Raw genomic sequence first — 72,089 nt, 5'->3', positions numbered from 1 at the left:
TGGCTCTCCATCCAGAACCTTTAGGCCTTCAAGAGGCCTCCGACAAGGAGATCCGCTTTCCCCCTTCCTCTTTATTCTCATGATGGAAGGATTAGGCAGAGCCATTAAATCCACCAATGTAGAAGGAAGAATCCAGGGTCTCAAACTCACCCCGAATAGGGATGCCTAGACTCATCAACAATTTGTGGATGACACTATGCTGCAAGGTACACCTGCAGTCAAGGAAGCTAGAGCATTCAAACAAATCCTGAAAGACTTTGCTATGGCCGCTGGTACAAAGGTAACCCTCACCAAATCAAAAATTTTTTTTTTTAATACTGACATTGCTATTCAGAGAAACCTCTCCAGAATTCTCGGCTTTCAAAGAGATCAGTTACCATCCAAATATCTGAGAATCCCTCTCACTGATAAACCTATGGGCAAGGAAGTTTGGGAGCCAGTGACTAATAGAATGCACGATAGAATCAGGAAATGGACAAGCAAGTCATTGAATTTAGCTGGACGACTAGTGCTTACAAAGATTGTCCTGCAAACTATTCCCACCTTCATGTTTCATCTCTTCCTGCTCCTAAAGGAGTTTTGCAACTCATCAGAAATATTCAAAGAGATTTTCTTTGGGAAAAAGGGGAAGATAAAAAGAAATGGGCTTTGGTAGCATGGGATAAGCTATGTAAACCTAAGAACCATGGGGGTCTGGGACTTCATGACGCTGAAACCCTTGGCAAAGTCTTAGGGGAAAAACTTTGGTGGAGATGGCTAAAGGAGTTGGCAACCCCATGGGCCAAGCTCTGGAAATAGAAGTATGCAAGCAATTGGCAAGAAAGGGATCATATTCGGATGTCTGGGCACATCAAAGGCTCCCACTTTTGGAACAGTGCTTGGGAGAATATAACCATAGTTCAGAAGCATAGTTTCTGGGAGATCAAAGATGGAAACTGTTTGGTCAATTTAGTGTGATCTAAATTGCTATTTATAATGTCAACCCGGGGTTCGTAAACTGACGAAGTGAAGTGTACTGTATGTACTAGATAACCATTTCCTTAGTCTTTTGTCGCTTTTAGTTTTTTTAAGTTTGTTTTTGATTTTATCTTTCCCTACTGTGAGACGATGAAAAGGTGATAAAGAAAGTGAAATATGGATTATTATGGTGATCTCTAAGTGGTTTTCAAAACTTAAAAGAAAGAAAGTTTTTTTTTTCTAAAATAAATGCAATGAAATCAATTCTTCAAAAGAAATAAAGACATCAAACAATGAACTATGACATCGTCCCAGTATCTTTGTTGCTGAATTGAAAATGAAAGTGAAATCTACACTAAACTCAATTAAAAGTAAGAACAACTAATCCACACTAGTTCAACTCTTCAACTCAATCTTCCTTGTGAGAAGATATCATGAAATGTTAAGCAATGTGAAATCCCAAAGAAGTTAAACTAAACTAATCACGCTACTTTAACTTTCTTGACCTTTTGCCTTTCAGCTTAATTTACCCTGTGAGAAACAGTCATGAACAAGTCAAGCAATGTGAGATCTAAAGCAACCTAAATCAAGCTATAATGAGTGATGTTCTGGTTCCTAATAAAGTTATTTGATTATAGAAAGGAACCGTTAGCAGATGAATAGCATGATATCTAAGAGCAAAAAATAAATGTACAACTTAAGGAAATAACAGTACTGGAAATCAAACTTCAGAAAACAAGAGTCAGCGACAAAGACAAGATGATCTCGTATGCCAATAGTTATGAAAAGAAAAGGTGAAAAATTGCCCCGGGCTGCCTAAGAACACCTGCAAAAACACTGATCAGTTGTAACCATAAAAGAGCAGCAACGAAAATGTAAATCAACAGAAATCAAAAGCTTTGTTATGTACAGCTAATATACATGATGAAATAAAACGCAGCATTAAAATGACAACTGTACAGCTAATATACATGAACATGAAAAAGTAATGCAAGAGTTAAAAGACAACTGTACAAGGCTTCAGTAAGCAGGGGCCCTCTGCCACTTCAACCGATTCAACGAACAACTACAAGCTTAAGTTTAAACCAGTCTTCTCATATATTAAACAGCAGCGTAAAAGTGCAGTGGGGAAATACAACAGTTTCAAATTACATTACCAAAAAGATTAACTTGTACAGCGTTCATGGACGCATTATTTATAAGGAAAGAAAGCTAAAACAGATTAACTAAATCTACGCTATTAACCACGCTGCCAGAGACACGTAAATCCTCTTCAGCCCGGATCTAGGTAACTGTCATCATGTTTTTTAAATCTGGGAGGTATGGCTGTTGGATTCACGCTATTAGGATGTCCTCGTGGCTAAGGATTGTGCCACGTAGCTTCACATGCTCAAAAACAGAGCTACGCAGAGCCGTGCCACCGCTGGACACTTCCGTTGACTATCCTTTGCCCCTTGTTTGACCGCGGGCTTTTATGGCCATGCTGGATGATCTGGAGGGACACGATCCATGTCCTTGACTCCTGTAACTTGCCCATGTGGCTCATTTCTTGAGAGGACACCTGTAGCATGGTGTTTGACAAAACAGCTGCGGAATCCTGTGCTGGCTGCAGAAACCTGGGTCAACTGCGGAAACCTGTATCGGCTGCGGAAACTGAGAAGCTTCCGCAGCTGTCTGAGAAAAATTCTAAACCAAACAACAGTCATCAGCGTAGTTAGAAAACCATTTCAAAAGCTCGTTTTTAAACTAAAATACAATGATTTAATCAACTTGGTGGATAAAATGAGTGGAAAATAAGGCTGAGAGGGTGTATGGGAAAGTGCAGGTTCGAGGCTCAACATACCCCCACTCTGAAGGTGTTGCATGTCCTCATGCAACCAAAACTTAGTTATTTTCCTTCAATCCATATGCTCTGAGGCTTCTGCAAGAACATCTAGCCCTCTTCTCTTTCTCTTTGATGCTAAAATGGTCCTTGGTTTCTTGACTAGACATTTGAACTTAAGATTAATCAATGCCCTGCTCAACTTTTTACACTTCATCTTCAGCTTCCTGTTCTTCTTCTGCCACAGTCCTAAATGGAGCATAGTGTTGTCATGGACAATCTTGTCTACCTTAGTTTGCTCTTTGAGTGCTTCGTTTTCCTGTTTGATGTGCCTATTTAGGACTTCCAGTTCAAATACTTCCTGTTTTAAAGACTGTACTTGTGCATCAAGTGGCAAGGTGGTGCTTGGTCCTGCAGCTGATTGTTCCAAGGACTCTAAGTAGTTATATGCTTCTTGCTGGGTGGAATCTACCTCAGGTGTTTTTCTCGGCCTGAACTCAAATTTGGTGAAGGAGGACTGCTTTCTCTTTCCGGCTGAAAAGGGCTTTCCTCCCGTGGAGGACTTGGCTCAATGCTTGGATGATTTGGGGATTTCTCAAGTGTCTCTTTATCTAAATCAATAAAATGAGACTGTTTTTCTTTGGTTTTATTCCCCTTCCCTTTTAGCCTAGTGCTCCTTCTTAGGTAGGAACTAGTACTTTTCTCTTGTGCAGCCTGTTTTCCTCTTTGCTTTTTCTTGGTTATGGCAGCAGCTTGAAGATCTATTAACCTCTCTGACAGAGGTTGATAACCTTCTTCTAAGGATTGTTCAGGTGATGGATAGGTTTCTTGAATGGTTATCTTGCCTTTGTCCTTCTTCTGTTTCTTGTTTTTAGTTCCCTCCTCTTCTTCTTTCTGAACAGTTTCCTGAATGTCTACTGTAGGAGAGTCTTGGGCTGTAATATTCTTTTCTTTCCTCCTACTTCTCTTTGGAATTTTTGGGGAACTGCTTGCAGAGGCTTCAGTCAGTTCTTGGAAGTGATTTCTTGTCAAAAACTTTTCCCAAGTATCCTTAGTGTTTTTCAACTGATCTTCAATAAGGATTTTTATGAACCCGTGATGGTAAAGATGGGATTCAATACTACCTATGTGTTTTTGAACAGTAGAGCTCATTTTCTTCAAGCTTGATAACAGAAAATAAGGCAAATTAAGGGTAGAACCTTCCATGAAATTCATCATTATCCTGGCATGATACGTATACATGGTACCAAAACGACCCTCGCATGTGATAAATTTCTGGACAAGTAATAACAGAGTGGACCATTCTTCTTTTATTGCATGCACAGGGATTCCTTTGGTAAATATAGAGGTATCCATACCTAGGTTTTTGAGCATGATTTTCCATCCTTGATCATCCACACTTCTGTTTTTGAACCACCTTTTGCCTTCTTGTGGGAGACTTGTTGCAGCTGCTATTGTGGCCTTGGTCACTGTAAATTTTAGGTCTCCAACCTCCACTATTTGTCCATTAAAGGACCTGGCAAAAGCTTTAGTCACTTCTTTATTATAGCCCATGAACTTCTGAATGAATCTCAGCCACCTTGCTTTCTTTAACGACTCCTTCGTTTGAGGATAACCCTCCAGGTACTTTGGTCCCTCCGGTTTAGCTCTCAGTAGCTTTCCCATTCTCGGCTTTAAATTCCGACTGAGAATTCTACTGTGTATGAAGGTTCAGGAAAAAAAATGGGCTGATTACGGGATTCTTAGGATAACTGGAGTAGCCATAATTGGAGTTCGGAATGTATGTGGTGACTGGAGCCAGGGTTTGGAGCAAACTATAGTGCATGCAGCGGAAATGGAGAGCAGAGAATGGTATGAGTACCGAGGGTAAGCAACAGTAACGAGTGCAACACCGAACGCATGCGGAAGTGAAGTGATAAATGGGCAGAATAACGGCTGAGTCCTTTTGAATCGGATGACTTGCGCACACGTCTCAGCAGACGAGTGCGGGAATTATGGTGAAGGAGAGCCGTGGTACAGTAGGTCACGTCTCAAAGTATGGCCAATAAATGGAAGAGCAGTTCATAAATTTAGAATGATCATGGAACCGTTAGAAATGAATAGGGTGTGTGGAATGACGTTGGTGGAAGAGGAGTGGTATGGGGCTTGTCGTATCAAATCATTGCATTTAGTGGAACTTGCCATGGTTTAAATAACTATGCATAATAATGACATTGAATTGTTATTTGGTAGAGATTTTTTATCATACCTTTGGAAGTTTATCATTTCTTTGATTAAAGCTTCTGACCCATGGTTGTTCTTTGATCTTGATGATGCCCCATGTCTTTGCTGCACTTGGTGATGATGACACTAACCTTTGACTGTGATTTTTTTTTAAAACAGAGTGATTTTGGGTGTTGAGACAGAGTGATGCTGGCTGTGGAAATCGTTTCTGGCTGCGGAAACTAGTTCTAGCTGCGGAAACGGTTTCCAGCTGCGGAAACTAAGACAACACCCCTTTAACTGCACAAAGATAGTTAGAGAAGAACTAACTGGATAAAATAGTCCTTAGAGGGACTTTTATTGATGGAATGAGATGAAATGAGTGAAATGAGATGGAGTGGAGTGAAGTGGAATGGAGATGAAAATGAGATGGAGGTGAAGTGAAATGACAAGTGAAAATGAGATGGAGGTGGAAAGAAAGAGAGATTTTTTTTTTTTGGAAAATATAGTGTCAGGTGCCCCTGATTTTCACTCTACATTTTCTGTATAAGACTGCCAATCCATGATTGGTTTTCAAGCTTATACAAAATTTTTTTTTTTTTTTTTTTTCAACTGAAAGAAACAAAGACTAGGCTAATGGAGGAGAAGGATTCCTCTCCACCAGCCTCATTGCAGAATTTTCTTGAAACATTTTGACAAAGTCCTCTTTTGAGAGTGGCTTATGATAAATTTTCAATCGGTGGCCATTCACAATGAGAGGAGTTTGAAACTCATCAATAGTCTTGACTCGAACTGCGCCATTGCTAAAGACTTCATCAATCTCATATGGTCCAAGCCAATGAGTCTGAAATTTTCCTTTGAAGTCTTTAAACTTGGAATCAAACAGTAACGCCCAATCTCCCTTTTGAAACTTTCTCTCTTTGATATATCTGTCATGCCACTTAGTTCTTTGGTGCTGAACTAGATCAGTCCTTAAAATTGCATCTTGTCTTATTTCATCTAGCTCATTCAGCTGCTCCATCAAGTTAGATGTAAATTGACTTCCCTGATCTGTCATAATTTCTCTTGGGACACCAAAATGAGTAAAAATATCCTCAAAAAGAAATTGAACAATTGAATTTTCAGTGGCAGAAGGCAATGCCTTGGCTTCTACCCATTTAGTGACATAATCAGTGCAAACCAATATATACTTCTTTTGTTTAGATGGTGGATTAATAGGTCCAATGAAATCTAAAGCCCATTTTTCAAAGGGTTCGATGAGTACCTGTGGCTGTAATGGCATTTCATTTGAAAGAGTTGGTCTCCCAACTCTTTGGCAGCTATCACACCTTCTAACATATTGTTTTTCATCTTTGAAGAGAGAAGGCCAATAATATCCTAAAGAAAGGATTTTATAGGCCGTCCTCTTGTCAGCAAAGTGTCCACCGTACGGTTCATCATGACATGCCTTAAGGATGTCAGGCATTTCATCTTCCCGAACACATCTTCTGATCACACAATCTAACCCTGTTTTAAACAATTCATTAGAAATCCATGAATAATTTGAACTCTCCTGAATGATTTTCCTTTTCTCATTAGGAAATAAGTGTGGAGGTAGCTTCCCTGTAACCAAATAGTTAGTAATATCTGCATACCAAGGAGTTTTAGTAGTTACTGCAAACAAATATTCATCTGGAAACTTATCCTCTACAGGAGAATCTTCATTAGTATTTTGGATTCTAGACAAGAAATCAGCTACTGTATTTTGTTTCCCTGGTCTATCTAACACAGTAATATTGAATTCTTGTAAAAGTAAAATCCATCTTGTAACTCTGCCATTAGTAACAGGTTTGTTCATGAGATATCTAATTGCAGAATGATCAGTATGGACAAAAGTTTCATAGCCTGTTATATAATGTCTAAACTTGTTGATTGCATGAACAACAGCTAAGAACTCTTTTTCAGTCACAGTATAATTTAACTCAGTAGGAGTCAAATTTTTACTGGTGTAGTAAATGGCATAAGGAACTAAATCCTTTTTACCCAACACAGCTCCTAGAGCTGTATCTAAAGCATCTGTAGAAATATGGAAAGGAAGTTTCCAATTTGGCCCTCTCAAAATGGGTGCTTCAGATATTCTTATTTTCAAAGTTTCAAATGCAGATTGACAGTCAGGATCCCACTTGAATTCACAGTCTTTTGTAAGTAATTTGAAGAGTGGAGATGCTATTTTGGTGAAGTTTTCAATAAACCTCCTATAATATCCAGTAAATCCAAGAAAACTTCTAACATCTTTTTGACAATTTGGAATAGGTAACTTGGAGATGACTTCAACTTTTGATCTATCAACTTTAATCCCATCTCCCGAAATATGATGTCCTAAAACAATCCCTTCAGTAAACATCATAAAACATTTTTCATGACTTAATGAAAGATTTGTTTCTTTACATCTTATAAGGACTTTTTCCAAATTTTCTAATGCCTCTTCAAATGAATTACCATAAACTGTAAATCATCCATATAGACCTCTACACAATCATGAATTAGATCAGAAAAGATTCCTAGTACTGCCCTTTGAAATGTTGCGGGTGCATTACATAATCCAAAAGGAAGTACTCTGTAAGCAAAAGTTCCCCATGGACAGGTAAATGTGGTCTTGTCCTGATCTTCAGGTGCTACCTGAATCTGATTGTAACCACTAAAACCATCCAAAAATGAGAAATACTTTTTTCCTGCTAAAGTATCTAATACTTGATCAATAAAGGGTAAAGGAAAGTGATCCTTCAAAGTTGCTTTGTTCAATTCCCTATAATCAATGCAAACCCTCCATTTACCATTCTTTTTAGGTACTATAACCAAAGGAGAAACCCACCGGCTATCTGAAATAGGGTAAATGAAGTTTACATTAAGTAACTTTTGGAGCTCTTCTTTCACTATCTCCCTAAGGTTTGGATTCATCCTTCTTTGAGGTTGTCTGATTGGTCTACTGTTTTCCTCAATATAGATATGATGAATACAAGTCTTAGGGTCAATACCTTTCATATCAGTATACTCCCATGCAAATGCAGTAGAATGTTTTTGCAAGATTTTGGTTAGCTCCCCCTGTTGTGATTTTTCCAAGTTTCTGTTGATATTCAATGTTTTTCCTGGAAAAATCTCAATGGCAGAACTACCAAACTCTTCCATAGAGAAAAGAGACATTTGTCTAGATGATAGACACTCAATGTTAGAATCCAACTGAAATTGTGTGTGGTCATATTCTGAAGATGGTTCAAAGTTTTCTAATGTGTTCAGAATTTGACTATATTCACTGATCTCAGAAATGGTAAAGACAGGTTGTATAGTATCTTCATCATCAACCCACTCATTATCTCCTATTTCCGTGATTGCTTTTGCTGGAGGATACAGATTGAACTTCTTTGTCGAATTACCATCAGAAATATACATATCCCCAGACCTACAACTTATGAAAGCATCAGCTGTGGCTAGCCAAGGTCTTCCTAAAATAAGAGGATGTCCTCCTAGATTACTCTTGGGAGTTAAAATCATGAAATCTACTGGATATTCCCAAGAGTCTAAGGAGACTGGAATGTCTTCTAATACACCATCTGGTTTAATAATTGATCGATCTGCAAGTTGCAATAAAGTAGGTGTAAAAAGAAGAGTAGGAAGTTTTAGCTGTTCCATAGTCTGTCTACTCATGATGTTGATAGCAGCCCCCAAATCAATCAAAGTATTTGGTATTTCTACCCCATTGATATGTGTTTTGACAATTGGACTACCGAGATCTACATATTTCTGCATAGTAATTTTTCCCATCATGATATCTGCAATTTTCCCTACCAGGTGGATTCTTCTGGTATCTCTTGGTTTCCTTCCTGGTCTTTTAAGACTCAACTCCTTTATTGTTTTTGCTAGAATAGGAATCTCTTTAATGGCTTGTAACAAGGGAATCTTGATACAAACATTCTTCAATTCATCTAGAAAATTATAGTCAGGCAACCAAATTTGTTTTTCCACCCCTTTATCAATTTGTAATCTTTCAGGAAAAGGAGGTGTGGATAATGATGCAGGTTGCTCAACTATGGGAGTTGTGGGGGTTAATTCTTTTTCTTTTTCTTTTTGAGTGTTTGGGTTTTGAAGAGATGCTTCAGAACCCTTATTGGCTTCAAGAGACTCTTCCTCAAAAATGCTTTGCTTTTGAGCATTTATAGAAGGCTTATCTAGGACTCTACCTGATCTGAGTTGTACTTCATTGAGAGGAACAATCATATAGGTAGGAAATTGTTGACCTTCCATCATGTAAGCATTTTGAGGGTTTTTATTATTGGGGTTTGGCAATGGCTGAGAAGGAAGTTGATTTGACTTCTGGTGAAATGGAAGCAAGAGTTGAGAATTTGGATTCTGTTGAGAAGGTTGTTGTTGTTGTGGAAATGGCAATGATAGTTGTGGATTTTGATTTGGAAGTTGTGGAGCTTGTTGGTTTTGAAAGGATGGGGGATATTGGTAAAATTGAGCAAATCTCTCATAAGGATTTTGCATACCTTGTACCCATGATTGAAAAGGATTTTGAGGTTGGGACCAAGGTTGTTGCCAAGGATTCCAATTTGGTGAGGGTTGAAAATTCATAGAGTTGTTAAACCCTTGATTTTGTTGCCCCTACCAAGGTCTCCTTGCAACAAAACAGAGAGATTCGATTGTATTTGGATCTTCTTGAAAGACAGCTTTGAGCCCAAGAATTGAAGGACAATCCTTGGTCTCATGATTCTCTGAACAAATTACACATGTTTCTACAACTTTTGCATCCAAGGGACATTCCCTTAGAGCATGTTTCTTCCTACACTTTGGGCAAAAGATGGCCAAAGCCTCAGCTTCTGCTTTCTGCTTATTTTGAATCTTAAGGGTGTCCAGTTGCTCACTAAGACTCCCTAAGATGTCAGTTTTGAATTCATCAAGCATGTTGCCAATCTCAGCCCTACTTACTGATCCAGTTGCAGATTTGTTTGCTCTGATGAGAGAAGGATCTCTAGGCCCTTTTTGAGTTTTAGATTTCCCTCTTGAGAGATGGAAACATAGCTCTGCTATATCATTGAGTGAAAGTTGAGATATATCTCCCTTCCCCATCATGTTCAAAATATCTATCCATTCATCTCTAATGGCTTTTAATAGAAGGGCTTTCAAGGTCTCCTCATCTAAGTTACTCATTTTTGCTCTTTTCAGGTTGTATTGAAATCTTTCAAGTAAATCTTCCAAGTTTTCATCTTCTCTTTGCATCATTTTAAATACCTCATCCTTGTGATTGGTGGGCATACAATAGTCCAGGTACCTATCCAAAAATGTTTGTTTCATATCATTCCAAGACCTAATGGATTGAGTGAGTAATCCCATGAACCATTTCAAGGCTGCTCCTTTCAATGTTGAAGGAAACAGTTTGAGTTTTTGAGAGTCTTCCAGATAATCATAAGTTCGACACATGACTTCAAACTCAAATAGAAATGTTTCAGGGTCCTCATTCCTTAACCCATGGAAGTTTGGGAGGAAAGATGGTGAGATGTTTTTCATGGTGGCTCGGGAGTCCTCATTGACTATAGGAAATCCGAATTAGTTATCTCCATCCCTATTTCCCCCAATGTTACCTCTACCTCCTCCATTGTTTCCTCCTCCTCCTCCTCTACCTCTACCTCTACCAAATCCAGTTGCTCCTTCCTCTATCATGGTAGTTTCCCTGGAGACTTCAGAGTTTTCTGGTTCTTCTACTAAGGGTGAACGAGAAGGAATTTCTCCCTCTTCTTCTTCAGATGATTCTACTTCTTCAATTACAATTTGTCTCTCTGTAGAAGGAAGGAAAGGATCTCTTTCTAATTCAGATTCGATGGAAGGTGTGGGAGAGTTGGCTCCTGCCTCTTGAATTCCAGGAATCCTAGGGCTAGGAGTGTAAGTTGGAGATGATGGAGGTGTCTCTTGTCTATTCCTTGAAGTAGATGGACTTGTAAAAATCGAACTCTTGGCTCTAGCTAAAAACCTTCCCCTAGAATCTCTTGCTCTATGCATGTCATTTTTTATTTTTCTTCAAGTCGGGGTAATAATTCTCTTTCTGATCTTCCAGGTCACTCTAGGTGCAAGAAGAGAGCATACTCAAGAAACTATTAAACCGATAACTTTCTCTTTTCTGATCCTCCAGATCACATTAAGTGCAAGAGGAGAGCATACTTTGAGAGGTTATCAATTTTCCTTCCTTGAAATTTTTTTGTTTTTTTTTTAAGAATTTGGCTACCTAATTTCACTTCCCTGGCAACGACGCCAAAATGTTTGGTCAATTTACTGTGATCTAAATTGCTATTTATAATGTCAACCCGGGGTTCGTAAACTGACGAAGTGAAGTGTACTGTATGTACTAGATAACCATTTCCTTAGTCTTTTGTCGTTTTTAGTTTTTTTAAGTTTGTTTTTGATTTTATCTTTCCCTACTGTGAGACGATGAAAAGGTGATAAAGAAAGTGAAATATGGATGATTATGGTGATCTCTAAGTGGTTTTCAAAACTTAAAAGAAAGAAAGTTTTTTCTTCTAAAATAAATGCAATGAAATCAATTCTTCAAAAGAAATAAAGACATCAAACAATGAACTATGACATCGGCCCAGTATCTTTGTTGCTGAATTGAAAATGAAAGTGAAATCTACACTAAACTCAATTAAAAGTAAGAACAACTAATCCACACTAGTTCAACTCTTCAACTCAATCTTCCTTGTGAGAAGATATCATGAAATGTTAAGCAATGTGAAATCCCAAAGAAGTTAAACTAAACTAATCACACTACTCTAACTTTCTTGACCTTTTGCCTTTCAGCTTAATTTACTCTGTGAGAAACAGTCATGAACAAGTCAAGCAATGTGAGATCTAAAGCAACCTAAATCAAGCTATAATGAGTGATTTTCTGGTTCCTAATAAAGTTATTTGATTATAGAAAGGAACCGTTAGCAGATGAATAGCATGATATCTAAGAGCAGAAAATAATGTACAACTTAAGGAAATAACAGTACTGGAAATCAAACTTCAGAAAACAAGAGTCAGCGACAAAGACAAGATGATCTCGTATGCCAATAGTTATGAAAAGAAAAGGTGAAAAATTACCTCGGGCTGCCTAAGAACACCTGCAAAAACACTGATCAGTTGTAACCATAAAAGAGCAGCAACGAAAATGTAAATCAACAGAAATCAAAAGCTTTGTTATGTACAGCTAATATACATGATGAAATAAAACGCAGCATTAAAATGACAATTGTACAGCTAATATACATGAACATGAAAAAGTAATGCAAGAGTTAAAAGACAACTGTACAAGGCTTCAGTAAGCAGGGGCCCTCTGCCACTTCAACCGATTCAACGAACAGCTACAAGCTTAAGTTTAAACCAGTCTTCTCATATATTAAACAGCAGCGTAAAAGTGCAGTGGGGAAATACAACAGTTTCAAATTAAATTACCAAAAAGATTAACTTGTACAGTGTTCATGGACGCATTATTTATAAGGAAAGAAAGCTAAAACAGATTAACTAAATCTACGCTATTAACCACGCTACCAGAGACACGTAAATCCTCTTCAGCCCGGATCTAGGTAACTGTCATCGTGTTTTTTAAATCTGGGAGGTATGGCTGTTGGATTCACGCTATCAGGATGTCCTCGTGGCTAAGGATTGTGCCACGTAGCTTCACGTGCTCAAAAACAGAGCTACGCAGAGCCGTGCCACCGCTGGACACTTCCGTTGACTATCCTTTGCCCCTTGTTTGACCGCGGGCTTTTATGGCCATGCTGGATGATCTGGAGGGACACGATCCATGTCCTTGACTCCTGTAACTTGCCCATGTGGCTCATTTCTTGAGAGGACACCTGTAGCATGGTGTTTGACAAAACAGCTGCGGAATCCTATGCTGGCTGCAGAAACCTGGGTCAGCTGCGGAAACCTGTATCGGTTGCGGAAACTGAGAAGCCTCCGCAGCTGTCTGAGAAAAATTCTAAACCAAACAACAGTCATCAGCGTAGTTAGAAAACCATGTCAAAAGCTCGTTTTTAAACTAAAATACAATGATTTAATCAACTTGGTGGATAAAATGAGTGGAAAAGAAGGCTGAGAGGGTGTATGGGAAAGTGCAGGTTTGAGGCTCAACATACCCCCACTCTGAAGGTGTTGCATGTCCTCATGCAACCAAAACTTAGTTATTTTCCTTCAATCCATATGCTCTGAGGCTTCTGCAAGAACATCTAGCCCTCTTCTCTTTCTCTTTGATGCTAAAATGGTCCTTGGTTTCTTGACTAGACATTTGAACTTAAGATTAATCAATGCCCTGCTCAACTTTTTACACTTCTTCTTCAGCTTCCTGTTCTTCTTTTGCCATAGTCCTAAATGGAGCATAGTGTTGTCATGGACAATCTTGTCTACCTTACTCTGCTCTTTGAGTGCTTCGTTTTCCTGTTTGATGTGCCTATTTAGGACTTCCAGTTCAAATACTTCCTGTTTTAAAGACTGTACTTGTGCATCAAGTGGCAAGGTGGTGCTTGGTCCTGCAGCTGATTGTTCCAAGGACTCTAAGTAGTTATATGCTTCTTGCTGGGTGGAATCTACCTCAGGTGTTTTTCTCTTCGGTGTCCATAAGAAAGGTTAAAGTGTGGGTGAGGTTTAGGCCCGAAATCAAATCAGGGATGTTAGATCTTTGAAGGCGGGATCGCACAGTCTTTGGGTTTGATAGTTAAACGAAAGTTAAGGATGGGTCTTGGGTCATTTGTGGCATAGTTTTGGGCCTTCGAATAAGTGGGCCCGCCATCAAGGGTCGATAAGTAGGTTTTTTAATCCGTTGGTCATACAAAGCGAACTCTTTTGTTTTATTTTGGATTCTTTACACACTTTGTAGGGCAGATTGTCGTGTCCTAGTTTCTTTGTAGTCTTGATTGGATTTCGGTTTGGAGTTCGGCCATCCCAGTTGTCTGTTGAAGTTTCACAGAGCTGGTGTTTGCCTGGCTCGGCTCCGTTAAAGAAGTGTACAATATGTATTTTGTTTAGATTAATGAAAGGTTCCACTCTTACTTGATAAAAAAAAAAGATATTGCAAAGAGAGAAAAAATCAAGAAAAAATCCAGATGAGAGGCTTGAACTATCTACATTATTTGCAGATGCGATGTTTAGACTATATGCATTAACCATCCCATTCCCTGTAGCCTGCATGTCGAATTGCGAAGTGTTGCAGGTGTCAATTGATGTATAACTAGAATTGGAAGAAGCTCCATGAAAAAACTTTTGATGCTGATGATGAGTACTACTGTGATGCAAAAGAGTTGTAGTTTAGCTTGGAGTCTACATATAAGCTAGTGGAGTTCCCATGTTTGTCTACCCTAAAATAGATGGTTGCATCATCTGTATCTGTAGCTGGAAGCGGGCGATGGTGCAAGATAGATTGTAGTCGCTGGCCAAGGTCATGATGTTGTAGCTGCATTGGGTTTGCAGTTCCTACCTTAAATATCCATTAATGTAAAAAATGCATCCACTCAGTTTCTTTGAAACATATTTATTAACATGGATATTTCAAACTCATGACCAAAGTTCAGACATTTATTGCCATATCTAATTTGATATTTGAGATTTAAATCGCCACATGCAAATACAGTGAATCTAAGCATTTGGTGTCTAATTTAATTGTTTGAATCCAAACTCAAAACAAATTAATATGTTTCATTTGTTTTTTAAATCAATTTGTGCTTCTTGTATTTCTTTTAATTGAGTTCTTACATCTAATTGTGTTTCTTGTATTTCTTGCATTTGTGTTTCTTGCATCTAATTGTGTTTCTTGTATCAAGGTAAATATGCTTTATACTCATTATAAGAGACATATCTACCTATAAGAATGCATCCACCATATATTTAAATTTAACCATACATACTTGATGGGAGTGAGCACAAGGGCTTCACTCAATGAACCTCTAACATGTCACATGCATTTGTGGCATACTAAACAATAGCCTTAATTTGACTATATATTGGAAAATACTTCTAAAAATTACTTTATTTAATCCTCTACCAATACAAACCCAATACACCTTCCCAATTTAAAAAGCTTCTACTTTTACTAGATATTGTAAGTATCCATTTTTCATTAACATTTTGTATACCCCTTTATATTTATATACCTTTATTTTTATTAACATTGGTAAAGATACTCTACAACTAGAAAAATAACCTTAATACTAGGTAGTTGAAAACTTGAAAGTTTCAACAAAAAAGAGGCAGATATATGTTGGATGATTTACAAATACATATTGTGGAAAATTTGAATGGAAAACACATAGATTTGAACTCTCAATCACATCTATCTTCTATTGAATACTGAAAAAGATACACTAAAACATTTCAAAACAAAACCTCGATAACCAACACAATAGCACACCTTTCATCTCACTTATAGAATAAGAAAAATAGAGAAAGTACAATGAATATGGACATGTGAAAAATCCTATCTGGTCGGACTTTGTCAAACCATAGCCCTAATCTGATCACCTAATGCACCATAGTTGCATGGTAAGAGTGCCAAGTAAGTGTGTCTCCATCAAAAGATGAACTGGAGCATGCAAGCATGCATCATTTCCTTGAGATTTGTGTCCTCTACCTAAGATGGGAATTTCTCATGCATAAGTATTCTAATTGACTAAGGATCTTCACCCTCTTAGTAAGAATAGATCATGCATGCTAAAAATAACAAAAGAAAAGCTCTATTAATAGAAAAAATCTATCTAAAACTAAAATTTCTAAATTTGAAACAACATCTAAACTAGAATTAACTGAAAGTGTGACATGTGTTCCCTTAGCATGCATGCACCCTCTTCCAAACAATAGTCTATTTCACTATATCTTGGCATGCATGTGCCTTCTACCAAGAAATAGTCGATATCATTGTCTCCTTAACTTTCATTCAGCCTATTCATCACTAATGTAAGAAAAGGGTGAAGGTGCCATATCTATTATCTTCTCTACTTCCCCATCATTGGGAGGATCACTAGCTAAGCAATAGGTAAAAAATATTAACACACACATTAGACATAGATCATAAAGGTATTAGTAATGTGATGCATGTATGTTCTAGAGCAAGGTTGCTTGGGATCGAGAGCGGGAGTAGGAAGTGGGAGTAGAAGCAACAAGTGCAAATGGAAGTAGGAGCAAGGAGTAACATTTTCAAAAGATCCTAGGTCGGGAGCGATTTTGGGAGTGAATTTTATACAATATATATTAATATATTTTTTGATGCATATATGTTAACAAAAGCATGTATAATGATGAATTTGTGATTAAAAAAAAAATATAAAAACATGGATTAAAACATAAAACATCATTCATCTCGTGGTTATAATCTTCATCAATCATAGGGCCACAAATTACAAGTTCTCATTTATATAGCATGTAAAGGTGCACATAGCCAAAATAACATCGAGTGAAAAATCCATCTCTGAACTGAAAACACATCAACAAATAGGTTCTGGATGGCCCATAACATCCAAAAAAATAATGCTACAACAAACACCTACATATGATCAAAATCATTGCCTATCTTGGGATCTTTTTCATTAATAACACCTCTAAGCATTAACATAAGATAGAAAACACGTAGCATGTGAAGTCAAGATTTTGTTTGAGTGACAGACACATTTTTAGTAGGGTCATGATAGAGGAGTATGACAACCACTATCACTAACATCGAGGTACATATAGGGCTTGGTTCTATTGATTAAATATGAGTTCCATACCCCAGTACATGACAAAATCCAATGGAAACATTACAATCCCCCCAATCCTAAAATCCTGAAAAAGTAATAAGTTTGCTAGATTTTTATTGAGATCTATAATTCTACTTTATCCATATGAAATCTAATGAGATCATAACCACTCTTAAACATCCTGAGTCATTTCATGATAATGTTAAAAATTTAAGTAAAATGATGAAAATGAAAGATAAAGGAGAATGTCACTTTTACTTTAAGAATTTAACATTACCATGAATTGCATGTCAATACTAGGGCGATAGGTTTGAATATTAGGCTACTATGGACCTAATATTACCATAGTTTTTTCTTTCTCCCTCCCACTCTCGATACTCCCATAGTAGTTATGAACCTCTATTTCTCCAGCGCACTTGTTTTTTAGCTTCCGCGTGGTCTATGTATTGTATAAATAATACCTTATAATACACATATTGCTATACAACATATAAAAATTGTTTACACCCCTATTAGATGCTCAATATATTATTTCATTTTTTCCTCATTTTTTATGCCCCAATATGAACACATGTGATGTGGTATTGCTTTGTCAGTGAAGCCCTTGTGGAAGCGAGCGAAAAATGTTTTGCATTTCCAATGACTGCAAGAAGCTTAAGATTGATGTGTAATAAATAAATATATATAAAAAAAAAGAAAGAAAAAGTGTTTAAATTGCAGGTGATATGCCAAAGCACTTACATAACACACTCATTGAGTTTCCCGCCTTTTTGCTTATCTAGAATCATCAATATTAGTTGTGTGTTCTCATCCAGATACTGAGAAAACATATCCAGTCTAGTGGGTCAAGAAAGAAGGCAATTTATCTATTAAGGAACATTGAAATCTCATTAAATTTACAATTAGTTATATCATGGATGTAAACCTGCATGTTCTGATGATCTAAAATATGCAAGGAAGATCTAGTGTTATTGTGATTGTTGGTAAGGGTGATTTAATTTAAAAGATTTTCAATAGAACTTCTTACCTTTTGAATGAGGTTTGTTATGATGGGGTGTCCCTACTTGAAGATGGATAATTGGCCATCACATTCCCCAAGAGAGATGGTGTCTATTGTTGGCCATAATAAAGCAGTCATTGTTGTTGATGATAGTTGCTCATAATTCCTTTCCTAACCTGTGAAAGTCACTGTAGCTATGTGCTTCTAATAATGAATGGTGATAAAAAAAATTGTAAACAGAAGAAATAAATGATGAGGAGATGCGTTATAAGGATTCTAGCAGAACTAGGGTTCTAGCATTGATTGATGGTTGGGAAAAACTGGGTGGAAAGAACAATGGAGAGTAATGATAGTAGCAGAACTAGGGTTCTAGCTTTGGTTGATGGTTGAATAGAAGTGGGTGGAAAGAAAAAATTAAAGTAATGATAGCGGGTGGAAAGAAAAAATTAAAGTAATGATAGCGAGTGGAAAACTTGGGTGTGGCATAGAATCTGGTTGAAAAAATGATTAATGATTCTTTCATTATGCTTTAATGCACGTCACGAAGGTGTAAATAAGGCCTTCAAAATATGAACCAATCCTATGATGACAAATTGGTATATATAGAGAGAGAGAGGGAGAGAGATAGTTAGTTAAACATTAAAGAATATATTGGTCAAAATTCAACTAATGGATAGTAAAAAAGAATTCAAAGTGATTTTGCTAGTTTAAATATTTAAGTTAAATCAAAAATATATATATAATAATACAAAATTAAATATTTATTAATACTGAGAAATTTATTTCATATATATTTATGTATAATGAATTTGGAGTATGCTTTAAAATTGCTTTTGTTCAATTAAGAACTAGTCATTCAAATGTAAAAGAGTGAAAACTTATATCCATACAAATCAACAAAAATAATGTGATTTTAGTTGGATAATAATAATGAATCAACTTGCTTTTATAAATAACTACCAATAATAATTTTCCCAGGCTATTAATTTAGCCATCAGATTATAATAAAATTTCCAAATACTAAAAATATTCACTTCCCCTGCTTCTAGCCGCCCCCAACCCCCCCCAAATACAAAAAAAAAAAAAAAAAAAATTCCGCTGGTGCTAGCCATCCCAGTGTGCCTTCACTTCAGAACCTTAAACCATCGAAAGCATCCGCTATTTATGGCTTGGCTGAATTATGCATGGTTTTTTTTTGTGCATCTGGGCCAGACACTATAGACATTTGAGTAAATAATATTTTCTTTTCCTGGCATAAGATTATTATCTTATATGAACATTTGATCAGGAAAATATTGATACCTTACCCAAATGATGAAGCACAAGTATTTTGAATGCATTCTAATCATTTTATATTTTATATATTTTATTCTTTAAATCGAGAATTGAAAATTCAACTCATAAAAAAATATTTATTTTTATTATTTAAATTAATTTTTCTAAATATACAAAATAAATTCAACATTTTAAGACACTCAAATTATATTAATTCCACGTCTTAAATATCTTATTCCAAAAAATCAACTTAAAAAAACAACAACATACGCACAAAATTTGAAGTGATATTTTGTCCAAGCACGTGTCTTAAATGTGCATTGACTGCATCATTTATGCGCATTAACTACATCATTAAATGCAAATGAGTTGCACCTAGAAAATTAATTGCAGAAAAGTACCGTGAAACTTTGAAATCTTCCCAAAATATCATGATTGCTTTTTTGAAAGTTGTAAAACCTGACTGGTCCTTCACACACAATCTATTCTGCTTTCACATCGCTGGAGAGTCGACAGCACACGCCAACTTTACCTAAAAACAATCAATCTTGTCGAATCATCCTTATCTTTTCACACCAATCTTTTCTTTTGACAATGGAATTCGCCGCGGGCATAATCACAGCACATGGCTGCGACTAGCGGGTCCGTTTTTTTTTTTCATAATTAGTATAGATTAGTGCATCGACGACTGAATGTCCCACCGTCAATTTCCATATTAAAAAAATGAGGCGGACTTGAGTACATTAATGCCTAGTGCTAGAGCTAGACGCACTGTGCATACCAATGTTTCCCAATTAAAAAATCGCAGCCTCTGATCGTTGAAAAGTTTGCAGGCAATGTCCAAGAATATAATATATTTTTTTTCCTCAGACAATGTCCAAGAACTTACGAATTCATTCACGTTTTCAATTGGTAAACATCAATTTGCAATATAATACGAAAACTTTAGTCGTCACGTTGACGTGAATGCGCTCCAATTTGCAGCCGCCGCCCGACTGGGTCTGCCTTTCCTCTCATTAAATACCTCTACAGCAATGCCATCCCCAATCCCGTATATCGTGTGTGATAGAGAGCTCAGAGCAGAGTCGGGTTGGAGTGTTAAATCAGGATATTAATAATCAGTATGGCGAAGCTGATGGTATTTTGTTTGTTATGCACTCTCTGTATCGCTTATGCGATAAGAGAGAATGTCCTCACTCTCAATGCCGATCCGCCCCTTGCAAATGGGCTGTCATGGACATTTTATCAGAAGAGCTGTCCTCAATTGGAATCCATTGTAAAGAAAAGGATTGATTTCTACCTCAAGCAGGACATCACTCAGGCAGCCGGGTTGCTGCGACTCCATTTCCACGATTGTTTCGTTCAGGTAGTTCTTTTTCTTTTTCTTTTATTCAGTCTGCTGGCTTTTAAATAGATCTATTTTTAGTAAATATGTAACTTGTTCATTTACAGGGCTGTGACGGATCGGTTCTGTTGGACGGATCAGCAAGTGGCCCCAGTGAACAAGGGGCTTCGCCCAACTTATCGCTGAGAAAGAAAGCCTTCGAAATAATAAGCGACATCAAGAGCCGCGTGGACAAGGCTTGCAGCGTTGTCGTCTCCTGTGCCGACGTCACCGCTCTCGCAGCTAAAGAGTCGGTCAGGGCGGTAAGCCACGGATGCTCTCTTCTATTTCATTGTCTTCTATTCCGTTTTGGGTTAATTAGATCAGTTTGTTAGTCTTAAGATTCGTATTGTGAATTAGGCGGGAGGGCCACAGTACCGTTTACCGCTGGGACGCAGGGACAGCCTAAAATTCGCCACACAAAACGTGACCGTTGCCAATCTCCCGGCTCCGTTCTTTAAGGTGACAGCGCTCATCAATGCTTTTGCCTCCAAGAATCTCAACGTCACGGACCTCGTTGCTCTTTCAGGTATTTCGATTTAGTTGCTAAATACTGCTCTGGATTTCTGAAAGCTATTTTTGTGATGATGTTCAACAGTTTTGTTGGGATGACAGGCGGACACACCATCGGCATGGGGCACTGCACCTCCTTCACCGACCGTCTATACCCGACGCAGGACACTAGTTTGAACAAAAGCTTCGCCCAGAGGCTGTACACCAAGTGTCCTTCCAAGACTTCCACCAACACCACCGTGCTGGACATCCGCACGCCCAACGTGTTCGACAACAAGTATTACGTAGACCTGATGAACCGGGAGGGCCTGTTCACCTCCGATCAGGATCTCTACACCGACTCCCGCACCAAAGAAATTGTGAAGGAGTTTGCCCTGAATCAAGATCTTTTCTTCCAAAACTTTGCAGTGGCCATGGTGAAGATGAGCCAGCTCAACGTGCTCACCGGATCCAAAGGGGAGATCCGGCATAACTGTTCCGCTAGCAATCTGGCCTCGACGATCGAAGTGGCGGTAGAAGACGTTATCGAATCTTATGCGTCATTCATGTAAACGCAGGCACGACGGCCATGGCTGGTCTTTCAGAGGTTCTTATGTGCGCTTTTTCGATGTGTTTTTTTTTTCCAAGTACGGTATATCGTTTTACATGTACACAGTGTGACGGACGTCTCTGAACAGAGGCCTCGTACTCTCAGCTCTCAATAAAATAAAAACGCACTAACTGCTTTGCACACAATTTGAATATTTTTTAATGAGTAATATTTGCTTTGAGTACAAAATATATATAATTTTTAGTGAGTAATCTTTTATTTTCAGTACTTTGATTTTATGATTAATTAATTAATGATATTGTGTAATTTTTAGAGAAAGTAGTTATATATAATGATTTTATTTTAAACCATTATTATATAAAATAATTAATAAAATATTATATTGTTAAATGTTATCAAAAACAATTAAGAAATATTATTAATTAATATTATTTATATTAATATATATACATTTATATATATACATATTAATTAATTTTTTTAATATTATATATAAGTGTTTTAAATTGAAAAAAAAAAAAAAAACTTAAAATTCATAAAAATAAAATAATAGAAAAATGAAAAAATAAAAATAAAAAAAGAATAAATCTAGAAACAAAAAATTAGTAATTAACAGAATGATAATTGTTAAAGATCCCATAATAAAACGTTAATCAATCACTTTACAAACAAATAAATAAATTTAAATAATAACAAAAAATATCAAAAATTAAATTTCTTATATTAAACTATGAATAAAAAACAAATATTTTTGGTCAAAAACAAACTAATACACAAATCAAAACAAAATGTAATACTATACAAAAGCATATAATAAATTAATTTTTAATAAAAATGAAATCGATTTCATTATTAACATTGTTACATACTTTTAAAATTTAAAATTTAACACAGTAAAATTCAGCATTATCCATCTATAATAGAAATAGAGAAATTTTCAATTCGTTGGGGTCTCATTCTATTTTTATTTTTAAATGAAGATTAGGTGGTGGGACTGTGCAAAAACAAGGAGAAGCCGCTTAATGATTATTGAGCGACTGTTTTATGTCCCGTGGAAATACATCATGATGTACTTAACACTATGATCATTTACCAATTGTTTTATGCCTCGTGGATAATAGTTATATATTATAATCATTTATCGACTGTTTTATATCCATAAATATATATTATATCTAAATTAAAAATACGTATGAGTTAAAAACCTTAATTAACATACATATATATATTAATTATTTTTAATTATTATATATTAATTTATTATCAAATAATGTAAATGGATAGATTAGTTATATGGTTGAGGTTTAGTTGTTTAAAAGCAAAGTCATTTTTAGAGTGGTATCATATTTATTTATTATTACGCAAAATTAAAATTATTATTTTTAATAAAGGGTGTAAAGATATGTTCATAGAAGTGTAGATAAGTGTAAAGTGACTTAGAGGTAGCATTGTAGGAAACAAGGATATGGGCGTGGAAGTTGAGAGGAATCGGGGGTAAAGGATGGGGAATGGGAAGGAATTGGTAAAGTAAAGGGAATCAGGGGGTAAAGGATGGAGGGAATGGGAAGGAAATGGTAAAGTAAAGGGCTCCCTATGGAACATAGGGGAATGGGAAGGAATTGGTAAAGTAAAGCGTTGTCTATGGAACATATACGTTTCTTTTTCTATTGGGCTTATGCAAATGGAGAAATAGTTCAAATTCAATTATTGAATCTCTACATTTTATGGAAGGAATAATTCAATTCACTTAAGATTTAGAACTAGTTAGTATTTTTTATACAAATTCCATGCTTATTAGTCAAACATTCAAAGAGATCATATTGTTGAATAAAAGGGCCCCTTGGGTCTCATAAACTAATTTGGCGTCCAGCTTAGTCGTGATCTTAGAACAAAATCATTAATGTATAGCTTGAGTATGCATAGTAATTAAGAGCATGTATTTCCTCCTAAAAGGTCACAGGTTCAAATTCAATGAGAAGAGTATACATATCTTCATAAACTGTAGCGTTCATTTCCTTACACAAAAGAGATTCCTTATCCTACAAACAACACTTGGCAGCAGTGTTAAGACCGTTGAGAGAGAATTAGTTGTATGCCAAGTTTGTAAGTGTAGTTTCTTTCAAATAGAGGTACATTACTTGGGACATGGTGTTTCCAAGGAAGGCAGTAGTGGATCTGGAAAAGATCAGAGCTTTCACAAAATGGGTAGCTCCTATGAACATGGATGAGGTCAGATCATTGATGAGGTTAACAGGTTATTACAGGAGGTTCATAATGAACTTCTCATGGATTTCATATCCTATTACATTTTTTCAAAGGAAAGGAAAGAAATTTGAATGGAAAGAGGAATGTGTAGCTAGTTTTGAGCAACTAAAGCAATTTCTTACAAATGCTCCAGTTCTAAAGATTGCAGATCCAAATAAAGAGTTTGTGGTTTGTACAGATGCTTGCAAAAGAGGACTTGGTGGAGTCCTGATGCAAGAGGGACAGGTGGTATGTTACAAGTCAAGGAAACTGTATGAGCACGAGAAAAATTATGTGACTCGTGATCTTGAGTTTGCAATCATCATTCATGCATTGAAGATCTGGATGCACTATCTTCTTGGCAGGATGTTTGTATTGATGAGTGATCACAGTGGGTTGAGATACTTATTTGACCAACCTAATATGAATGTTAGGAAAACTAGATGGTTGGCCACACTCAGTGAGTTTGACTTTGAGATCGTGTACATCAAAGGAAATGAGAACATGGTTGCAGATTCTCTTAGTGAAAGAGTACAAGAAAATCACATAACAACTATGAGTTCACATGGGACAAATTTACAAGATCAGATCTTACATGCGGGACAACAAGATGACATGTACCAACAGTGGAGGCACAGGTTATGTAACCAGGGTACAGGTGAACAAGATGTGGCTAATCATCTCACGATGGATGGTTTGGTGAGATTTAGGGACATGATCTATGTGTCGACCAACAGTGAGCTCAAGAAGCTTATCTTGAGGAAATTTCATATTAAGTCATATTCAAGTCATCCAGGATATCAAAAGACTCTAACAGCTATGAAGTTCTATTATTGGTCAAATTTGAAGAGGTAGTTGAGTTTATCGTAAGGTGTTTGGATTATCAGCAGGTAAAAACATAGTGCAAGAATCCAAGTGGTTTACTACAACCAATTATGATTCCAGAATGGAAATAGGAGGTCATTTCTATGGATTTTATCATAGGTTTGCCGAGCACATCTAGGCAACATGATTCCATCATGGTTGTGGTTGACAGGTTGACCAAGGTAGCTTCCTTCATTCTAGTGAAGTCTACTAATTTAGCCAATGAGGTAGCTCACATATTAATCAAGGAGATAGTGAGGTTGCATGGTATTCCTAACAAGATTGTGTCAGACAGAGATGTCGAGTTCACTTCCAAGTTTTGGAAGGAGTTGTTTACAGGTTTGGGTACAAAGTTGGCCTTCAGTACAAATTATCATCCGCAGACAGATGGAAAGATAGAGAGGGTCAACAAGATTATGGAGGACATGTTGAGGATGTATTTTATGCACCAACAAAGGAGGTGGGAGGAGTATCTTCCTTTGGTAGACTTTGTGTACAATAATAGGTATCAAGAATCTTTGAAGATGAGTCCGTTGAGGTACTTTATGGGCGGAGTTGTAATACTCCCATCAGTTGGAGTGATCTAGTGAACATGGTATTGATTGGACCAGACATGTTGGTAGAGATGGAACAAGAAATACAGGTTATCATGAAGAACCTAAAAGCAACACACGATAGGCAGAATAGTTATGTAGATCGACACATGGTATTTAAGGAGTTTCAGGTTGGGTAGCTTGTGTTCTTGTGCATGAAGCCCAACAAGAGCTCCTTAAGGATTGGATCATGTGCCAAGTTAGCACCTCAGTATTGTGGGCCTTTCAATATCCTTGAGAGGATTGAACTAGTTGCCTACAGACTTGCATTGCCTCCAATAGTGAAATTCCATGATGTTTTCCATGTTCCATTGCTTAAAATATATGTGAAGGATGTTGATCATGTGATTCATTGGTCTGTATTGCAGGTGGAGCTAGAAGGAGAATTCTAGCTCGAACCTCAGTGCATATTGCAACGAAAATAGCTCATTCTCCGGAACTAAGCAATAGAGCAAGTTAAAGCGTAGTGGAAGCAATTTGGGCCTAATGAAGCTACCTTGGAGATGGATAATCATATGTGGCCTATGTATCCTTCAATGTTTGTTGGTTGAGGCAAAGTATTTTTGGTCTATGTAGATATTTATGTATGGTGTTTATTGTAAATACCACAATGAGTTGTCTTATAAACCTCCAATAAGTGGTATGGTTATCATGTTGTCATGTTTGTTATGTTGGTTTTGCTTGTCAACAGGGTATTCATTGTAAATACTGCGCCAAGCTAAGTTATAAAGCTCCATAAGCAGTGTGTTTTTTTTCAATGATTGTGTTGGTCATAGGTGTCATAGAACATCGAGTACGATGTTTACATAAGGGGGAGGGTTTTGTAAAACCCCAGGTTAAAAATTCATGCAATAAAGTTAATAAAGGAAAAATAAGACCAAGGTCATGGGACACGTATTCCAAGCTGAGTCTTGGGAAAAACATCTAGTGGGTGTCACTTTTGGTTTATTATGGGTAAGGAAAATAGCAAAGGAATTTGCAAAGGCAAAGAGACATTAATTGACATTAATTTATTAAAAATAAAGGAAAATAGCATAAAAGGGAGATGAAAGGTCAAAAATTTTCATGAGGACGAAAATTGAAGGAAAATAGAGGAAATTGAAGAGAATAGAGGCCTCAATAATAAAAAGGCTTTTGAGGATCAGTTCACAGCTTTTTGTCAATTCAATTTTTGAGCTCTCTCCATTCTCTCATACTATTGCAAACTTAGAGAATTCTTTGATCCAGGTGGATGTTGGTGGCCACCCACCTATCCCACTTGGACCCCCACAACTGTCTCTTTTAGTTTTTCAGTTTCCATAATTGCAGCATAATTTACTATTTTTAGCAGTTTTTCGGGTCCTGAACTTTCAGAGCCGTTTTGAGGCCCTAAAAGACGTTTTTTGGGAAATCTAGGAGCAACATGGGTCCATGGACCGATGTTTCTCTTCCCAAACTTGTAGTGCTCGGATAGATATTTCTAACAAGCTATTGTACGCGTCAAACGAAGATCAGGTGCCAAATTTACGACCTCAGGAAGTTGATGTACCAACTTACCCAAAATGGGGCACACAATTTGGCGTTTCATCTTCTAGGGTTAGGTTTTGGGATGTTAAGGGTTTTCCATTGTTTCTCAACAATAAATAGGCCTTCGAGCCTCATTGTAACACAGTTTAGAGGCATATAGCCGCCACATCTCTTCTCAGAGATAAGCTGCCATCGCCCTAACTGGTTTATTTCCATTTATGTTGTAAGCATATTTCAGTATTTTACATTAATGAAATAAAATATTATTTCCGCTACATCTCTGAGTTTATGGTATCTCTGTAATTTGTTACGTTCGTGTTTAAATCTGGATCATTCTTGGAACACTCTAGCATTGGAGAAAGGAAGGAGATAGAAAGAAAAGGACAAGTAAGGAAGGGTGGATCAAGCAGCTTTAGCAAGAAGACTTGTAGATAATAGGTAGCATGTGTGATTTCCTAGCTGGTTTTAGAATGCATGGTACATGCATTTGTGTATTTGGTTCTTTTGTTGTCATTATGGTTTTTGTTAGGTGTGACAGTTGTTTCAGCCTTGCCTTGCCATTTCCGAATAGCCATGATGTGGGGAGGTTATGTTATTTGGTTGAGCTCTAGATTGTCGGAAGATTTTGGAACTGGGCGAGGTGGTCCTAGAAAAATTTCCAAGGGTTGGGGGTGGTGGTGGTTTAATCTCCAGGAAGCCCTCGACAGGTGGGTGGAGACAAGAAAATTCCTCAAGGTATTGGTGAAGAAATTCTTAGGCATCCAAGCTTGTTTTGGGCATTGTGATCTCTTGACCAGTTTTTCCAAGATCGCGGTGGCCTAAGGGTGGAGGTGTTTTAATCTCCAAGAAGCTCTGGTTTTTTATGCTATGGTTTTCTTATGTGATCCCTTGATTGATTTTGGCGCAATTGTGGGAGCATGAGGGTGGACATGGTTTAATCTCCAGGAAGCCCTGGTTGTTTATGTCTTGAGTCCCACATTCATGCTTGGAATATGACACAATGGTGATTGGCTGAAAGAAAGATTTGGTTCATCCCAATATATGGTCGGGTAGTACGTGGAAGTCCCTGACTTTGTTTCATTTTGCATATGTTATTAAGAGCTATTTTCCTATTGTAATTTATGAGTACTTGTTATTATGTAGCTTTGATGGTTGTTTTGTCATGGTTATTATTCTAGTTATATGTTGGTTATAAGCGTGTTTTCATAACATATTCTAGCTATGACCTTTGATATGTTTTGATTAGTTGATGAATGGTTAATGAATGCATGAGCTAACAAATGCTATTGCAGCTATTAATAAAGGGCATTAGACCTTCTTGGTGAATCTTAGATAAGTTTCATACTCATATATTCAGATATGCACTCCTGACCTGTAGATTACATGTTCACCATCTATTTGACAAAATGAATTTCATGGTTAGGCCTGGTTAGGTCAAGTCCTTGATCAATTTTTGTATGAATTTCCTTGTCCTAATGTTATTTAAGATTTTAGAAAGTCTCATTGAGTTTTGGATAGTGGTCTAAAGGCTAACTTGAAATGATGGCTTAGAATCCGGGACTGCACCCTCTAAACTGGAATTTTTGGGCCATAATTGCACCCTTACGGGATTATGCATGTGGTTAGAGGCCTATAACCACATGGAGGCCTTGTCATGAATTCAGTTGTGGGCCCAGGTCAATAAAAATAATCCAACCCAGGTTTTGGGCACTTGGAGTGGTTGTTTAGTTTCTGGGTGTCTTGTAGCTCCTTAGGAAGGTCAGTAAAGTTTCAGTCTGTTGACTTCAGTTCCTTAACTGTACTTAGGAGGTTGGGTCATGTTATAGTAGCCCTCAACTCATGTTTACTCTGATAGGCAGGGGAAATTGGGTAAATGTGGGAGGGGCACTTACACTTCATAACTCTCATGTCGTAATTGTTATATCATTAATAATTTATGTATATACATATGGTTTGAAGCAATATTACAACCTTGGTTAACTCATTGCATCCCTACCCAATCTAACTTTATGGCCAGTTTTCACCTGAAGGATACAGTACAATAATCAATGGATGCAATTTTCTCTTTGAAATAGACGATGAGGATGAGCAGGTGGGTGGTCAAGGTAATTACCTACCCCCACCTCAATGCTGCACTTCCAATTCCATTGATGTTTCTAGAGGATTCAAAACCTCATTCTCTATCTCTAATATTCTTTATGTTTCCCTCACCAAACCTCAATATCACTAGGCCACCATTACTAGAGTGGTCCTCCATATCGAAACGACATACCCAGTACACTGTATAGGTAATATTCTTGACCTTCTTTTAATAGAGCTTGAGGAATGCTTCTAATTGTAACTTATATGATACTTACATAGTTTTTTATTTATCATGGTTTTGGCTCTACCCCTGGTGAGGAGATTATGATAGTGAGGTTGTTGGGTTCTTCAAGAAAGGTTTCAACTTCAATTTTAGGATGCAGGGTCGTCCACTAGAGAAAACCCTTACCTCAGTAGATTGCAGGTAATAGTAGATTTTTTGTTGACAATTACGATTAATGTTATTAAGCTACCCTTTTTGCTTATCCTTATTTTCATTTACTTGGCTTCACATTCTGTGAATTTTGCGATGTTGGTTTTTGTTTCCAGGTGTGAAAGGTGATTAGTCACCATGCTCAAGTAAAGAGGGGTTTTTTCCTTCTTCCTTAGATTTATTATAAACAATTGTTTTCTTTTTATTCTCCTATTGACCACATGAGTCTTTTCACTAATTTTCCTTATTTGGGTTTTTTTCGTTGTTGACAGACACTGTAAGCCACTCCACATGCAAGTTTTTCAAAAGATCTGAAGTGTTATTTCCTCCATCTTGGGTATTTACTTACGGTTGCGATGTTTTTACCTTTCCAGGTTGGTATACCCACTCATAGTTTGGAATAGTTTTCTGGCACAAGGTAATCCCTACCTTTTTGCCTCTTGTTTTTGACCCTTGAATATGGTTTTTACCTACAAGCATTGGTCAATTCATGCAAGGCTAACTCTAAATTTTGCATGGCGTGCATACTGTAGTTTTTTTAATGGTAATATGGGTTTCGACGCCTTGCAGTGGTCAAGACTCACTGCCAAGGCTACACAGTCTGAGAGACACTTAGCTTGCATGGTCTCTAGTTTTCTTTTGATGCAAAGAGCAATATATAAAATGTATAATTTAATATCAAGTTTTAAACAGAACTGTTGAGTTGCAGAAAAATTTCCTTTTGTAACTTGTATGAAACTTTTAAAGGTTTTTTTTCATATATATATATATATATATATATATCTCCTTTAATCAATTGTGGGATTTTTCATTACAGGGTTTCTCTGCTAAGTTTTTTATGAATATTTCAGTGCTCTCTTTTTAAAGCAACAGGAATATACAAATTCTCTCTTCTTTTGTACCATATAGAAAACAAACAATGATCCTTATTTATACAGCGTGTTAAGTCGGCTTTGGATATTTTGTTTCCACATTTCCTCAAAATCCCAATCGCAGAAAAAGATTAGAACCTAAAACTTTCCTAATTCTTTTTTCACATAGGAAACTCAAATAAACAACTATTTTCTATTGTAAACACTTACTTGAGTGTTGTTAAATGAGTCTACCATGGGAAACTACAACAAAGTAAGGACACTCCTCTGTAATCAATCTCCCCTCGAGCCAGTTTCACATCTCAGGCAGTCATCCTAACAGTGGCCCTTCTTGGCTTAAGCTAAGGATTTCCTTTAAAATATTGTCCTTCCTTCCCTCTAACAACGTCCTATAGAGGAGAACTAAGATTCACAACTAATTCTTAATGAGGCCTCCTCCAACAAGCTCCCAATCTCCAAGTTAACATCCAACTTTTCCCCTCTCACCCTCTGCTAACCTATTTTCCTTTTTGGGATAACTATCCTTCAAGAAAGGGAATCCGGGAAAGCCACGGCCTCTCCCCAATTTCGCGTAACTACCCAACATGTGAAGTTCTCTTTTAATGTCCTTTCCTCCTTTGTAATTTCTCTCGCTGAATTGTCATCAAAATTTATTATATTAATATAAAAAAAATTATTTATATACATCAAAAGTTTCATCCAATGGGTCCAGAGTGTCTAAAGCAAGTCTAATAATAAAAGAGGAAATATTTACATTTTACGAGGGGTGCTACATATTATAATTACCAATGTCTTCAAATTTGAATTCGCCCGGTTGCATTTAAGATGTTTCTCTTATTGTAAAATCTTGGTCGCAAAGATTACATTTTAAAATCAGATTTTAGAAAATGTTTAACTAAATATATAGTATGTACTATTCAATGATATTTTGTTTTTTATTTTGTTTTTATAATACAAATTACAAAGGATGTTAGTTAAATTATTAATTTTTATTTGGAATATTTTTGAATTATTTTTCCAGTCAAAATATTATGAAAATAAAAATATATGGTAGCAAAATTTATACAGAAAGATAAAAAGGAACTTGACATTCATAAACATGCATAAAAATTAAAATGAAAGGTATGGAAAACAAACCAATGTCATCATATTTTCGTTTGATAGGAAAAATAAATTTGAAATTCGAGGACCGGTTTCAAAGAATGTATTTTCCGTGTTTTTTTTCCAACTTTTTGGATATGTTCTTTTATGGGTTAATTTAAATTGGATAGAGTTTCAGTTTAATTTTTTTTTTTTTTTTTGTGGTCTCGGTCGGTTTTTTTTAATTAATTTAATATTTTAAAGTATTTTTAATTTTTTAAATGATATTTTTATTTTTTTAATTGATATTTTAAAAATATTTTAAGGTGTTAGATTTATTTATACATTAAAAAATTGTATTTTAAACAACTAAAATTATATTAATAAATTTGATTGATATACTTGTATTGGTATCATTTCTTATAATTATATTTGTTATTAAATATTTTGCATAGTAATTTTATAATTGTATTAGATAAATTTGAAAATGTAAACATGGATTTACAAATGGAACATAGTTAATATTTGAAATTACATCCATTGATATAGAGGAGAGGACAAGAGTATACCAACAACAACAACAAAAATATGTTTAATAAAGAGAGCTTTATCAATCTAAAATTATATCACAGATTTCCAACTAAAAATAACAAAAACATCTAATTGGGGTAGCCACATAAATTAAATAGCTAATAAACATCCTTGTCTCATTGTACATTTCATATTTCTAAGAAAAATTATAAAAATTAAGTAAATTATATATATATAAAAGTTAAACATACATACATTTAAAAAAAAACATGTGAAATTTGGATATTTAAATGTAAATAAGCATTACACATATTCATAACTAATTTCCACATGACATTTTATTTTAATTGATCAATTTCATTAAAATGATAGAAAGGGAAAACTACTTTTGAGATAATCTCAACATTTATTTATAACTACTATTAAGAATATTCTAGAATATTTTGTGGAGTTTAAATTATGCACACGTGATTGAAGTGACAAATAACAACATTTTTTTCCTATGAAAAACATTCACACATCTACTTCCACAATGACTTTACCATTCTAAGTATATACGCATCCTGTCACTTTACTATCATGTTAGCTTTAGTTTCATGTGACTGGTGCTTCCAAGTAGGCATGGGTTAACTAAATTTATTAAGTCTTAACTAGTTACTTATTGTTTTTTGGAGATGATAGTGGGATTCTTTATGGGTATTTGTATGCCCCCCTTTGGCTTCGTTATTCAACCCATTTTGGGTTGGGAAATCTTCCCGAACCATCTGCCAGTAGGCCACCTTCATAGGATTAGAAGGTAATCAATTCCACGTCGATGGCATAGGTTGGGAAGATTCCAAGAAACCATATTTAGCTAGCAAATCCACCACTTTGTTCCATGTTTTCCTTACATGCATCAAAACAAGAGTTGAGGTATTTGATATAAGGAACACGATATGTTCAATGATTCCAATCTCCAAATTTTGGATTCTTGTGAATATCAGATCCTACTTGTAGTTTATGAACCATGTTGATGATTAATTGTCAATCTCGTTCCACAAGATATAATTATTGAAACCTTTATTCAAAGCATACTCTAGACCCATCCTCGAGCTTGCTATCTCTACTGCATTACTAGTGTTGATCCCTATTGTCCCTGAATATATGAATACCAACATCCATGTGTGATCTCTGATGATGCCTCCATACCCTGTGGCATTTGGATTACCCTTAACAACCCTGCCAAAATTTAGTTTCACAAAAGGGGCTGGAGGAGTTTGCTATTAGATGGACTAGAGGAAATGATAGGAGGAGGTTGATAGTGGGTAAGCTATCAGGCAAGGAAAGGAATCATTCATTCAAAATTCATGATTCAAGACCTAAAGCCTACCAATACTGGGTTGAACAATTTAATCCAAGGACCTTTTCTTTAACACTTTTGACAAAGGTGGCCATGTGGCTTCCATTATCTTAGCTCAACCTTTAAACATCCTCTTTCTTTTTTCTTTCCATATACCCCAAAGGAGAAAACAAAGGGGAATATTATAAATGCAATTAAGGATGGGATTGTCAAACACTCTTATCTGCCAACTTCTTATAATGTTGTGTATTCTATCGGGACTCCAACCTTATTTGTATAAGTAATCCTTTAGCTTATTCCATAGTCCCCCAATAAATGTGCATAGGCTGGACAGATGATCCAAAGTCTCAACATTCAATAAACGTAAAGGGCATCGATAAGGCCCATGGAAGTTCCTCTTTTGAATATTGTCCCATGTTAGAGGTTTATCCTTTAAAATTAGCCATAAGAAGATTGATACTGTGTGCCATAAGTATTGTTTGCAGATTGTGATCTATACCTCCTTAATAGGTTGATCTTGATATCCTACTTCGAGCTTATATGCTTCCTTGATTAAGAAAATTCCCTTCGAACTATAGCCCCACTTGAGCTTATCCTCTTGTGGTGATATTGGAATCTTGCAAAGTTGCAACTTGTTCTAAAAGTTCAGCCATATCTCTCCAAGCGGTTTAGGGTGTCACATTTTTTCAAACTAATCCATTTTTGTTATCGCTAGTCATTGGCCTCATATGCCTAATAATATTCTATTGTCACTTTTCCCTAGGTATTAATTTGTAATATAATTTTTTCTAGCTCCACATGGTCCTCCATATCTGGAATTTGTTGCTAAGATTCTACCTAAAACATGGTTTTTCTCCCATTCTTAATTTCCCAAAAGAAGTGCTTATGAATCAATCACATGCCTTTCTTTTCCAGGGTCTAAACCAACAATTCAAGGCCAAATTTATTCAATCATGTCAACTATTGTGGTGGGTTTTAGGGGCATATTTTTTAGTCCAAATTCTTTTCCATAGATCCAACCCTCCTTGGAGTCACTGCCACCAAATTTTAACACCCAACTCTATGGCCATTGTAGAGGGGTCCCTCAAGCCAAGACCTCCTTTCAATTTTGGCTTGCACATCTTATCCCAAGCTCCTAGAGGCCATTTCTTCTCCAATATTGAGCTTTCCCATACAAAATATTGTTGGATTCATTGTCGTTCCCGTGGAATGGTAGTGGGAGCCATCTTTGTAAAACATAAATATACAAGTATTTCTTGTAGCACAACTTTAAGGAGAACTAATGATCCTCTCATGTTCAAAGATTTTAAGTCCATATTTAAAATTTTTTCTAAAGTTTTATAAGCATTCCTTCCCATACACTCCATTTAAGGGAACTTTCCATGAGAGGAGCACCTAGGTATTCTGAAGGTAAAGTACTAATTTGGATCTTCGTGATGTTTGCTACATGCCTTTGTACAATCATAGGATTCTTGAAGAAAACACCCTAGGATTTTTTTCTATTGATTTCCATGCCCGAGGCCATAGAAAGCAAGTCTAGGATCTGATCTAAAGCTTCCTGCACCATTGTTGTGCCAATACCCATCATATCATAAACAAATTGTTGATGGGTGACGAGCAAGTCATTTCCATACATGCAGAGTCCTTTGATCCTACGTTAAATTGTTGTTTCCTTCCAAGAGAGTGGGTCTCCTTGTTAAATTCCTTGAGATGCCCGAAAAGGGGTAGATGGGGATCCATTGACTAGAATTAAAAAAGAAGCAGAGGAAACCAAATTAAATACCCATGTCATCGATTCATTTGCAAATCCAAATACCCTTAAAATATGGCATAAAAAATTACCAATTTAGTTTACAATAATCTTTAGACAAATCCAACTTACACATCATACCTTACTTCTTAGAAATTTTCAAAGAATGAATCGCCTCATGTACCACCATAATTCCATTTAAAATATGCCTCCCAGTTTGGATTTTGCAAATCAATTTGTAGCAAAAATTACTCCTAGTTTCTATTTTAGATACTCAAAATTCTCTTTGGGAAATGGTTTGGTGAAGATGTTTGCACTTTGTTCCTTCGTCCCAACATACTCTAGTTGCTTCAGAGCAATTCCCAATGGAAAAGGTCCGATGAAGCTTTGAATCCTTCTGATCTTTGAAAAAGGACCTAAAACTTCTTTGTTTATTACAAATTTGAATATTGACACTAAAATTGTCAGCATTTTCAAAAAAATTAAACACTGTGAAACGTTTATTGTGATAACAGTTGGCTCCATGGGGATGTTGTTGATCAATGATGACATCAAGAACTTTCCATAGACTAATTGCATCATCCATTACAAAACTTAGCTAAAAACAAACTTTATTAAAAAAATATAACTTCATCTTTTAAAAGATGATTTTATAGACTCTGAACTTGAAAGTAAAAAATACAACCGTTTCTAAAAAACTTCTTATTTTCCTGATTGATATCAACAGAACCTTAGGGCCTTCACTTCAGGCTTTAATTCCTTTGGAAAATTCATCCACACCTGTTGCACACTACATACTGCAAATGGAAATTGAAAAACTCACTGTTGAAAAACCACACTTACTTGCATGTCATTTCCTACTCTAACCTACTAAATTATCTGCCCAATCAGGTGAAATCAAAAACCCAATGCAACCATGGAAGTAAATGGTTTCTTAAATGATTTTTTCTTACACTTCCTTTAAGCGGAAAGAAAAATTTAAGAAATGGCAACTCAAACTGGAAACTGAATCCAATCCCTCTGGCGATGAACAAAACAAACTCTACCATCACTGATGATTCTAGTAGACTAGCCACAGGGTCTTGGAAAACATGAGAAGCTACCCCTTGTTGACTTGGAGAAAAGAAAAGGTTTTTTCCTCTTAATGGTTCCAACAATTTAGCAAAAGAATCTTCAAAAGCATGATTAGTTACCTTTACCTGATGATTGGAAAAAGGAAGGAAGTAGTCTTTCAAAAACTGAGGTCTATCTTCAAAAGAAATGGGAGCAGCATGTTCATCAATCTTGTCATGTATATCATCAATTGAGGTAATCACATCATTAATAGAAAATATGTCCACATCCCTCGAGTGTATAAAAAAATTATTTTCTTCAAAATTATCTTGCAACCCTGGGTAGTTATCACCATGAATGGTTTCCCTGTCTAAAGTTTCTATGCATGCAATTTCAAAAATATGTTCTTCACAATCTTCTTCATGAGATGAAAACAGAGGAAAAGAATGGAATGAAGAACAAATTGATTCAATATTATCATCCCTTTCTTGATCATTTGGAAACCATTGAATATGTTCATCAAGCTCAAAACAACAAACCTGTTGTATATTTTTATTAGACTCAATAAATGAATCATGACCCTCTTGGGTTTCTATGTGAGGAAATTCAAATTTCTGATCTTCACAAATTCCTTTCTGAATTGAAAAATTAGGAAAGGAAAAGAATGAAGGGCAATTAGAGCGACCATCTTCACATACATCTTGATCATTCAAAGACTCGCAAGACAACTACAAATTGTTATCATAGAAATCCTGGTTGATTTCACTTTCATCCAAGGAGGAAACTACCATTTGTTGTTGGAATGAATCTTCACATACGGTTTCATAGATTTCATCCTCCATTACATCCTCATCACCAATATCAAATCCCATGGTTGAAAACATATTTTCAAGAATTCCAAAAAAGTAAATGGTTGCTTAACTGATTTTTATTCACACTTTCTTTAAGCGGAAAGAAAAATTTAAGAAATAGCAACTCAAACTGGAAACTGAATCTAATCCCTCTGATGAAGAACAAAATTAACTCTACCATCATTGATAATTCTAGTAGACTAGCCACAAGGTCTTGGAAATCATGAGAAGCTACCCCTTGTTGACTTGGAGAAAAGAAAATGTTTTTCCCTCTTAATGGTTCGAACAAGTTAGCAAAGGAATCTTCAAAAGCATGATTAGTTGCCTTTACACATACACAACATTCTGTTTCTCCTTTCCTGTGATTCAACAACTCACAATTCATTCATGCTCTAACATTTCAACTTATTTCATTATGGAAGCCTTTAAGCCCTGGAATATCATCCTTCGTAAAACTTTCCAATGGAAAGGGTCCAATGAAGCTTTGAATCCTTCCGATGTTTGAAAAATGACCTCACATGTTTATTACAAATTTGAATACTAACACTAAAATTGTCAACATTTTCAAAAAGATTGAAAAATATGAAAAAATTATTGTTATAACAGTTCGCTCCACGGGGATGCTACCGATATCGTCACTTTCTCCGATAATGCGATATGTGATGCCCTTGTGTACCTCTAATCACCAATTGCGATCTGGGACTTCACTTAAGCATTTTTCCTATTTTTTTTCTACTTTACCAAGGGAATCTTTGATTTGCTCTAATTTTGACCTAGAGGTCCATTTGGGGAGCTCTACATACCATTGGAAAATTGGTTCTGAAGTCCAACAGATGGTTTCACCTGTAATATCAACTAAGCTAAACAATATAGACAAAAAAACCTCCCAATTTTTGATTGACTAGGCTTATGACTCTAGTGACTCTTTTGATAGAAAAACTTTGCCTATTGGAAGGAATTGATCAATAGGATATACTGACACAAAAATCAAAATATGGAAGGCTGTAGCTTGAGCCTGTTCATGAAATTGTAATCTACAAATCTGAAACCATACTTCCTGCACTAATTCAAAGACTCTTTCACACTAAAAACTGAAAACTGAAAATGGATGAAATGAAACAACTGACACTGCAAGTGGAAATAAGAACAACGGTGCCTAATTAATTTGGCCTATGGATTCACTCAAACGAGCAACAATAAATTGTGGTAAAACACAAACCCCCCATTTTTCACATAAATTTCATTATAGGGACCCTTTTAATTGATTGATTGGTATTATTACTATTTGCTTTTGATAGTATGGATTGCTTAAATGAGTTCGATATGTTCTTATCTACCTATCATAACTTGTTTGATCTCATTTGGACATTTGGTTTGTAAATGAAATCTAATTGTCGATTGGATGTTTTCAACTGCTTTGGCCTTATAGATTGTACATTATTCCCTTATTTTGTTACTTTTATTTCTATTTTGTAGCTATTCATTTGTATTTGTATATAATATTTTTATATTGTACAATATGGATTACTTGTTGAAGAAAGTGTAACTAGGTTTGGTCTTCATAGTGACTTGTAATTATGATTCTATGTAAAGAAGAAACAAATTTATTTATTGTATTCCTTGCATCATGGGTTTCATGAGAAAGAAGTGTCTTTCATAGGTCAAATACTTCTTGATGTCTTTAGGATGTGTTTTCTTGTCATGAATATAATTAATAAGTCATGAAGTCATGTTACACATGTAAAAATTGGACTCCAAGACATTGTCACTATCCCTCTTGCAGTCGGCTAAAAGAAATACAGTATACGCCTTAAGGAAATGGAAACTTATCTCCAGGGTCTCATGTTGGCCTAAATAGCAAGCATAAGTCACTATATATATGGAGTGACCTCACCTCATAAATGACGAGCAATCACAAACATCTCTGATCTAAGAGCGAAGAAGACCCAACGGGTATTACATTGAGTAAGGAAGGCTACTACTAGTGTGTATCTCAAGTGTTTTTGGGCTTAGTTTGTCTCATCACTATCACATTAGCGAAGGACTGAAGATTATCTAAGACAGTGTTAATACCATTAAGGGATATATCAAGCATTGAACAATGATAGACAAAAGACTGAAGACAGAGAGGCTCTCTTGACTCGAGGAAGAGATTAGTGGAAGTCGAGGACTGTGTTTAGGTCTACAAAGAAAAGGAGATCGAGACTCTCCAAGAGACAGTACCATAACAATGCAAAGGAGAAGGAATACAATGTGAAGAAGGAATATTGTGATGTGAAGGTTAAAGAGTGCAAGAGATAGTGACAAGTGTCTTGAAGGAAAAATTGTGTCAAGTGTCTTTGTCAAGTGTCTTGGTATTTGTCAATTGGAATCTTTATATGAATAATTTTGTGTGTGTTTTCCTCTCAAAGAATTAGAGGTTTTGGCCCTGGTAGAAACCCAACATCTTGTGTCCTTGTTTCTTTTGTTTTGGTAGCTATTTTATGAACTAATAAGGCACAACCTAATAATATCAAGAGAAGATTGTGCTAATAAGAAAATGTTAAAAATGCCTCACAAATAGTTATGTAAAGAAGAATCTCATTAACTTAATTTTCCCTAGATTCTTCAACATGGTATTAGAGCTAAGGTTTTGAGGGCAGAAAAGAGAAATTCAAGCATCAAGTTTCAAGAAGAGACACTCAAGGATCAAGTTTCAAGAAGCAGTCTACAACATCAAGAGCTTTTGTTTCTGAAGTCATCATCAAAAGACCACCAGGAGCCTCATCAAGTTCTCTACAAAGCAAGGTAGCTCAAAGGACATAAAAAATGAAGACCACATCATCTTGGAGAAATTTGAAACCCTAGAAGCAGTTTTGATCTACACTACAAAAGAAGGCAAAGCATATTGAAGGCGAGAAGGCATTTTCATGATATTCAAGGTTATAAATCAAACAAGGATCAGCCCCTTGCCCTAGAAGAAGATCTTCCAAGAAAGCATCAAATCATCCTCATCAAAAGGAGTAATATTTTCCATTGGAGAAAGGATTTTTCATTTGAAAGAAGATCATCCAAGAAGAAGCTCTAATACATCTTCTTCAACCAGTGATCAAGTGGAAGAGTTCATCTTCACTTGTTAAGTAAGTATATTTCATTCATTAATTTATTTCGTAAAATGACTTCATGGTTGCAAGGAGACCTATAAGTTGGATAGGTCATAAAAATTCCTTGCATAAGAAAGGAGGATAGATATAGTTCTCGGAATAGAAGTAATTGATATCTATGGAAAAGTCTCTGAAGGTCAAGCATTGTTTGAATGCATGGAAAAGGATCAAGGGACTCGGAGGATTCCTATGTAACCAGTCAAAGATCCTCTCATCCCTATGTAGCAGGAGAGGAGACCAAAAAGAGATATATGAAATGCTAGAAAATATATTCTATGAAAATGCAGAAAAGAAGGTCATATCACTTAGATTTGATCTACACAAAATTGAAGATATCAAAGAATGAAGGGATATCTCCATAAGATCTCAATTGGAGATCTAGGAGAGAGGATAAGAAGATAATCATCATCATTCTAATTGATAAGCAAGGTAACAAATGTCCATATACAAGAAGGTTACCTCATTCGACAACTTGTGGTCTCTATGATAGATAGAAAAAGACAAGTTGAGGGCAAAAGTGTTGAAGGCTAAAGAACTCAAACATTTGCAGAAAGGAAAGGGAAGTTTGGTCCTCAAACAAGACATAACAATATAGCTTAGATTCAATGTTATGGAAAGAAATATCATATCACCGGAAAAATGGAGGAAGCTGAAGAAGAGGGCCAAGGAAAGAGGGAGTAACAAATCTCTACTATGATTGAGAAGGTATCCGTCACAAAAGGGTCCTATCATAAGCTCCTAAATATTTTGTTATAGATATGAACATGATAATAATATGCATCATGGCATCATGGAAGAATTAGAAACAAGAGCTCGTGACATCACCATGGGAATAATGAAGGACAAAATCCATGGTAGTCAAACATGAAAGCATATAGCTCTTGAACCTCTTTGAACATTAAAGGAAAGGAAGAATTCATTCAGGAAAAGGCTCATCATACATCAAGTAAAAAATGAAACATCATCCAGATGAGGATATACAAGATCCTCAAGATTCTCTAATGAAATCCTCATTGGAGGGTTCACTAATCTAGAGAGGAAGCAAGTGTTTCATTAGAAACTCTAACTTGTGGAATTCATGGATGATGTTATGATGACATAAGAGAAGAAGCATATCAAGGGGTTGAAGGCACTTCAATCAAGGAAGTTGCTGAAAGAAGCCTAGATGACCTAAAGGTAAAATGAGGTAGGTATGTTTGTACTTAATATTATAAATTCATGTCATATGGTTGCAGGTAACATGGACCACTACTTCTATATTGAGAAGAATGATCAAGATAAAAAGGATCTCCTCCTCTAAAAGGATGCAGGAAGGCATAAGTCACACTAGATGAAATCAACATAATATGTCCTCATACGAAGTATGAGGTGATTGAATACAATTAAGAAACTCTGATTAAAATCTCCTACGAATGGAATGTGTGAGGAAGGAAGAGATCATGAGATATGCAACCCTAATGAAGGTGATAAACATCCAAAATACTAAGAATATTTGACTAGGAAATCTCCCGGAAAGATATGAAGACTGCAATGAAAGTTTGAAAAAGATGGAGACCCTTGACAATGAATATCTTTGCGAGATGTGTGAACATGTATGCAGGATGATGATACCTACAGGAAGATGTCATTATGAAGAGCCATATCGTAAGGTAATATTTGATTTAATGTTATGTTTTGATTTCTTGAATAATATCTGGATGAGTTCATGCAGGGCTATTGGAATAAGAGTTGTAAGTACAAGTACAACTAGCATTCATGTGGTGGATGGAAATTCATGAAAGAAACATGATGAGGAAGAAGTAGCCATATGACGAAGGTTCCAGATATGTATCAAGAAGGTCGGCTTCCATGAAGAAAGGAATTACATGATGAACCAAGAAGGAAAGTGATGGATGGATAATGCCCTACAAGGAAGAAGCTCGAATGAATTTCATGACATCAAGGAAAGAAAGTGATCAAGCAGCTGAAGGACCCACTAGAAGAAGTTGTTGATGAAAAAGAAGAATCCCTAATTGACAGGGAGCTCTGGAAAGTCCCCAATTAAGAGGGAGCTTGGGAAATTTCCTGGTAAGAGGGAGCTTGGGTACATTCCTTTATAGGAATGGGCATATCTTCCCTATTTAGAGGGATAGATAGACACAACATTCTTGTCTTCACTTGGGAAGAAAGAATGGAGGATTGGGTAATCATCTGGCATCTGATGCTCTTTGAGGATGTGTAAGGGATCCAAGATAAGAGTAGGCAAGAGGACCTATATTCTTTGAGGGCTGAGAACCCAAGATAAGAATAGTCCTAGAAGGTGATACCTAGTGAACACCCGGGTGGGTATGTACCTTGAGAGAAAATGATGAAGGTGTCTATAGTCATTGGTCTCACCAACATTGTGCTTTGATATGATGAAAGATGGAGTTGTCAATCAGGGCCTTGTTGTGGAAACAATGTTGGTTACTATGATGCTATACAAATGGGTTACCATTCTGATTCTTCTTATGAGAGATTCTTAAGATTGAGAAAGACCAAGTACCATTTATGAATGCCTCCCTAGTTAAGAGGGAGTGTTGAAGAAAGTGTAACTAGATTCGGTCTTCATAGTGACTTGTAGTTATGATTTTATGTAAAGAAGAAACAAATGTTTTTATTGTATTCCTTGCATCATGGGTTTCATGAGAAAGAAGTGTATTTCATAGGTCAAAGACTTCTTCTTGATGTATTTAGGATTTGTTTTCTTGTCATGAATATAATTTAGAAGTCATGAAGTCATGTTACACCTGTCAAAATTGCACTCCAATACACTGTCACTATCCCTCTTGCAGTCGGCTAAAAGAAAGACAGTATACTCCTTAAGGAAATGTCGGCTTATCTCCAGGATATCATGTCGGCCTAAATAGCAAGCATAAGTCACCATATATGTGGACTGACCTCACCTCATAAATGAAAAGCAATCTTAGACATCTCTGATCTAAGAACGAAGAAGAGAAGGGATATTACGGTGAGTAAAGAAGGCTGATACTAGTTTGTATCTAAAGTGTTCCCACGCTTAGTTTGTCTCATTAATGTCACATTAATGAAGGACCGAAGATTGTTCCAAGACAATGTTAATATATTTAAGAGATATATCAAGCGTTGAACTGTAATAGACATAAGACTAAAGACAAAGAGACTCTCTTGACCGAAGGAAGATATTATTGGAAGCCGAGGACTGTCTCTAAGACTGTGAAGAAAAGGAGACCGAGACTCTCCAAGAGATAGTACCATAACAGTGCGAAGGAGAAGGAATACAATACGAAGAAGGAAGACTGTAATGTGAAGGATGAAGAGTGCAAGAGATAGTGACAAGTGTCTTGAAGGAAAAATTGTGTCAAGTGTCTTTGTCAAGGGTCTTGGTATTCTTCAACTGGAAACTCTATAAGAAGAATTTTGTGCGAGTTTTCATCTCAAAGAGTGAAAGGTTTTGGCCTTGGCAAAAAGCCAACATCTTGTGTCCTTGTCTCTCTTGTTTTGGTAGCTATTTGATGAACTAAGAAGACACAACCTAATAATATCAAGAGAAGATTGTACTAATAAGAAAAAATTAAAAATGCCTCACAAATAGTTATCATGTAAAGAAGAATCTCATTAACTTATTTTTCCCTAGATTCTTCAACATTACTTACATAGCCCCCCAAGATCAAGAACCATATCTAGGCCCTAGGCCTAAATCATAGTACAAAGTTGTCATGGCCGCAGGTTTGGGCCCAGTCTAATATATCATAACAAAAAACAAATCCAAGCACACTTATATATCTGAAATATTACATCGGGAGTTTGGTTATGGTGTATATTTTCAAAGCTCCTATATCACTATAATCCATAACCTCCAATATGGCCCACGTCTTTGACACATTTCACCTTTGTTTTCATTATTCCTTTTACATCAGAAGTCCCCATCAGAACTTTTGTGATTTAGTCCCTCGACCCCCAGACCCGATTTGATAATCAACTGCAATCTACAAATATATCGCGTTGAGATGAATCATAACTCTTCCAAGGCATACCATTTAAACCTCCAATATGCAATATCACAAAACCTTCGCTTTCTGATATAGTATCACCTTTGATCTCTGATTTTCTCTGATCGACCATGTTCGATATCGGAAAAACATATGATTTGTTCAAAGTATTTATTAACACAAATTCAACATGATATCGCATCCACCCATGTTTTCACAATAAACTTTTCACATTTGTTAAAATTTTTGAAAATGCTGCTAGTTTTAGTGTCAGTATTCAAATTTGTACTAAACATGGAAGTTTGAAGTCATTTTTCATACATCTAAAGGATCCAAAACTTCATCGGACCCTTTGCATTGGAAATTGATCCGAGTCAACTTTCCAATGGTATATAGAACTCCCATAAAGAACCTTAGAATCAAAAGTTATGGCATTTTAAAATTTTCCTTTCAAAACCAAAAAACAAGTCAAAATGCCTAAATGTTGAAGTCTCGTATGTCGCATATTAGAGGTTTCGGGGGGAGAAAAGAGTGTGGGTCGGAGCAAAATCAACGATTAGCGATCACCAATATCACACTGATCAACGATCGGAAGTCCCGCAGCAATCGACAATCGGAGATCCAAGGCACATTGCAAATCAGCGATCGCAACATTGGAGAAGCATCATAATCAGCGTTCGACGATCGATAAATTGCAAACAATGTGAATTGGAATATTAGAGCAATGTGGGATATGAATGTTGCACTAAAGTGTTAAATTGTCAAGAAAATGGGTCGACAGTGTTACAATGCTTGCAATCACAAAAATAGGTTGACAAAGGATTTTCATTGCAAAACAAAGCATATCCGAGGCTTTTTCTCTCTGCTCCATCTACATCCCTGACACAATATGCTTGGATCCGATAAAACACTCATAAGTTGTATTAGAGTCCTATAATAGGAATCAATGGTGTTAGCCTCTCACTATTTGTTTTGATCAATTTAGCCTATGAATCACTAGGTGTCATAGGTCTTCCATGTCAAAAGAGTCACTAGTGTCAAAAGGCCAATCAATCCAAAGTTGGGAGGATTTTTTCCTATAATGTTTGTCTCAATTGATCTTGCAGGTGAAACCATCAGATTGAGCTTGGAAGCAGCTTTCCAATGGTATATCCAGTTCTTCAAACTGACCTCCAGATCAAAAGTTAGAGCAGATTGAAGTTACCCTTTGAAAATCCAAAAAACAAAGGGAAATGCCTAAGTGTTCAGTGCCAAATCCCGCATATTGGAGATTTTGGAGAAGCAAACAACAGAGGTAAGACTGAAATCACCGATATGCGATCGTCGATATTGCAAATCGGTGATGGAAGGTTCCAAATCCCGCATCCAACAGTTCGAAGGTGTATGGCTATATCGCATATCGGAGCATAAAGTGATATTGACGATTGATGGTTCTAATGTGCCGACCATAACGAAGCTTCGATTGTGATATATGGAAAAAGTACAGGGAAGAAGCCTCCAGTGTTAAAGTGTCGGGAAGGGCCAATAACAAATTAATAAAGGAATTGCTCGCAAAAGCAGAGAAGGCTGGGCCTTTTCTCTCTCCTCCCAAAGGGACGTGTGTCGCATAACTATTGAATCCGATAAAGGACACACGATAAACAAAAACTGGATTTGATTAGATACACGTGGCAGCCATCAATTGGTTCTGATAAGTGCCCCGTTGCATGTGATGTCAACAATGACATGGCAGTACGGTGGACACATGGCAGACGAACTGGACATTTTCAAGGGTCAGAATGGGCCAAAAAGAGGTGACACGTGTCACCACTCATAAGGTGACATGTGGCAGTAATGACGCCAGTAATTGCAAATCAACGATCGGAGGATGAGGCGTAGCGTGCACATTGTGAAACCTCCGATTGGAAATCGACGGGGAAGGGGGATCCGATACGAGGGCTCAACTATGGTCACATGAGGAACCAAAGGACTAGGCGCTAACGTAGAAGGTGATTAGCTATCACAAAGGCGACATCAACATATATGTTTTATGTGTTAAATCATGAGGTTGGGCAGAAAAGGTTTAATATAATAAAACCTCAAGCGAACCTTCCCTATTCCTTTTCCATGTGGGCCAGGCCACATTGCTCCTCGACGATCGCAGATTTTGGGAGGTGCAACCAAGTCCGTCGCTGTGAAATCGCCGATTGCGATCCCTCCCCTTATTTTCTTTCCAAGTGGGCTAAAGCACATCAACGTTCGACAATCACAAGTTTTGGGAGCATGCACTAAATGACATGAATAAAAAATTACCAATATAACAAGTTTGCACTCAAAGTCCCCATATCCTATTAATGTATCTTTGTGCTTCCCAATACAAATACTAATATAATTAGTAATAACTATCCCAAATATTTAATTTAAACAACTAAATTATAATAAATTTTTCCACTAGAAAAATTATAAAACATATATATGATTCCAACTCATTCAAAACCTGAAATATAAAATTGTAAAATGATATTTTGTCCACACACGTCTTAAATGTGCATTGACTGGAACATTCAATGCGAGTTAACCATATCATCAAATGCAATGAATTATACCAATTATACTTGGAAAAATAATTGCAGAAAAGTACCCTCAAACATTGAAATATTGCTTTTTAAAATGTCATGATTGCTTTTCACCTTCAAACAGAATCTGTTCTGCACACAGCAAATTCACCTAAACCGCCAATATTGTCGGATTATCTTTTCCCAGTTTTTTTTTTGGGACCATGGAATTCTCCATTCTCCCCGTGCATCACAACAGCACATGGCTGCGACTGCTAGTGGCAGGTTTTTTTAAAATATTTTATATGGATTGGTACATTGACGACTGAATATCCCACCGTCAATTTCTTTATTTTACAAATAGGCAGTGCAGTCTTGCAAAAGGGGTACTATGCATATCAATATCGGCCACCCCAAAAAATCGCTAAATCTTATGTTTTTTCCGGTTTTTCCTCGATAATAAAATGTTGTTTTGAAATTTTTATAAAAAGGAGTAATGGTTATTTTTTTTAAGTAACATTATAATTTTATTGTATCTAAAATATATTTTTAATAGAGGAATAAAGTTAATATAATGAAAAATATTTATAATATTGATATTATATTGGTTTAGATTTATTTTAAATTTAGAAATTTTTAAATGGATAAAGTGTTGAGTTAAGATAAATTTTAATTAGGTTTCATAATAATAAATATCATGGAAATTTGATATTCCATTTTAATTAAGAATTAATTCATATTAACTTGTAAAAAGGGATGGTGGAAAAGATCTAAATTTTTTTTGGGAAGATCGGGTGTGTACTTTTTGCATTTTTGGGAGTGTTATACCAATATATTACCATAGATTCCTTGGCATTGTCTTTTCAATGTAAAAAAAAACCTTGGAAAAAACCTAAACTTTTTACACTTTTGAGGCAGTGTTATATTAATATGTTTGTTAGCGCTAATCTAAAAATTATGCCTTTTTGCCTCGAAAGTGCAGGCAATGTTCCAGAACGAACTTGTATTCAGAAATCAGTCACGTTTTGAATGGCGAAACGTAATTTGCAATAAAATATTAAAACTTTAGTCGTCATGACGTTTTGTTGTTGAATGCGCTCCAATTTGCAGCCGCCGCCCGACTGGGTCTGCCTTTCCTCTCATTAAATACGGCTACGGCAATGCCATCCCCAATCCCGTATGTCGTGTGTGATAGGGAGGTGAGAGAGCACACTCGGATTGAAGTAGTGAATCAGGATATTAATGAGTATGGAGAAGCTGGTTATTCTTTGTTTGTTATGCACTCTCTGTATCGCTTATGCGATAAGAGAGAATGTCCTCACTCTCAATGCCGATCCGCCCCTTGTAAACGGGTTGTCATGGACATTTTATCAGAAAAGCTGTCCTCAGTTGGAATCCGTTGTAAAGCAAAGGATTGATTTCTACCTCAACCAGGACATCACCCAGGCAGCCGGGTTGCTGCGCCTCCATTTCCACGACTGCTTCGTTCAGGTACTGATTTTCTTTTTATTTTATTCAGTCTGTCGGGGTTTTAAATAGATCTATTTTTAGTATATCTGTAACTCGTTCATTTACAGGGCTGTGACGGATCGGTTCTGTTGGACGGATCAGCCAGTGGCCCCAGCGAACAAGGGGCTCCGCCCAACTTATCGCTGAGAAAGAAAGCGTTTGAAATAATAAACGACATCAAGAGCCACGTGGACACGGCTTGCGGCTCTGTTGTCTCCTGTGCCGACGTCACCGCTCTAGCGGCTAAAGAGTCGATCAGGGCGGTAAGCCACGGATGCTCTCTTCTATTTCATTCTCTTGTATGCCGTTTTGGGTTAATTAGATCAGTTTGTTTTAAGTCTTAATTTTCGTATTGTGAATTAGGCGGGAGGGCCACAGTACCGTGTACCGCTGGGGCGCAGGGACAGCCTGAAATTCGCCACACAAAACGTGACCGTTGCCAACCTCCCAGCTCCCTCCTTTAAGGTGACCGCGCTAATCAATGCTTTTGCCTCCAAGAATCTCAACGTCACAGACCTCGTTGCTCTTTCAGGTATTTCGATTTAGTTGCTAAATACTGCTCTGGATTTCTGAAAGCTATTTTTGTGATGATGTTTAACAGTTTTGTTGGGATGACAGGCGGACACACCATCGGCATGGGGCACTGCACCTCCTTCACCGACCGTCTATACCCGACGCAGGACACTAGTTTGAACAAAAGCTTCGCCAAGAGGCTGTACACCAAGTGTCCTTCCAAGACTTCCACCAACACCACCGTGCTGGACATCCGCACGCCCAACGTGTTCGACAACAAGTATTACGTAGACCTGATGAACCGGGAGGGCCTGTTCACCTCCGATCAGGATCTCTACACCGACTCCCGCACCAAAGAAATTGTGAAGGAGTTTGCCCTGAATCAAGATCTTTTCTTCCAGAACTTTGCAGTGGCCATGGTGAAGATGAGCCAGCTCAACGTGCTCACCGGATCCAAAGGGGAGACCAGGCATAACTGTTCCGCTAGCAATCTGGCCTCGACGATCGAAGTGGCGGTAGAAGACGTTATTGAATCTTATGCCTCATTCATGTAAATGCAGGCTAGACGGCCATGGCTGGTCTTTCAGAGGTTCTTATGTGCGCTTTTTGGATGTGTTGTTTCTTTTTTTAAGTTGAAGTTGGGTGTGTATCGTTTTACATGTACGTCTCTAAACAGAAGCCTCAGAAAAGCTCTCAATAAAACAAAAACGCAATAGTGTGGTTTGACTTTTAAGTTGGTTTGGTTGTTTGGTTGAAGCTCAGGAGACTGCAGTTCAAATCTGATTGAGTACATTTGGCTTTACTAAAATCATAAGATTTTAGTATATTCACTTATTCTTAGATTAAGACTGAAAATTGTAATTAAAAAATAAAAAATAAAAAATAAAAAATAAAAACGCAATAACAGCTTTCACACAATTAATTTTTTTTTTAATGAGTAATATTCGCTTTGAATACAACACATATATTTTAGTGTGTAATCTTTTATTTCCGAGACTTTAGTTTCAGGATTAATTAATCAATGATGTTGATTAATCTCGAGGGAAGCTATTTATATATAATTATTTTAATTTAAATAATTTATAATTTTATTATGATTAATTAATTTAAAATATATATATATATTTATATATTTTTAAAATAAATTATAATTACTTTATAGTCAAACCAGCATTGACATTTGTTTCATAATTTTTTTTAATTATTATATTAAACTGGTTTTTTAAGCTAAAATTATTTTTAGAATTTTTGAAGAAATATTTATTATAATTATAAGAATTTGTACCACCATTTTTATTGTAATTATAAGAATTTGTACCACCATTTTTATTGTACTGTAAATATACTCTTTAAAAAATATTTTTATTTATGTATATTTTTATTTTATTTTATTTATTTATTTTTATTTATGTGTGGAAACTTGTTTTGCTTTTTTTTTATTTCTATTCAATAATTTCCAAGTGTAATTTATATATAAATAATAATATGTGCTTTGTACAAAATAATTTTTTTCAAAGGAAAAATCGTAATCTTTCATTATGAAGAAAAATTACATGTAGTAGATGCCTGTTGGCATATGCAGTATCTGAAGATCATATAGACCTTTGTACAATAATAGCTGTAACAAAAATATGGCCTTGCCATTTCCAATATCAAAATGAAGATTTTTGTCTCTTTAACAACAAATATATAAATATATACATATTGTTTGAAGCTATGCATTTACTCAAAAATAAACTAATATACTTAGGGCCTTTCCACCCTATAGTATTCCTGGTCTATATATGGCCTGTGATGATACTGATAGATCTCTAAATCCTATTGTTCAACGATTATCCACAAGCCTCGGGGAAGTAGCGAGCCCTCCTTGGAAAGTTTGTCAGCATTTTCATTGTGTTCCTGTATATATGTTGACAAGAGACCGTATTAAAAATTGCTTTGAGATTGTATAATTCGTCCAAAATATTTGAAGGGATATAGCATGACAATGATTTTTTTTGTTGAACCAATTGATGATGATTCATGAGTCTCCAAAAATCTGTATGGAAGTGCAGTTATGTGCAAGTGCGAAATGAAGCAAATGTCGAAGAGTGATAAGCTCAACATAGTTATTTGTTCCTTCCCCAAGTCCTAATTGGACTTTGTAGTAATGCTGATCCGAGAGGTATAAACAGAAACCCCCTCCGCTGCCATGGGGTTGAGCAGCCCCATCAAAGAAAGCCCATGGCCTTGATTTAACAATGCGACCAGGTCCAAAAATTTTGTGAGTGTGTGTCTGTTCCTCTTCAGGGATATTGTGGTAGACTGCCACTGACTTTGCAATGAGCAGAGGATAGCAGACGGATTCATTCTTTAAGATAAGGCGATTCCGAGCGAGCCTTAAGGTCCAACATATAATTAGGGGTAAACATTGTGCTTTTTGTCTCTGGTGAACTGTAATCCATTTATTCCATGCTTGTAGAATTGAAGAACCCTGCCATGCATTGCTCATAGAGAGTTGTTTTGTAACAGCTTGCCAGAATTGAGTGGCAGATGGACAGAGCAAGAACAGGTGCTCGTTTGTTTCAGTTGCTTGTTTACATAGAATACACCAACTCGGCCCGTGTATGGATCTGTGCATAAGAGCTTCTCCTGTGGGAGTTTTGTTACTTAAAACACACCACATAAAGAGACGGGCCTGTGGAGGAGCTTTCAATCTCCATAGCTGCTGCCACCATTCAATAGTATGCGTAGGCTTACGGGTCTGAAGAAGATGGTTATAACCCAGTTTATGAATGTATTTCCCATGGTCAGCTCGTATCCATACTAATACATCAGGGTCCTGATTGAGAGTTATATGCGCTTTGGATAGAGCCCCAAGATATGATTCCCATGTATGCTGCCATTGCATCGGAATGTTCAGCTCATGTGTTGATCGCCAACGTTGACTAAATATGGTACTGTGGTCATGATCGACAATCTGAGTGATCGTGGTGATATTCCCGTGATTGAGATGTTGTAATGGGTCCAAGTGCAAGAGATATCTGTTACCCGCACCTATCCAAGGATTGATACCCAAGCACACAGATGAACCATTGTTGATGCGCCATGCCAATCCAGCTCTAATGAAAGGCATTGTTTGTAATATTGCTTTCCATACAATGGATATTCCCCCACGGGGCCAGTCTTGTGAACGGACCCAGTCCAGAGTCTGCTGCAGCCAAATGTATTTATGGTATGTCACAGTCGTCCAAAGGTTTTTTGTAGTGAGAAGAGACCAGCTCATCTTGGTTGCAAGAGCTTGGGCAAAAATAGGCAGATCTTTTAACCCCCACCCCCCCATTTCTTTGGCAGGCAATGTTCTTCCAGCTTACCCAAGCAAATGTTTTACCTTCCTTATGGCCATTCCATAGATATCAACAGCATATCTGTTGTATACGACTAAGAATTCCCCGTGGGATCCAGGAAAGAGACATCCAATATACCGAGGTGGCTTCCAGAACAGATTTAATCAAGACAAGTCTCCCTGCTCTTGAAAGTAATCTATGGTTCCAAATTTTCAACCTCTTCTCAAGTTTTATCACTAACTAGATCCAGTCAGCAATCCGATAGCTGTGGGGTTTTATCCAGAAACCCAAGTATTTGAGACCATCTGAGAGGTTGTGTGGTTGGTAATGAAAGTACAGTTGGGCTGCTCTGACCTCCTGTGGGGTAGTATGGGTCAGAGTAATCGTAGATTTTGTCTGATTTGCAGCCATGCCTGTAGCTTTTTCAAAGAGGGTTAGAATCTCATGGAAGGAGGCCAAGTCCCTAATGCTGCCATCCAGGAATATCAAGACATCATCAACAAAGAGCAGGTGTGTGAGGTGGCAGAGCTCGTTCATTCTCAGGCCTTTGAGTCTGCCCTCCCTTTTTGCAGAGGCGATGAGCCTACTGAGACCTTCCATCACTAAAAGGAACAAAAGAGGAGACAATGGACACCCCTGCCTCAGCCCTCGTTCTGCATGAAAGAATTGGGATGCCGAGCCATTAATCAGAATGCTGAAGGAGGTTGTGTTTATGCAACAGATAATCCAGTTTGTGAATGCCAAAGGGAATCCTAAGTGGATCAAGATCATCTTGATGAAGAGCCAATTTACCCGGTCAAAGGCCTTGGCGAGATCAATCTTGAGAATTATGCTTTTCAGATTCTTGGATTTTATAGAATGAATGGCTTCTTGGGCTATGCCTATGGCTTCATGGATCTGCCTGTTGTGGAGGAATGCAAATTGCTTAGGGGAGATATGGTGGGATAGTATGGGATGAAGTCGGTTTGCTATGATTTTAGTGATGATTTTGTATAAGGTATTGCAGAGTGAGATGGGGCAAAAATAATTGAAGGATGCAGGCGAGTCAGATTTTGGAATGAGAGCAATGAAGGTGATGTTGATGGCCTCATACATTCTTCTTGAAGTCCTGCACTCTTCGACAACATTGAGAAGGTCATTCCCGATGAGGTCAAAAAATGCTAAGTAAAATTCAATAGGCCAACCATCTGGCCCAGGGCTTTTATCTTTCTGGAACCATTTTAGTGTCCCTTCAAGTTCATCTCTGGTGATTGGAGAAGTGATCTCATCAGCCGTATCCTGATTAACAAATCTGGGGAAATGCCCTGCTACTCGGATGATCTCAGCAAGGTTTGTAACAGGAGGTTCCTTAAAAAGCTGTTGGAAGTGTGATATGCCTAGCTGTGAGAGCTGGTGGAAGGTTTTTGCTATACCTCCATCAGGGATGGGCAATTTCCAAATAGTATTGGAGGCTTTCCTTCCCTTGGCAAAGTTATGGAAGTACCTAGTGTTCTCATCCCCAGCTTTGAGCCAGATAGCACGACTCTTGAGTCTCCAAGTTTCCTCACGTTCCTTCAAGATTTTTGCTCTTTTATTTTCCAGATCAATCAGGTTTGATTTGGCTTCAACACATAAGAAACCCCTGTTGTTGTCATCGTTAAGGTCCGCCAAGGCTGATTCCACAGAGGAGAGGATATGGATATCCTTCTGATGTTTTTCCTTAGCCCACTTGATAGTGAGCTTCTTGAGCTAAAGAAGATTTTGACAAAATCCCTCAGCCCATGTATGATACTGTGAGGGAGGGTTTTGTGTCCAGTGGTTGGTGACCAGCTCGATGAAGGAGGGATCCTGAAGCCAGACAGAGTTGAATTTGAATGGGGCCTTGGGCTTGATTGGCGGACTAGATACTTCTAGGTAGATAGGTGAGTGGTCAGATATGCCTCCTGACCCAACCCACTTCCTATAATGAGATAAACATTGAATCAATTGATTCTTAATGACAAAGCGAGGACAACCTCCCCAACCCTTCTATTCCTCCATGTAGGCAGTGGCCTATTCATAGGAACATCTGTAAGATGGGCCTGTTCAAGGAGATTTTCCATGGTATCAGAGAGTGGATCAATCTGAGCCGATGATCCCCAGGACTCACTGTATCCAATAGAAAAGTTGAGGTCCCCTCCCAAGATGAAATTGTTAGAAGTGGACAGGGAGAGATTGAGGAGGTGGTTCCAGAAGGCCTCCCGCCCTTGGCACGGCCCATAAACATTCATAACATGGAATTCCATTCCCAATTCCACAGAGAAAAAATCAATACCAATGTACCCCTTCCCTCCCCAGGTCGATTTGGGGTTTACAAAACGGGGATTGTATCCCAAGGCTAGACCACCAGATCGACCCGTAGCATCTAGGGCAATGAACTCCCACCCTGGGCATATATTTTGCAGAACCTTTGTAGTGTGTTGAGCTTCCCCCAGGGTTTCTTGTAGTAGGATTAAATCAATCGATTCAGCAGTAAATAGTCTGCGAAGGGCTAGTTTTTTGGGTGAACTGGCCAAACCCTTGCAGTTAAAGGAGAGGCATTTCATGGGGGAACCATATCAAGGGTTTTCTTTGCTCTAAGAACCCGATCTAATGAGGATTGTCTTCCCGAGATCACCTCAGCCCCTGCGCGAAGAATAGCATGCGAGAGGTATGATTTGCGCCCTTGAAGGGGTTTAATGGAAGATGCAGGGAGAGTCAGGCCAAGGCCTGAGTTCGATAGATGTGAGTCCCCAATGGGAGTTCACGATCGAAGATTATATGGATGAGGGGGTGCCAAGGGAGAAGGAGGTAGAGAGGGAGGTTTCTCCGGGAGGGTAATGGGGGAGGTGGTGGAATCTACCAAATGGTGGGGGAGAAGTGAGCAAGTAATGGAGGTACGGGAGATGGAACAATGCATAGGCGATACATTATGCATATGATGTGCAGAAGATGCATTTACAGAAGATAGAATAGGGGAAGAGGGAAGAGGAATACTCGCTGAATGAGCCGCTTCAGCAGCTGCCCTGGCTCGAGTCAGAGGAGGGGATGGAGGTCCCAAAGGTGTTCTTGAGTCGTGCTGAACTGGCCTGGATGGGGTCACCTTCCGGGGTGGATTTGGAGCGGCCACAGGGTGCTTCCTGATGATGACAGGGGTTCCTTTATCGATGCCAGCTTCTTGTCTTGCTGCTGCTTCTTGGGATTTCGAGACTAGAGGGAATTCCTTGAACAGATGCCCAACCGTGTGACACCTTCGGCATCTAAATGGCACACCCTCATAGTCTAAGATCTGAACCCTAGTGAAATTTCACCATTGTAGAGTTATCTTTTCTTCCAATCCCTCCCGAGTGTCTAGATGCACTAGAATGCGGGCTAGTGTTTGGTTTTTGGATTGGACGATGGATTTGTCATAGTCCAGAAAAGTGCCGAGGGTATTCCCTATCTTTACGAACACCTCTTCTGACCAGTGCTGTAGAGGTAATCTTGACAGCCTCACCCAGAGAGGCCTTGCTCCAATCTGCTCTCTTTCTGGATAAAAAAGAGGGTTCCATATTTTGAGTAAAACCGACGCCATCTCTATGTGCCAAAATCGAGCTAGAGCCAAGTTCGTGTATTCTTCGAGGGCAAAGTGTAGTGTGAACCACCCACAAGGTAATGTTTGAACCTTTGGAAGCTGTAGAAAGATCTGTCCCCAAATCTCTTTTACCCATTGCCCCAATCGATCCGCTGTGTAGGTTCTGCCGCGAACCCTACCCACCAATACTTTGCTTGCTCTATTGGCGACATCCCCCATGGTGAGACCTTCGCCAAAATTAATGGTGAAATCCTTTCCGGATGCCTTGATGCACTTAGATTTCTTCTTCCCAGTCCGCGGCGCAGTGGGATGGTCCTGTAAAGGGTTCGAGGGATTTTTTGATGCCGAGGGAGGCTCTGCCGACCTAACCCGGATAACTGGGGTATCGAAACAACCTGATGGGTGAGCGGGGTCCTGTGTTTTTTCGCTAGATCCAGGGTGTTCAGATGTTAGATGAGGCTGTGCAGCCGCTTCCGATGCAGGGCCAGGGCGGGAGAGTGGGTTCTAGGAGAAGCAGAGGTCTGCGGGGGGGTGTGGGATCGAAAAGTGGAGATGAGTAAGAAGCTAGTAGGTTGAGGGTGCTAGGAGACAAGGGCGGACAGTCGAGAACTAGCGAGTCGATGGAGAAGGAATTGATGTGAAGGGTGGGGTCCTTATGCCCAGGAAGGGAGACAATCGACACCGGTGTCAAGCTGGATGATGCAGATGAAACGGGTGCCGTTTTAGGGTTAGGATTGGAGAAAATGACCTTTTCCAAGTAGGGATTCAGCGAGTAGCCCACAAAATCAATATCCATGCCCTCTATGCTAACCGTTGATATCGACAAATGGATAAGTTGTGCAGGAAGGGAACGACGAGTTGTAGGCTGAAGGGAAAGAACCGCTATGGAATCTGTCTGCAGTTAACCATGGTTGGTGTTGCGGCTAGGGTAAATGCAGGTTGGGCAACAGTGCTCCATCCTCTTCCTTCCCTTTCAAACAACTGCTCCAAGGGATCTTTGTACAAATTTTTTGTTTGTTTGTACCAACGTCATTCTTTTTTTAATTTGTCAAATGATTTCATTTTTATCTGTTAATTAATATTAAATAAAATAGGTGTTAATTGATATTAAGTCAAATAGGCGTAATCTAACTTATAGACTAAATAAACTTTTTCACTAGAATTCACTAAAATTTGACAATATAATTTCAATTTTTTGTTGTTGTTTAAAATACATTTTTGAATGCATAAATGGATTTAGCACCCTAAAAAACCCCTCATTATGCAGATTAAATAATTTTGATTAATGTGTTGTCAAAAAATTTTGTTGTTTAAAATACATTTTTGAATGCATAAATGGATTTAGCACCCTAAAAAACCCCTCATTATGCAGATTAAACAATTTTGATTAAAATTAACTAGTGAAAAATACCATTTCCTCTATAAGTTAGGCTACCCTAATAAAATATATATATTCCACTCTTCATGCAAATTATTTTATCTATTAATTACTATTAAATAAAATATATTTATTCCACTCCTCATGCAAAGTTTACATTGGAACCATACGTGGTTCATCTTCATCGAGCTGTCCTCATGCAAAGTTTAGGTTGGAACTATATGTGGTTCATCTTCATCGAGTTGTCATACTATTTAGGCGTAGTCTAACGTATAGATGAAACACCGATAGGTGGTTCATCAAGTTGTCACTCTTCTTTCAAGGACAACTAAGTACAACCATCATTAATAAATTGATGTGGACAATTATGATTCCTAAGCTTTATTATTTATTTAAATTCTATATATTTCATTAAATTTTAATTTTAAATTAATTTTTATTTTTATTTTTATTTATTTATTATTTATTTATTTATTTTTATTTATGTTAAAGTATTTCTTCTATACAATTTGCATATAATATTTTAAAAATACATATAGTGTTAGATCTTAGGTTTTTGTGAGCCTCGGCTCAATTTCACCCTAAAAATGGAAGAGGTTCATTGATGATACATGTGTTGTTTGGCCTCATGGTAGCAAACAATTGGATTTGTTTCTTAACCATCTTAATTCTCAATCAGACTCCATCAAATTCATAATGGAGGTTGAGGTGAATGAGTTTCTTCCTTTCCTAGACATCCTTCTCTCTAGAACGAATGATGGTTCTATTTCTCTCCAAGCCTTTCGCAAGAAAACTCACATAGAACAATATCTTTATTCTAGTTCTCATCATTTTCCGGCACAAAAATTTGGGTTTCTTAGTACTTTAGCCACCCATGCTTTAAGAATTTCGGATGAGAAGTACCTAGAAGAGGAAAAATCCCATTTCTTAAAGTTTTTGAAAATATTGGGTATAGCAAATCTCAAGGTCTCAGGGCTTTCCAAAGAGCCCATAAAGAATTACGGGTTAAGACTCCTCGTGATGGCCCAATCTCTAAGGTGCAACTCTCGTTTATCCAGGGGACCATTGACAAGATTGCCCATATTCTTAAGAAGAATAATGTTTCCTCTACTTTCAAGCCCCTTAATACCATTAGAAATTCTCTTAGATCCGTTAAAGACCCTATTGACCCCAAGGACATGAAAGGAGCCTATTCGATCCCATGTTCTTGTGGGGTTCCCTACATTGGGGAGACCAGCCGCTTTATTAAACAGAGAATCCAAGAGCATGCAACAGACGTTAGGCATAACCAATCTCGCTCATCAGCTCTTGCGGAGCATGCAAAGAAATATAAGCACCATGTATGCATTGAGGATGCGAAGGTCATTTCCAGGGTTGATCTCTTCCACCATAGGAAGCTAAGAGAGGCTATTGAGATTGAGAAACATGCTATGAATCTCAATAGGGACGAAGGGTGGAAATTGTGTAAGAGTTGAATTCCCACTCTTTCATTTTGATTCTTCCTTCCTTTTTTTTTAATCTTAATTCTCCCTTCTTTTTTTTAGAAATTGAGACCTCTTATGAACTTATTTATACTTATGTGATTATAATTTCTTTTATATAAAATAATAGATAATATATAAATAATAGTATTATTATTAATGAATAATTTCATATATGTATAAGCAATTAATAAATATTATATTATATTTATATTATTCTATTTATTTATTTATGAAATAAAAAAGGGTTAATTTGTATTTTTTTAATATTAATATGTTTTTGTTTTATTTCCCGGGTCTTTTTATAAATAAAATTGGTTATTACAATAAATTATAATTATATATATATATATATATATATATATATATATATATATATATAAACAATTAATGGATAATTTATAACAAACCGGTTTTTAATTATAATTTAAAAAATATTATTTTATTAATTAAATAACTAATTCTTAACGACTAGTTTCTAACGGCTAATTCTATGCATCATTGCTATTTATTCATTAGGATCTATGGATTTTTTCACCTTTGTGTTGGGGATGAACCACATTAGTTGGTTCAAAACTTCAATCAAATAATATTGATGTGATTAATCTGAAAGACATGCTTAATACTATCAAGTTATTATTCTTTTACCACGACAATCTTTTTCAATATCCTTTTCAAGGCTAAATATTTTTGTGGAGTTGTCTTTAGTGGGAATTTTTGGACTTTCCGGTGTTGGAATCCACGGAAAAATTTGAGGTGAAATCTTGATTTGTTTATTTAAACTGGTTTTTGATTATATATTTGGATTCAACACCCTGAAAAACCCCCTAGGTCAGTTCAATTGTGCAAGGGTTACCCATCAAGCTTGTGATTTCAATAATTTTTTTTATGGATTTTACAGATATTAGACAACTCATATTTTTTTGATTGGGTTTAATATAATATTAAATAGATTATATTTAAAAATATATATAAATAATAAAAAATTAATATTATTTATGAATAAAATATTTTAATATTTATTTTAATTAAAATTAGTTTATATTAATGTTTCTAGATTTTAGACATATGTGGTTCATTTCTTTTGAGTTAAGCTTCGGAGTATCCACAGTAATAACCATATTTTGTTAACGTTTCAAATCCCAACATGGATCCATCATGAGGACAATTTTAAATGATGATAATAGAAAAGCTTAATGAGAGGATAAATAGTTATAAGATTATTTGTTTTTAAAGATGAAATGAAGTTCGGCTACTAATAAATTAAAACCTAATTTTTTTATTTATAATAATGATTATTATCAATAATGTTCTTTTAAAATTTATAACAATATTTAAAGTTTTTATTATAATCGTCTAATAATTTTAAAATGCTGTAAGGTTATTATAAACAATTAAATTTTAATTATTATTAATAACAAATTGTTTTTATTTCTAATAATATATTTTTTATAATAATATAAATACTATTATAAAGAGGGAAATAGTTAAGAAAAATATTTCAACTAAATATGTATATAAAGGGAGTACAACTAAAACAATTATATTCATCAAATTAATAATAATAATAATAATATTTAAATATTATTAATATAAAATATAAAATATTTAAAATACATTTAAATAATTAATTATTAATTTAAATTAATAATAATAATATCATACATTTTAAGGTTTTTTTTTTTTTTTTTTTATTCGATCAAATCTCTACCAAATTTGAAAAAAGTTGTATTAGCTAACCAGTACAACCATATTAAAAATATTAATGTGGTGGATATCATTGAAGACTTTGTAAATATAACAAAAAACTATTGCAACAAGAAGAATGTATTTTTAATGTACACATTTATGTGAGTAACCATGTATAAAAAAGTCAGGGGTCATCTTACAAATCACATCTTATTATAAAATAGACCATTACAAATCACATCTTATTATAAAATAGACTATTTTGCTAAATAAAATTTGCTTATATATTAATTTCTCCAAATAAAAACCCATATAACAGGAATATATTTTAATTAAAAAAAAATTACACATTTCATTGTAATCCTTTGAAAATAAATCTTCCACAATTACTTATTACTTACAAAAACAAATACTAACCCACAAACACTACAAATTACACCTTTTTATACCATTACATAATTTTTAAAATTCAATATATAATAAAACTCATCAATAAATATCCATCTATCATAAAAATAGAGAAATGTTCAATTCGTTGAATTCTCATTCTATTTTAAAAAAATGTTCAGTTCGTTTGAGTCTCATTCTATTTTTATTTTTAAATGGAGATTAGGCGGTGGGACTATGCAAAATCCTTCACTATTGTACAAGGACAAACCACTTAAAACTGTGATCATTTACCAACTGTTTTATGCCCCTTGGAAATACATCATGATTGACCTAACAGTATGATTATTTACCAATTGTTTTATGCGTCGTGGATAATAGATATATATTATGATCATTTATCAACGACTTTTTATCATAAATATATATTATATCTAAATTAAAAATCTTCATTAAACCTTTTATTAAAATTTTTATTAAAAATAAAAAAATTATTTTTAATTACGCCGAAAGCGTTGTTTTAAGGAGCGGGTTTCCACTGATCATGAAAATACGACACCCGTTTATGCATTTAGAACGGTATCTTTAGACGGAGCGACATACCGGTTTATGCATTTAGAACCGAGTCTTTAGAAGGAGCAGTAGAACTCAAATGCCCGTATAACTATTTTTGTGCCTAGAGGCACATTTTATAGTCTAGTATGGGATAGATGTGTAAGTATGTTTGTCTGGTTGAAATTTCACTAATGTTGGCTAAAAAAAATCTAAAAAAATGTGAAAAATAAAATCTAAATAATATTGGCTTAAACAATAACTTACATAACCATATAAATAAACAATTAAAAATTCATTAAGAGAATGAAATTCATTCTATATTCACAGCACCTGCTGGATTGGTGTTCGTTCTCAGTGATTAACACAACAAAAACTCTTGGATATTAACATGGAAATAAGCCTTAATGGGTTCAACTGGTCGAGTCCCTGTTGTTAAGTGCCTCGTGTTGAAGATAATGGAGAATATGTAAATCTGTAGAGATTTGGTTCACTGGGCAGTTGTTCTAACTTCCCTAGATGTGTGAACACTATATATAATTTTTATTGTAAGATGATTGGGGTAGAGAGTTCTGTTAGAGATAGTATACAGATGGAGCTCCTCACCTGTGAGCTAATTCATCAATAAAGTTAAGTCTTCAGTTTTTTAACATGGTATCAGAGTTGCAGGTTTGAGAGGGCCTACGAATCTCTGAGTGGGGAGCAGGTGTGAAGAAAGCTGACATGGTGAGAAAGTGGAGAAGAGGCACAATTTTTTTTAAATTTAATTCACAGCAATCATCGCTCTTTCTAAAGGAAAGAAAGCACAGACCATCACGGATTCGAAGGGGAGAAGCACGATGATTGATGTCTTCCTTAATGCGATTTCCATCATTGGCCCCGAAAATCGCCATAAATCACAAATTTGAGAGCATAGATCGCGATGGTCTCTGTTCACTCTGCGTGGAGGTGGGAGCAGCTGTAAGATTTTTGAGATACACAGATCTAGATCTGCAAAACAATAAACAAGCTTGCAAGAGAAGGAAGGAAGCGAGCAAGAATTGAGAAAAGAATGAAAGTTAATTCTACAATATTAGTTTTAGAATAAATACATAAAAGCAACTAAGTTAAGCTTAGTTGTACATGCAATAACTAAAGTTAACTAAAGCTAAGTGTGCTTTATCTTATGTTAATGTGTACATGTGCCACATGCAAGCAATAAGTTAACTGGAGCTAATCTAGGTGCATGTACACCAACACAGCTAGTCTAAGTGCATGTACACCAACACCCCCCCTTAAGCATAACTTAGGTGAGTGTGATGCAAAATGAATGAGTCCCGGCAACACGGCCGTTTTAGGTACCCATATACAATGCATAAAAAGGAGGAAAGAGGGAAAACCCAGTGGGAAGAAAACCCCCCCTCAAAATATAATGCAAAAGTAGAGAAAAGACAACTGCTAGGCAGTCATGTCCTTCACCTCGAGACGATCTCGCGGGAATCGAAACTTCTGCTCAGTGAAAGTCTTGGTGAAGATGTCAGCAATCTGCTCGGAACTAGGACAGTACTGAAGATCGATGATCCCATCATGAATGAGTTCTATAATGAAGTGCATGTGGATCTCGATGTGTTTGGTACGCTGCCGCTGCACTGGATCTCTGCAAAACTTTAGCGTACTTTGATTATCGCACCAGATGACAGTTGGATGATGGACACTAATCCCAAGCTCAGATAGGAAATGTTGTAGCCAAATTCCCTGAATAGTGGCATTGACTGCTCCTCTATACTCGGCCTCTGCTGATGATAAAGCAATGGCAGCCTGCTTCTTACTTGACCAACAAATTGGGCCGGATCCCAAACTAAGTACATAACCGGAATTAGACTTGCGATCAATGGTGTCGCCAGCCCAGTCTAAATCTGTGAACCCGATGAGATTCAAAGAACAATTGGCTGCATAATGAATCCCATAGGTGATTGTCCCCTAGACATATCGAAGGATGCGCTTTGCAGCATTCCAGTGTAACTCATGTGGCTCCTGCATGTATCTGGAAACTGCTCCGACAGCATAGGAGAGATCAGGACGGGAGTGAGTGAGATAAAGAAGACTTCCCACAAGCTGGCGATACAATGTGCAATCAACCAATGGTGTGTCTTTGCCATTCTCAAGCTTTATCCCTGATAAGAAAGGTGTGGCTGCTGGCTTGCAGTCACTCATGTGAAATCGTGCCAAAATATCTCTGGCATATTTTGGTTGAGAAATGGTAATGCCAGAATCACGCTGATGGATCTCTAGTCCAAGGAAGAAATTTAGCAAGCCCATGTCTGTCATAGAAAACCGCTTATGCAATGCAGTTTTGATGTTAGTAATGACAGAAGCTGAACTACCCGTTATCAAAAGATCATCTACGTAGAGTACTATGATCAACAAGGAGTCAATTTTATTCAAAAAATAAACATTGGAATCAGATTTGCAGCGTACAAAATTTTGAGATAACAAATAAGAATCCATCTTTGCATACCATGCTCTAGGTGCCTGCTTGAGGCCACAGAGAGACTTCTTTAGTTTGCATACCAGAGATGAATTCTGCATATATCCGGGTGGCTGCTCCATGTAGATTTCCTCCTCGAGATCACCATGAAGAAAGGCATTCTTCACATCCATATGATGCACCCCCCATCCTCTTGCTGCTGCAATGGAGAGAGCTAGCCGAATGGAATCCATTTTTGCCACTGGAGCAAAAGTCTCATCATAGTCAACACCATGTACTTGCTGAAAACCTTTTGCTACCAATCGTGCCTTATATCGACTAACTTGGCCATTTGATGCTTTCTTGGTCCAGTAAACCCACTTGCATCTCACAAGTTTGCGATTTGAAGGTAGCGGAACCAAATCCCAATTCTGGTTCTCAATGAGAGAGTTATATTCCTCATCCATGGCGGCTTCCCATTCAGGATGCCCATTTGCTTCTGCATAAGTTTGTGGATCAGATCCATGCATCATATAAGCATGCATGGGCATGGATGGCTCCATAGCTAAGAGTGCTTGCGGATCTTACTCAAACAGAGGGATAGAGGCCAGGATCATCAAGGATATCACTCATGCTGCGCCATTTTGTGTTGAAGGTGGTCGAGAATCTTCCGAACTACATGCAGAAGTATGATCTCGATGTTCAACAACTGGTGGTCTAACAGGGGTCACAGGAAAAGACTCATCTTCATCAGAATGCTGGTCTGAAGTTTCATCTGCATACTCATCAATGAGTGGTGATGAAAATTTGGTAACAAGTTCATCTACTGGTGCATGCAAAATATCTTCGTCAAACTTTACACTCCTTTCAATAAAGAGCTCTTCAGTGTGGATATCAAGCAATCTATACCCTTTGACTTCATCAGAATATCCAACAAACATGCATGCTTTGCTTTGAGGCTCCAAAGCCTTTCTCTTCTATGGAGGAATGCGGGCCCATGCTCGAGATCCAAAAATGCAGAAATGACTAACTTCAGGTTGCATGCCAGTCCAAGCCTCAAAAGGTGTTTTTCCAGTAACAGATTTATGAGGAGATCTGTTCTGGATGTATGAGGCACAATTAATAGCTTCGGCCCACAATTTCGACGGAAGAGATCTTGCATGCAACATGCAATTAGCCATCTCTTTCAAAGATCGATTTTTCCTTTCAGCCACGCCATTTTGCTGTGGAGTGTAAGGAGCTGTATGCTGCAACTGTATGCCTGCTTCATCACAAAGATAAAGATTCTTGATATCTTTGTTGACATATTCCGTCCCATTATCTGTGCGGAGTATTTTGATGCGTTTTCCAGACTGATTTTCCGCATGTGCTTTGAAAATCTTTAGATGTTGAAAAACTTCAGACTTGAGTTTCAAGAAGTAAACCCAAGTGAATCTCGTGTAATCATCTATAAATGACAACACATATCTTGCTTTTCTCATTGAAAGCACCGGAAATGGACCCATGAGATCACTGTGTACAAGTTCCAAAGGTGAAGAGGCTCTCCATGCATGCCCCTTCTCGAATTTTTCTTGTGGATGCTTTCCAAGAGCACATCCATTACAAACACCATCTGAAAATTCAATGGTTGGCAATCCTTTGACCATCCCTTGCTTACTAAGTTGTTGCATATATCTGAAATTCAAGTGCCCAAATCTCTCGTGCCAAATCCTACTTTCTTCATTTGCATGCGTAAGTAGCAAAATAGAATCTGATTGAAGAACAAAATCAGAAAATGTATACAGATGAGATTGATCATTTACCTTGCCAGATGCAATCTTCAAATTGGTTTGCATGTCATAAATGCTCACGGAATCTGGGGTAAATTCCACTTTCCTTCCGCTGCCTGTGTCTGTCATCTGATACACTGAGAGAAGATTCACAGAAAGCCTTGGAATATGCAAGACATTTTCAAAACTTCCATCTTCGAATTGCACTCTTCCTTGTCCAGTTGCTGCAATTGCAGAATTATCCCCCATGAGAATGGGAGGACCTGAGTATGCATGTAGAGAAGAAAAGGATTCCTTTGAAGAAGCTCCTGAATCGATGATCCATTCTTGTGGTGCAGAATGAAGAGCAATCAAAGCATGCCCGTTACCTCTTGGATCTGGTGCTTTTTCTCCAGACTTCTTCGTAGCATTCTCAGGAATGTGGTCTCCAAGATTGTGTTGCTGGAGTGTCTGCGCCATAAGATCTATAGTCTTCTTCATGCATGCAGATTCAGGATGAAAACCACAGTGGCAATAATTGCACATTGATTGCCCTTTCGTTCCTTTCCTTTCCTTTGAGCCAGATGATCCGTCAGGGGGTTTGGGATGTCCCCCCTTTCTTGGATCAGGATCCTTCTTCCCTTTTCCTTTCTGATGGTCTTTGGAATTTGCCTTTCCTTTTGCATACACAGTAAGTGCATGTGCTTTGGAATTTTTAAGTGTGCCCATATTGATGAGCTTATCTTGCTCATGCATCAAAGACTGAATAAAAGAATCCAGTGAGGGCATCTTCCAAGCTGCACCAGTTGCAGATCTGACTATGTGGAATGTAGAGACAAATACTGCATACTCTGGACCAAGTTTTGATAAAATGGAAAGAATCAACTAATTTTCTTGCTTGGATTTGTCGATCTTGCATCCTTTCAGCTGAACCAACAAGGCTTTATACCTTGTGAAAAAATCTTGAATGTTCTCAAAGTTTCTCGGATCTAATGAGTTTAACTCATTTTCGAGAATGTGACCTTGCATTTCATCCTGTTTTCCAAACAATCCTTCCAAAATTTTCCATACTTCATTTGGAGTTGAACATGATTCAACATGAAATAGCAGTTCCGGAGAAATAGATAAACATAGGATGCCGAAGGCCTCGTCCATGCGATTGAAATATCTTGTTTTCTCCATTGCCGATGTTGGTTCAACTTCCGTTTCCATGGTTATTCGAAATAAGCCTCTACTTCTGAGATGAAGTTGAATATTTGGCTCTGATACCATGTGGAGGTTTGCCGTTACACCAAAACCCGCAGGTTTTGGTAAACATTACAAGCCAGTAACTAGGATCCCCAGGGTGGAAATTATGGATTCTATAGAGGTGCGGTGATTCTTCCAACACCCCCCCTCAAACGCAACTTGGGGGAATCGAACCTGGGTCCAAGCTCTGATACCATGTAAGATTTTTGAGATACACAGATCTAGATCTGCAAAACAATAAACAAGCTTGCAAGAGAAGGAAGGAAGCGAGCAAGAATTGAGAAAATAATGAAAGTTAATTCTACAATATTAGTTTTAGAATAAATACATAAAAGCAACTAAGTTAAGCTTAGTTGTACATGCAATAACTAAAGCTAACTAAAGCTAAGTGTGCTTTATCTTATGTTAATGTGTACATGTGCCACATGCAAGCAATAAGTTAACTGGAGCTAATCTAGGTGCATGTACACCAACACAGCTAGTCTAAGTGCATGTACACCAACAGCAACGTACCTACGTGGAGTCGTGGTGTGGCTGTTGAACAAGTTTAAAATGGTATCACAGTAGTCGAAGGTGTGAATCATGTGCATAAACTTGTTGAGAAGGATGTTGTGAGCAGTGAAGGTTGGTGACTATTGTGGTCTGCATATGGAGTGGTAATTTGTCTCCGTTGAGTGATGCGCAGAGGTTGCATGTGGAAAATCAGTCGAGTTTTGGATCCTAGATTTGCGCTGTTGATCGGTGGAGGCCGAGGGTGCTGTTCATTGGTGGATGTGTGCCATCGTGGAGCAACATCGTGAATTGTTGCAGGTCGTGGTGGATCAACATCGTGGTATTGTTTGGTGTTATCATCGTGGCATCGTTATCATCCTCTCAGCGTCTACGTGCGTGCGGCTTCCGGTTTCCATAAGCAACTTATTTGGCACTCTACATCCAAAAGGCTGCAACAATTTGGCAGATTTTCTCAGAGATAATTTCGTGTATTCAGTGGGCACTGCAATATCTACTTCAGATATTAATTCCATCTGAGGCAACTACATTACAGAGTTTGATCAACATTTTCGTTGAAACTGATCTCTCGATTTTTTTTGCAAATTCTTAGTGGCAGTGTTGTGTGGTACACTGTTGAACGGAGGAGTGGCGGCCAAGTCTGGCCTTGATTTTGAATAAGGTGAAATTGATCAATCCTGTGGATGAAACAGATACGGTTGGTGTTATTAGTCGACCACCGTGTATGGTAAAAATTTTTTAAAAATGTTTTGGGATTATTAAATTGTCGTGGCATACATTTAAATAAAAAAAAGGGGGAGGTATTTTTTATTAAGGGATGTTTAAAAAAAAAAAAACAAAGGGGTTCTTTTGTAATTAAAGGTTTTTGAATTGGGGAAATTTTTTTAAAATTGAATCTTCGGATTTGGGATAGATATGGTTTGCTGGAGGTCATTTTTTTGTGTCAAGATGAATAATCATATGGCAGAGGCTTATCTGAATGAGAGAAATAAGCTCAATGGTTCTAATTACTCCAATTGGAAATTTAAGTTGCAGACCCTGTTGGAGGGGCAAAACGCATGGACGATCGCAAACGGTGATGAGTTGAAGCTGACCCTAGCTACAGGTGGAACAACAACAACAATCCAAGACTGGGAAAAGAGGGAGAACAATGCAAAGGTGCTGCTCAAATTGTTTGTGAAAGATTGCATTATTCCTCACATTCGAGATTGTAAAGCTTTAGCAGACATATGGACAACTCTCAAAGACTTGTACGAGATCAAAAACACAAATCACCTACTATTTCTAAAGATCAAGATTCTCTCCATTAAAATGGAGGAGAATGAATCAGTAGCAACATTCATCTCTCGTATTAAGGAGCTTAAGAATAAGCTAGGTGGCATTGGTGAAACAATATTAGAAACTGATTTGGTCATGATTACCATGAATGGTATGACTGACGGCTATCAAATGTTCATCACTGGGTTGAATGCGAGAGAAATATCCTCCAAGTTTGAATAATTAACAGGGATCCTAATGCAAGAGGAGGAAAGGCGGATGACCTTGAAACCCCAGAGCTCAGATCTTTCCCTAATGGCAAGGAAGAAACCCTTTAGAGCAAAGAGAAATGCAACACACAAAAGCGGAGGAACCACACAAAGAAAGCCACCTCCATTTCAAGGTATGTCTCCAAACAAAAGTGATTTAGGACCACAATTTTTTTATTGCGGTAAATTTGGTCATATGGCTAAACATTGTCGAAAGAAGAAGTTTGATGAAGGTCAACAGAGACACAAGAATTATGCAGGCCATCAGGCTGATGCAGATCAGAATTCGAATATTAGATTGTTTGTATCTGATTCTGCGTTGTCAATTAAGGAGGATGAAGCAAAAATCTGGTTTGTGGGCTCAGGAGCCTCCTCCCATATGAGAGGTAAGAGGCAATGGTTTAAAAATTTCAGAGAATCCAGCATTGGTACGAAGGTCTACCTTGGATATGATAGAGGGTATGAAATCAAGGGATATGGTGATGTCCCTATCATACTACCCGATGGAAACATTATGCATATTCATGAAGTTATGTATATACCTGGGATAAAAAAGAACCTGATTTCTATATCTAGAATAATAGATCAGGATCTTAAGTTAGAGTTCTTTAAATCTCATTGTGTAATTAAAGACATGTTCAATTGGATGAAGTCCATTGCAACAGGTGTACGTGTAGGAGGATTGTATAAATTGGATGTTAGAAGTGCGTCACATCAAGTGTTGACATCATTAGCCATGTCTGCATAGAATCTCTGGCATCTGAGATTTGGGCATATAAACTTCAGTGACCTACTACTTCTTCATAAAAAATATATGGTGAATGGTCTTCCTGTTTTGAAGGGTATGCATGTTGACTGTGAAGCATGTTCCCTTGGTAAATTACATAGAGATGAATTTCCTGCTATTGTTGATAGAAAGCAGAGGGATATACTTGAACTTGTACACACTAATCTATGTGGGCCAATGCAGACAAGGTCATTAGGAGGGGCCTACTATTTTCTTATTTTTTTTAATGAATGTACAAGGTTCATCGGGGTATAATTCCTTAGGCAGAAGAGTCATGCTTTTGAATACTTCAAGCAATTTAAAAGTATGAATGAGAAGCAAATAGGAAAGATCATCAAAATTATTCATTCAAACCAAGGTGGAGAATTCAAGAAGGGTGACTTCATCAAATACTGCAAAGAACATGGAATACAATAGTAGTTCACAACACCTTACACTCCTCGGAAAAACAGGGTTGCCGAAAGGAAAAACAGAACCCTCATGGAGTGTGCTCGCAGTATGTTGAACGGTAAGAATCTGACCAATGGTTTTTGGGAAAAAGCTGTAAACACTGCAGTGTATCTTAAGAATATGAGTCCTACTAAGTCCTACTAAGTATGTTAGATTGACAGGTTTTTTAGACTCTGATTGGGCTAGAAATGTAGATGATAGACGATCCATAACAAGCTATGCATTCAGCATTGGGTTTGGGGTCATTGCATGGAGCAGAAAAAAGAAGAACACAATATCCTTATCTTCAACAGAAGCTGAGTATCAAGCGATGTGTTCACCAACTTGTGAAGCAGTTTGGTTGAGGAGACTTCTCCATGATGCTGGAGAAGAATAGAAGGTTGCAATATTTATCAAATGCGACAGCCATAGCTCTATCAAACTTGAAAATAATCCAGTATTTCCTAAAAACACAAAGCACATTGATACATAGTTCCATTTTTTCAGGGAGAAATTTCAATAAAAGGAAATCCATATTGAATATTATAATACATGTGACAATGCTAGTGATATTTTCACTAAGCCTCATTGTAGAATCAAGTTTGAATTGTTTAGGGAAATGTTAGGAATACTTGTGAACCCCTTTCTCCATTAAGGGGGAGTGTTGAAGATAATGGAGAATATGTAAATCTGGAGAGATTCGGTTCACTAGAGCCTTAGATTAGGAATTAGTTCCTACTTCTTAGGCAGTTGTTCTAACTTCCCTAGATGTGTGAACATATATATATATATATATATATATATATATATATATATATATATATATATATATATATATTGTAAGATGATTGGGGTAGAGTGTTCTGCTAGAGGCAGTCTCCAGGTGGAGCTCCAAGTTGATTCTTCAGTTTTTTAACACCTCATTGATCGGGAGGTCACAAGGTCAATTCTCCTCGGCGCCCTTGGGGTTAGGCCCTGATAGTCTAGCTGACAAGATTTGATATAAGTAAAAAGAGATATGGTAAATACATAAAAATATAAATAAACCAAAGGTATGGTAAATAAATAAAAACTTTTTTATTCTTACCCAAGAGATATGGTAAATAAATAAAAATATAAATAAACTAGAGGTATGGTAAATAAATAAAACATCTTTTTATATTACTCCATAAACCTATTTATATTTACAAAAACTCAAAAAATAGGTTTTATTTAGGTGAAGCCTATGGACGAAATACCATGGGACAAATTATTATTAATACCATGGGCCAAGTACCATATTTATAAAAGAGGTATGATAAATAAATTAATATAAAAGAGGTATGGTAAATAAATAAAAATATATCAAATAGGATTAGAAACAACATCTAATTATATACCAAGCCTATGCGTCGAATACCATGAACCAAATAATTTTTATTTATTTATTTATTTTATTTTATTTTATTTATTTTATTTTTTCCACTGGAAAAATCGTAATCTTTCATTAACTTGAAAAATTACATATTGTAGATGCACTATGCATATGCTATAGAGTCTGTCAGCCTTTTGAGGGCTCAGTATATGGTCTAATATATTAGATATATATCCAAGATCATCACGCAGGATGTTCTTTTTGTTGTTCTATTTATATATACATATTTTCCATGCTGGGCTTTTGAAAAGTAGTTCTGTCAACTATATACAAAAAGCTATTTGAAAAATATCAATATCCTGTTTTGTATCTCATGGGCTAGCTGCCCTATGATAATGTGGATCTATATAAGGACGATGATAGTATTGATATGCATTTGATCCTTGCTGCTCCTGTATCATCCACTCTCCTCTGGGTAGTGTCGTGGCCTCCTTGGAAAGTTGGTCGGCACTGCTGTTGTGTTCCCTGTAGATATGATTGCAAGTAATGTCAATAAATTGTGCCTTCAATATATTTATTTCATCCAATATGTTACTGAGTGTATGTGTGTGACAAACAGTAATATTGTTGAACCAATCTATGATGATCTTCGAGTCTCCAAATATATGAATGTGCATGCAATTATGCCCCAATGAGAAATGCATGAGATGACGAAGAGTGATGATTTCTGCAAAATTGTTTGAGCCTATCCCCAAACCCATCCAGACTTTATAGAAATGATGTTCGTTGATGTATAATATAAAACCTCCCCCGCACCCCTGCTGCTGGGCAGCGCCATCAAAAAAAGCCCATGGAGAACGTTTATCAATATGTGGAGGGTCGCGGGGTCTTCGAGTACGAGGTTGCGGAGGCTCAGGCAATTCGTTATAGGCAGATATGATGAGAGCAGTTAGATGAGGCCAGCTCACTGGTTTATCATAAAAAATAGCCCGGTTTCGAGCCAGCCAGAGGTACCAGCTAATAATAATGGGCAGGCTTTGTAATTTGGAGCTTTTGTGTCGATAAAACCATGTTTCCCAGGCTCTGTTTATATTGTTGCATTCCCATTTTCTTGCGAAATGTATAGATATGGATACAGATTACCGCAGGTTCATCAGCGCTGTGCAATTTAGGAATAGATGGAGACTTGATTCAGAAGTGCATTTACATAGGGTGCACCAGGTAGGCCCGTATACTGCTCTGCGCATGAGATATTCCCCAGTGGGGACTATACCTTTGAGGATACACCAAAAAAAGAGTTTTTGCCTGGGAGGCGCAGTGAGCTTCCATAATGTCT

At 36.9% G+C, this 72,089-nt stretch overlaps 2 protein-coding genes across 2 annotated transcripts; both read left to right on the top strand.

The window, feature by feature from the left end:
- Positions 1-20,022: 20,022 nt before the first annotated feature.
- Positions 20,023-21,678, top strand: LOC149265634 (peroxidase 12-like). Its single transcript, XM_089393468.1, has 4 exons — positions 20,023-20,354; positions 20,441-20,635; positions 20,733-20,901; positions 20,988-21,678. Exons 1-4 carry the CDS (start codon positions 20,112-20,114, stop codon positions 21,434-21,436), a joined length of 1,056 nt encoding a protein of 351 aa, XP_089249594.1. The 5' UTR covers positions 20,023-20,111; the 3' UTR covers positions 21,437-21,678.
- Positions 21,679-47,488: 25,810 nt separating this feature from the next.
- On the top strand, positions 47,489-49,054 carry LOC149265633 (peroxidase 12-like). Its single transcript, XM_089393447.1, has 4 exons — positions 47,489-47,790; positions 47,877-48,071; positions 48,172-48,340; positions 48,427-49,054. Exons 1-4 carry the CDS (start codon positions 47,542-47,544, stop codon positions 48,873-48,875), a joined length of 1,062 nt encoding a protein of 353 aa, XP_089249573.1. The 5' UTR covers positions 47,489-47,541; the 3' UTR covers positions 48,876-49,054.
- Positions 49,055-72,089: the final 23,035 nt, after the last annotated feature.

This window comes from Pinus tabuliformis, chromosome 6 (genome assembly GCF_031772625.1).
Source record: "Pinus tabuliformis cultivar Carrire ecotype Pingquan chromosome 6, CPIR1, whole genome shotgun sequence".
Lineage (NCBI taxonomy): Eukaryota > Viridiplantae > Streptophyta > Pinopsida > Pinales > Pinaceae > Pinus > Pinus tabuliformis.
Note: the sequence above shows the minus strand (reverse complement) of the source record. Positions and strands in the feature narration are given on the sequence as shown.

Coding starts and splice junctions, on each gene's coding strand:
- LOC149265634 (XM_089393468.1), top strand. CDS start 20,112: ATGGCGAAGCTGATGGTATTTTGTTTGTTATGCACTCTCTGTATCGCT. Junction 20,355..20,440: donor TCCACGATTGTTTCGTTCAG/GTAGTTCTTTTT, acceptor GTTCATTTACAG/GGCTGTGACGGATCGGTTCT. Junction 20,636..20,732: donor CTAAAGAGTCGGTCAGGGCG/GTAAGCCACGGA, acceptor ATTGTGAATTAG/GCGGGAGGGCCACAGTACCG.
- LOC149265633 (XM_089393447.1), top strand. CDS start 47,542: ATGAGTATGGAGAAGCTGGTTATTCTTTGTTTGTTATGCACTCTCTGT. Junction 47,791..47,876: donor TCCACGACTGCTTCGTTCAG/GTACTGATTTTC, acceptor GTTCATTTACAG/GGCTGTGACGGATCGGTTCT. Junction 48,072..48,171: donor CTAAAGAGTCGATCAGGGCG/GTAAGCCACGGA, acceptor ATTGTGAATTAG/GCGGGAGGGCCACAGTACCG.